Source organism: Poeciliopsis prolifica, unplaced genomic scaffold (genome assembly GCF_027474105.1).
Source record: "Poeciliopsis prolifica strain line A6 unplaced genomic scaffold, Auburn_PproV2 SCAFFOLD016, whole genome shotgun sequence".
Taxonomy (NCBI): domain Eukaryota; kingdom Metazoa; phylum Chordata; class Actinopteri; order Cyprinodontiformes; family Poeciliidae; genus Poeciliopsis; species Poeciliopsis prolifica.
Window position 1 is genome coordinate 406738 of NW_026562391.1, and position 68797 is coordinate 475534.

Consider the following 68797-nt stretch of genomic DNA (forward strand, 5'->3'; position numbering starts at 1 on the left):
TTTATCTCATTTGGCTGAAAAATCCCTCCATTGAAACCCGCTGTGTTGTTTCCCCCCCCCCCCCCCCCAAAAAAAAAAAACACTTGACTTTATCGTCAGGACATCAACACTGAGGTGACAAAACTTCTGGCCGGAGTGGGTGAAGATAAAAACACGATGGTTTAACATTCAGCGCCTGTCAGAGAGGCAGCTTACCTTGGCAGCGCCGTTCAGTCCTCAGCTTCTCCCTCCTCAGCTCAAAGTGGTTCCTCTGCTCTTCTTCATGTTTCTCGTTCTGCCTCTCAGCAGTGACGACTGCAGGGGGGGGAAAAAGGAGGAGGACGTCCGTGACGCTCTGACAACAGAGCTGCGGCCGGACTGCGGCGTGTGGTTTCGTTGATAGTAACTGTGTGATCTGCAATACGAAACGACAGGGTGAAAACCCCAAGGTGTTTTTTTTTTTTTTTGTTCTTTGTTTTTTTTTTTTATCACAGCACTGCGTCAAAGCTTGAAGGAAGGAGAACCTGGCTTTGTGGAAACTGCTGCGTTTTGCTAAAGAAAACGATTTAAGCAGTTTTCTTTCTTTCTTTTTTATTTAGTTATATATTTTTTTAAGTCTCTTGCAAATTTAACGAGTCCCGGGTTGCGCCTTTTTTTGAGCTTGTTTTTGAACGTGAAGTTGCTCATTTGGGGTTGGAATTAAGCAGAAAGTCATAATCAACCCCAGATTTTGTCCGTCATTAAAATAGTTTTAGTCAGGCTCTCCCTGATCCTTCCAGCTGTGTGTTTGTTAATGTCATGCTCATATATCGCCTCTGAATGACGTCGAACTGGGTGTGAAAATTACTGTGCATTTCAGTGATAGATTTATACTTTTGCTATTAATATTAAAGCAACATTTGCTTTAATATTGTAAGCAGAATCTTCAAAAGTGAGCGGATTCTGCATGAGAAACATGAATTACATGAAAGGATAATAATTACTGTTTATTTATTAACGTTATTTGTGACTCCATTTGACAAATCGTATCTTTTCTGATAATTGTTTTCTGGTGACATGTCTTGCAGTGACATGCGCCCCAGATTCCAGCAGGGGGAGCCCAAGAGCGCTTAAATGCACAGGCCATAGACAGAACTCAGAAGAATGTCAACACAAAGCTGTAAGGATTTCAGCTTCAAAAAGTATGATTGTTTTTTTTAAATAACATAATTTACGAAGAATTTAAAAGATCTGACAAAGTTGATTTTTTCTTCATTTTAAATATAGCAGTGAATGTGCCTAAATTCAGAATTTAAATCAATAAATAATTAAGGCACACTACTTACATCAGAACACCTCAAAGACTTTAATGGACCTGCAAAAGCTGCATCGTGTTCATCTGTACCATAATTCATTTTAGGGCGTCAACAAAGCAAATTCATAAAGTTGCAAAGTCTTCATTCATACAACATAATAAAATGCAGCAGCGCCGCAGCCAACGTGTCACCCAGTCTCATGCTGCGTTGATGCACCTGTTGAACATTCACTCCTCCACCTGGCCTGATGAACATGGAAGAGGCTGAAAACCACAGAGGATTGCATTTGATCTCTATTTCCTTTGGGTTTTATTTATTTTTTTACAGATGGAGACTCAGTCAGTCGTGCAGGTATGATGGACCTGACCTTCGCCTCAACTCTTTTTGGAATCTTCTTTTTTTTCTCTCCTTTTTTGATTTGCTGAGACCAACGCAGGATTACGTGTTTTTCATGGGGTTCAAAAAGATGCATCACTTTTTTTTATCTCACAAATATTAAATGAGAGTAAAGTCTTTCTGTTGACATACAGGTAAAGTTGATATAATTATGATTAATTTTCTTAAAACTCTTTGAATTCAGAGACGTACAAATATAGTTAACATTTGGAAGAAGTGCTGTCATGTTCCGTGTTTTTCTGTTGTGTGTATTTGAGTTTTCTGTGTCCTGAGTTCTCCTTGTTGTCCTGTCTTCCCCTTGATTGTTCCCAGGTGTGTCTTGTTCCCTTGATTACCCTCAGTGTATTTAGTCCCTCCTGTGTCCTTTGTTCCTCGTCGGGTCCTTGTCGTACTTTTGCCTTTGTCTGCCGTTGTGTGTTTTTTTAGCCGCCTGTATGACCAGTTGCTACCGGCGTTGAGCCCTTGCTTCCGCTCAGCCGTGCTGCCTGGCCGGACTACGTCTTTGACTGTTTGTTGTTGTTATTGGACTATTTTTCATCATTAAATATTCACCATTCACCTACCTGGATCTCCAGCGTCTGCCTCACCATCTCCACTTCACCACTTCATGACAAGTGCATTTTAAATTGTACGACTTGGGTCAAATGTGCTTGACCTAGACTGACTGGCTTTTGCTGGCTTTCCTCATCATGACATCAACAGTTTTAAGAAGTGCACAAGTCCCTCCTGGTGCAAAACTCTCACAAACATGATGCTGGAATTGCCACAAGTCCAACAGAAGACTGGTGAAGTTTCCCTCTTATTCTTCCAAAAGTAATAAAGTTAATCATGGCCAAACACCTCAGTCTTACTTCTACCAACCCACAATGCATTGCTCCAGAATGTGACATCTGTGAGTGCACTTTAAAACCTGAATCCAGCTTTTGACGTGTAAGAAGTCATTTTAAAACATTTTCAAAAGTGGACTGGCAACCGGTCCAAGGACCAAAACCAGGATACGTATAAACTGACATCAGAGAAAAAGAGAGAAAAACGATATTTGTGTAAAACATCTGGTTTCAGTTGTTCATCCAACAATAAAGCAAAACACAAAAAAACAAAACATAGAATTGTATCTCTGGAATAACTGGTAGGACACCAAATGTCAACGACTTCAATAATATCGTTTGCTTATTCTTTTGAAAATGTTAAAAATACCAAGTCAAACGTCTGACTGCGATGAATAAAACCAGCCTAAAGGTTGCAGAGTTTGGTACGAGTCAGTGGTTGTAGGCAAAACTTGAGTCACATGATGCTCCTTTTTCTGAAATACCAACATTTGTTCGACTTCAGCTTTCTAAAGCCACAGACAAACTCTGCCGAACTTTCACATCTGTATTTTCTGCATGTTGTCTTTCCCTGTTGCCCCAGCTGCAACTGCTTTGTTTGCCTTTTACAAAACAAGGAAATACTCTGATGTTTTAAAAGATTAAAACAACCATGCTCACCTTGATGAGACGCGTAAACGTGCAATGAAACAGTCTGAATTCTTCTGTGGTTGAAACATTTCTCTCCCCATGTGTTACAATCACACAGATATCCAAAGAGCTCAATCATTTCAATTAAAATAATGTCAATCTGAAAATATATGATTTCCTGTGGGATTTATTATCAAAATAATAATAAGTAAACACCCAAAATGCTGTAGTTAAGCTAAGTGACAATAAAAAACTGTCAGAAAACGCAAGAGGAACTATTCTGCACACAGGAAATGAAATTCAAGGAAAAGCTCAGTCACAATTGATCATGGCTCTTTTTTAAAATATTTCCTAATAATGATTTTTTTCCCCTGACATCCCCTTTTTGAGTGAATGTCATCCTTCCTGTCATATTTCTCCAAGTAGGTTTTGCAATCCCTAAACTTACGAGTCCTTTGCATTGTGCAAAAGTCGTGAATCATTATTTGTAACTCGATACCTCCAACCCCAGAGCAAAACGTTTTGTGGTTCGTCCATGTTGAACGATTTTAAAAGGGGCAGTCTTAAAAGTAAAATAGACTTTTTCTAACTTTTACATCATGTTATAATCTCTTTCCCATTTTTGGAACAACCTCAAGTTAACGGTTTCTATTCTGAAGCTGCAAAACGCATAACATTGTCCCCACGGTCACCAAAATAATCAGCTTGTGCAGGACAAAGTAGACGAAACGGATGCATTCTGAGTCCCATCCCAATCACCTCAATACAAATGTTCATGCCAAGATTAATGTACAATATATTAATCAGAAAGAGATACTCACCAGTTACAGGGGAACACCTGCTCCATAGACCACTGAGGCTCCCATAGCCCTGCTGGTGTCTGTCGCTCCAGCAGTGTGAGAGGGTACTGACGTTCGAAGCTTAGACTGCTGTCTCCTAACTGTGGAAGAACCAAAAAGGAAGAGGAAGCCACACACACACGCTTTTTTATGACTATTTAATGAAGTGGGTTTTTCTCTGACCCATCTATGTTGACTCAGGTTCTAAGTAACCCGAGTTTTCTAATGTGGGAAATTACAACTTCAATGCTTTAGAAGTATGATGGAGCAAAAGAATGATTGAGGCAAGTTTTTGTTTCCCATAAAAAAAAATGCAGATCTAAACCTGTATCTTAAACTTATGACTACAGTGCTGGGCTGTAAATAGCCTCCTCTCATGTGAGCACAATAAAATCTGTGAAGGAAGTTGCCTTTGAGGCCAACAGAGGACAGATGATGGTGAGTCACTAACTAAATCCCGAATATTTTTACCAAAAGTTCGCAGAAATTCACAGAATTTTTCTTCATTGTAGCGCATATGATTCACAGACTTTCTACTGCTTCCTTCCACTTTCCAGCCTTTCAATGCGTTTCCTGTGGATTCTTGTCTCCCTCCGGTGAATAAACGATGGGAATTGCTCATTCAACTCCCTTTGAAGTGAATTTTTCCAGTAGAATTTCAATTCTGCTTACGGAGCTAAACATCGCAGCAGCTTTATTTTGCAACTTTTTTGCGGATTAGAATTTGTTTCAGGAACGATCCAGAGGGGGAAATTATCTGGTGACCTGGCTCAGATAAACAAAACGTTCATTTCCCTTCTCCTGTAGCCAAAGAGATTCATTTTCTGCGGTCCATGTTTGCCATGAAACCAAAGCAGAAATATTTTTCTATTGCTTGTCTATATTTTTTATTGCAAGTCACATCTTCCACCGGTCCACCAATAATTATACAATATCACATATTTTCCTAATATTGCTCATCCCTAGAATTACATGTGTTAAAGTATTCTATGTATATTGATAAGACACAATATTGACAGCATGGGAGTTCCATATTTTGTTTGAGTTTTCTTCTTTATTCATCTCTAAACTGTGCAAAGGAATTTCACACTGAGTGTGTGCAAATTGTAAAATCTAGCCTTAAAGGTACCCGAAAACCTTAATACATAGAAATACATAACCACGCATAAAAAAGGTTAAAAGTTATTTTTAGCATAGTTGAAACTGGTTTAAAGGGAAGTTCTTGATTCGCAGTTTAAATATCAGTTTATTTTCGTCTGTATGTGCAATGAGTAAATGTCTCGCTGGAAAATATGCCTCATGACCAGAATGTGATCATTTGCACCAAACAGCATTTAGAAAGTACAGGTCACAGGTCAGAAGCCCATCGACTCAGCTAATCGTTTCAGCAAACGATGCAAACTAAACTCTGGGTCAGTGCTGTGTGTTTTCTACTGGGTCAAAGGTTCAAACACACATTCAGTGTTGAACACACAGAGGAAGACGGCTTAAAGCAAACCCATACTTTATTTAAAAAATGACCTTTAATAAAGTACCAATAAAGTAAAGTAACAAAGTAAAAACTTTATTGTTCATATGTTGCTTTGTCTTTACTATTATACACATTGGATGAAAAGTATCTGTCCCACTTTTGGGTATAAGTTACATTAAAACATGTGATATCTTTGCACAAGACGAACATAAACAGGATGTAGTTATCTGAGCTGAATCATCCATGTGTAAATGAGTCCACTTCTGTGGACTCATGGATTACATAAAGGTGGCTTCGTATCAGTTTAAGAGCTGATGGGAAAAAAAAAATTCCTTTGTAACGTTAAACTAGAAATTGAAGGCTGCTTCTTTCTGTGCCAGATCTGTGGCTGGCTGTAACTTTGTAACTTGAGGTGCTGGACGAGGTTTTCGTCATCTCGTCCCATGCTACGTCTTCTCGGCTGATCACAAGTGCTTCCCCCGGCCTTCAGATATGATGTGCTCGGGAACGGCACGGGTGTACCACTCCGACCACGCACCGTCGTACAAGGACACCCCCGGGTGTCCGCACTCGTGAGCTGCCAGCGCCAGGACGCACGCCGTCACGCCGGAGCCGCACGACACGCACACGGGACGGCCGAGGTCCACTCCGGCTTGGACGAAGAGCTCCCGGAGGCTCTCCTTGGGCAGGAAGTGTCCGGACTCCGACAGGCAGGACTGAAAGGGAATGCTGGCGGAACCAGGGATGTGGCCAGGCTCGGTGTCTGTGAAACAGGAAGGAGAGAGATAATTATGGATTAGAACTGTTTGTTGATTTGAGATAGTTCCTAAGAGCTACAAGTAGGAGGCGTTCTATGACATTTAAAGAGACAGAAAACACAGTATTGTATTTTGGGTAAACTGTTAACTTCTCAGTTTTAACTTTCCATGAGAGTATTTATTTTCACAAACACTCATAAGACTACTTGGAGACAAAAAAATGAACTGAAACATCTGAACTGCAAGAGCAGCAACATTTTGTGCAATTCCACAATTGCAGAATTCACAGAAAATCAACAGATCCCTGCATTTTTTTGTGTTAATACATAGTTGTGGGATTTTTGTCACAGATAGTCAATAACATTGGGTTTAAGTGACTGCTAACTCCGACCTGCAGGTGGCAGTATTTCTAACTTCTACAACACTACTCCCAGTGTTGACTTTTCATTGTGAAACTATGACCTAAAAGGCTTGAGAAAAAACACGAGTGAAATCTAGGACTTTTAGAATGATGTCAGTTGTACAGAAGAGCTTAATACATTAAGAGAAGGTTAACTTTGGTCATTTGCTTGCATTTCTATCTAGGACTGTTGTAAACAAATATTTTAGTAATCGATTATTCTTACGATTAATCAAGTAGTCGGATTTAATAAAGGATAAGATAAAACAACAACTCAGGTGGAAGTGAGAGAGCTGTGCAGCACCAGTAATGACCCGGCCAGAACACGGTGCATTAAATAATGCACCATGCGCTTTTAACGAAGCTTCAAGGCAGATCAATTTTCCTCGAGGAATTGTTATAATCGAGGTACTCAAATCACTCCAGGAATCATTTCAGCCCTATTTCTATTAATTACTTCACAAAATTATCTAAAGGACAATTATACATCAATATATCATTATGTTTTTTAGGAGCTAATGCATTTTTTCCCCCCACATGACTATTACTGTCAAACATCACACATTCGTCTTCCTCTTTGCTTTCTTTTCTTACCACTGTTGCTGAACTTCACCACCTCAGACACTATAATCTACACCAGGTGTGGACATCAAGTGCTTAGAGTCCATCCAATTAGCCGATTATGTGATTAGCTTGCAGAGTGAGAACCTTTAGCACTTGATATATAAAGCCTTCAAAATACTGCAGCCCTTTGTGATTTTCACATCGAACACAAGGATGTTACAATTAGAAGTGCGACTGTGAGGCTCAATTGTGAAGATTTAATTGTGAATAATCACTTTAATGATACACGCGACAGTTAATACATTAAGTGGCTTTTGCAGTCATTTTGACCATTCAAAGCGCTTTACACTTGAGTCACGTTCGCACTCACAAACACATTTACACACCGATACGCAGACCGGCCTTGCCCACAGGCACATCGACGTGTGGCAGGAGGAAGCTGGAATCGAACCCACAACTTTCCGATTGCAAGACGACTACTCTGCCATACAGCCAAGGTCGCCCATTAAGTAAGCATGCAGCGTGCAGTGTCTGTTTCTAAAAACAGTTTGACGCAAGTTTTGACATGAACATCATATTAAGCAGATTTCAGTAAAATTTCATTTATCAAAATATTAAAGAGGACAGATTATCCACTTCTAAATAAAAATGTAAAACTGTTTTTTTTTTTGTTTTGTTTTTATAAAAGTTACATAATGCTTCTTTATCTCTGGTCATTTTAACATTGTGGGGGGAAAAAGGCACCTCCACAGGATGCTACTGCCTCCACCTTGCTTTACTCCACCATATGAAATGTTCAAGCTAGTATGCAGTGTTTCTTTTGTGCCATGCAGAAAGTTGAACAAACGTCCAAGCCTTTAGTTCACATTGTGAGATTTTTACCCTCCCCCAAAAAGAAAGAAGAAGAAAACAACATTATTCTGCACTTTTTTGTTTAGGAAAAGTACACAAAACAAAACAAATGTCTGATTTGCAGCATTGGCTGATTATTGGGAGGAAGTGATTTTATAACAACATCCTAAAGGGGAGATTCTGAAGCTGTAAAACTTAATGAAGAGTTGCTTGGAGATGACTTGAGGTGCCAAGGTGACTGTGAAGGTCACAGATGAAACTCAGAGTTGAAAGTCATTTGGGGGGGATTGTCTTATACTCACTGTCTCTGGGTTCAGGGTCCACTCCTCGGAATCTTCCCGCGGACCTGGCATCCACCACCTGGAACGCTTTGGTGTCCAGATTATTCAGCAGGTCGTCATAGGTTTTAATCCAGGAGCGTTTTAGGGACGCCTTGAACTCTGTGGGAGAGGGTCTGACGTGCTTGTCGCTAACCGGTCGACCCTCCAGCTCCCAGTTCCTGAACCCCCCGTTCAGCAGAGACACCGCGTCATGCCCGAACACCCGGAACATCCACCACACGCGCGGCGCCGAGAACGCGCCGAAGTCGCTGCGGTCGTATATCACGACGTGCGTGTCGTTTTCTATTCCCAAATTCCCGACGTAGTCTGCGAAAACTTTCTCCGGCGGCAGCATGTGGTCCAGCGGGGAGGTTTTATCGCAGCACTGGTCGATGTCGAAGAACGCGGCGCCGGGGATGTGCCTCTCCTTGAACTCCTTTTTGGCGTTTCTCCCCATTTTGGGCAAATACCACGAGCTGTCCAGGACGCGCATTTTCCCCCGAGTCGTTAATGCGTCCGCGAGCCATTTGGTGCTGACCAGAGCTCGAGCTTGCAGCGCCATGGTCTGTCCCGCAGAGGAGAGTGAGCGGCTTGTGTCAGCTGGGGTCTGGAGTCGGACCTCAGAGGAGGGTGGGACGCGGCAGAAGGTGTAAAGGTAAAAGCAGCTATCCAAAGTCCTTATTGACCCTGCAGCAGTTTCTATAAAACACATAAAATCATTGATTTTTAAGAAAAGCTTCTTAGCCAAATTTTACCTAAACACATTTTTAAAGTTCGGGAATGATATTCCCACAATGCTTGCCTTGCTTCTATTTATTGTGTATTATTTATTATTGTTAAGTAATAAATAATACATCTGGACAAGACCAGCATGAAAGAGTTAACATATTAGTAGTAGTATTCGTATTAGTAATATTAGTAATAGTAGTGGCAACGTTACTTTGTGCTGGCGTGGTTGCGATTGTTATTGTTGGGTAGGAACTAATTGCTTATCAGCTGTTGTGCGGGGAGCTACATTCAGTGAGCACACGCGAGGAAGCTGTCGGACTCACATGCTTGTTTGGTGGTTCTAAAGCGGCTTACTTTAGATGTAGTTTGGATACAGTGCAACAAATCAGACACTGATAATTGGAGATGTCCGCGTCATTGATCAGGAGAGGCCTGGAACTCCTGAGCGATGATATAAAAGGTTAGTTTAACCTGTTAGCTTGTTACGATGCTAACATTAGCGGTGGAGCTAATTTGAGGCTCAGAGCTGATTTATTTATTTACTCTAGGTGAAATTAAGTTTTAAATAATGTTTTAAAGTTTATTTGAATTAATTTTTTATGACAAATTAATTTAAATATTTAGTATTCAGTCAGAAATAAAACCTTTTTTAAAGTGTGTTTCAAATTGTTGAGCAGTTAGTGGTGCAGTTGGCAAAAGCACAATGCTTTCAATAAGTATACAATATTTTGTTGTGACTGTCTTTACTAGATAAAACCAACAAACAAGGAACTAAATCATCTTAGTAGTATTGAGGACATGTTCCATCCTAATCTGACATTTCTGTGGCTTCTTCCAGACAGCAGTCGAGAGAAGAAGAAGAAGAAGCAGACCCCCAGTTCGGCCACAGTGATGGATCTGATCAGCACCAAGCGGCAGGGGGTCACCAAACAGGTCAAGAGGCTGCAGGGCCGCCTCGGGCCCGGGAAAAGCAAGGCCACAGTCAAAGACAAGCGGATCCGATCAGCAGTGGGTCAGAACGTGCTTTCATACCTCAGTAGATATTAACCATTAGTGTCCAGAGTCAGGATTAGCTGTAGGTTACACACCTGGTGTCTCAAACACTGGAGAAAAGAATTGTCTTGGCTACTTGTCTTCTATATCCATCATATTTTTATGGTACTATGTAAAAACAAGAGGTTTAAATTATTATTATTATTTGTACTTTTACAGAGGATTTTAGAAAAAACCAACCAAAGAGCCAGCTGAGCGCCAATCTGAAGTACTTTTTGGAATCAACGGTCAAAGCTGAAGCCCTTGATACAACGAAGGTAATGACAAGTTATTTTTCACTTATCAATATACTAGCTCTTTAATTCGTCACTAAAAAAATACACATAAACAAAAATTAACCAGATAATGCTGAAATATCAGATTAAATTATCACAGGGATTGTTCATGTCCTGAAAACCATGTTCATGGCCAAAATAAGTCTGACACTGATTCCTTTATTTCTTCAGCTTAATTTATTTGTTGGAACATTTTAAATGTCATTTGAAAGCACTCTATAAGAACACTAAATAAATGTACAATGAACAAATCAATGTTTGTTTTCAGTATTCTTTCACATAAGTAAAGAAACCATGATATTCGATGCCTGCGCACACGATTGATCCTCTTTTTCCTTCTTTTGGCGTGACTCAGATTTTGAGACACAGTAGAGGGAGGCAGTCAAGAAATCGCCCCAACGAACCCGTGAAAAAGTCCAGGGAGCCTCAGTCGTTGTTCACGGAGGAGGAGTTTGTGCAGTTCCAGAGGGAATACTTTGGCAGGACTGTGGAGGAAAAGAAATGACACCAACTCCGAGGGGAAACATCAAAAAAGGACGCAAACCACGGAGAAAGCAGCCGGACTGTGTTGTGTGGATCAAAATGGATTTTTCAGTGAGAATGCACTAGAATTTAATTCCACTGCACTCCACAGAAATACTTTATGACCGAAACAGTAATACACCCTCCCTATTTAGAGGTGGGATGTACAAGTTTATTAGATCATATTTCAAAACTTACTGTGGAAAACAGTAGTGGATGATTTGTGTACATTATGCTCTTCTAATTAAAAAATGTTGAAGAAAAGAAAACATGTTTGACTTCAAATACTTGGCAAAAAATTAGTGTGAAGTATTGCACTTCCCCTCTTCCTGTTATACTTAAGAGCGCTGATGGAGTATTTATACAGGTGAGCGGATAGACCAAACACAGCAGACGGCTGCGCATTAGACAATTAACAAGAGTGTAGCTTTACGGACGAACCTGAACATTTATTTCACATCAATAAATGGGTAACGAAGCACGTTGTGGCGGCACGTAGCTGGTAGATGTGTTTCTGTGTGTGACAAATTAAGGTATCAAATCCCGTTGTTAACATGAACACAAAAGCTATAAATGTCTGGGCAAGGTGAGAGTTCTTCTATTGAACTCACTGAAGATGAACACATAGACCAAAAGCTGGACTACAGACATTTTACCAATGTTTTATCTTTTTTTTTTATCAGATTATTCGATTACTAAAATATTCATTTACAACAACCCTAACCGGAACATATGAACTGTTTAAGGAAAAGCCTCTACTGTTTATACAACCTGTTGAATAAACAGTACAACTCACTACATACCAGAGTAATTACCGCCTTTGTATCGGGAGATGCTAACGAAATCAAGCCTACCATGGGATTGTAAGGAACATTGTGAAAGGGATGGTCATCTGAACAGATGCAGAGTCGGATTAGCCAGATGTTTGATGAGACGCAAAGAAAAGACGGGTCTTTTCCGGTTCCACAGATTCTCAGCTTGTGGTTCGGATACGAGACCGTGTGGAAACGTTCCTTCACTCAGAGCCAAGAGAGGCGTTTTGGATCTTTGGTCACGCCCTTTAGTCCGTTAAAATGTTACATTCGTCTACATCAAATGTCACCACATGAGACGCAGTCAGTTTTAGCTCAGAAAAACAAGATCCTGCAGGCTGCACCATGGAGCAGGTGAGAGAATTCAATTTTTTCAAGAATTTGAACAAGAGAGTAAAAGTTGAAAAAGAAAAAAAATATCTACTGGAGCTTTTAAAGCCTTGAAGGTGACAATTCAGTCATGAATACGTAACAGTATCATTTTCTTACACGATTAAAATTTATTCCAGATCCGCTTTGATCCAGCTTTAAATTTTGTGAAATTTTTTTCATGTACACATGCTCTCAGAAACTGTTTGGCTAAAAGGTATTCTTTTGCTTTAAAGCTACACTTTTAAAGGTTTCTTACATAAATCAGAATATGATATTTAAATGTTTGAATAATGTTTCTGTCCTACTCAGAAAACAAAAAGACCTTCGCACAAACAAATTGAACAAAAAATATGATGGTGAGAATAAATATGTCCCGTACCAAAATGTTCAAAACAGCACTTATTAGGCATGTTTTCAGAGTTACGAAGGCTTTTAATGGCACCTTTCATCATACATTGTAAGAACATCTAACTTTTTCATAAATGTGACATTTGTATTATGATACTTCATAAACTAAATAATAATTCTGAACTCATTTTTTAAACTCATCAACTTTTCACACTGAACTTCTCCAGGCATTTGTTACTGTAAACAAAATCATAACAATAATAATAATGGTAATAATAAATTGATAACTATGTTTATCTTACGAAACCTTTTCAGAAGTGTCTGAAACTAAAAGTGAAAGTATTAAATCTGGATGTTCCAGATAGACAGTGAATCTTGTCAGACGAGCCGTGCAGGATTGTTTCTGTAGTTCGTTGGCCTTTAAACGTTCCTCCACACGCCTGGATACATTTTGTGAAAGACTCCGGACTTGTTTATGTCTCCGAAATCTGCTCCCAAAAATGTGCAAATCAAGTTGAGAAAACTTGATTGAGTTCAAACTGCATTTGATCACGTCAACCGAATAAATAAATTGGCTTTTGCAAATAAATAATTTATTTGCAAAACTTGGAACTTTGTGAAAGGCCAAAGTTAGTGTCATGCATTGGATGCCAGACAATTAAAAGCTCCAATTAACAGTGCATTCTTCTTCGGCATATTCCAGAGAGGCCTAATCCAGTCACATTTTTAACCGCAACAAGGCTCTAAGCGGAAAAACAAATTAACACTTAACTAGAATTTCCTTAATAAAGATCTTCACTCAGTCATAACATTATGGCTGAAAAGGTGGAAAACCTGGAATTGAATTGCTCTACACTGGTTTAGCTCAGCTGTTCACATTTGTCAGTTCTAAATTTGAATGAACAAAGACAAGGTGGGGTTCCTCAGGGCTCCGTTATCGGGACACATTGTTCAGGGTCTGTTTAGGGCTTGTTTAAAACAGGAGTTTTGTTCACTGTAACTCACCTGCCATGCCGTACCATTTGCAGCCTCCTGTTCCTCTCCCGAGGAAGATACGCATTCAGTCACGATCCGTCGATAACGACTGGCTGAAATGTGATCCCACTCCTCCTCAGTCTCAGGTTTGAAAGAGAGGAAATCTTCAAATTCATACTTTGATGCAGCAGTGTGGGTCATTCCCACGAATGTTGACAATTGATACACTGCTAAAAGTCTGTTTTTGTGTGTCATCAACTCAGAACGGTTCAAACGACTCCACACCTCCACCAGTGCCTTTGCGCACGAATGTCAGAAGACAATATTCTGTGCCATATGAAAGCATCAGAGAGCAAGTCCAGGTACACAGGTTATTTTATTTTTTGAGAAATATTTATATTATTTGAGTAGTGTGGAGAATACCTTTTTTTTCCCCTTCAAAGGTGGATAAGGAGCTCTTTAAACCCCGACCTCCTCCGCTGCCGGCCAAGCCGCCACCAAAACAGCTTCTAGAGGAACCTGTTTACCTGGAAATTATCCAGGTAATTACAAAACAAAACTCTTACAATGTATTGATATCGGACGCGACTGGAAACTTCCGAGTGATGGTATGATGTATTTTTTGCCTCCTACAAGGATGAAACGTCCTCTGATGAGGAGATGAAACGTGAGTATGAAGCCTCAGTTATTTCTGCTGTTTTGAAAAAAGACTCATTTGCTAAACTGGGATTTTATTAACTGCAGCATGGAAAGAAATGCTTGAAGATCTCCAGCATAGAGGATTCACAGAGACAAGGCAAGTAGTATATAATGCTAGTTTTAAGTGGACACAATTATGTTGAAGCTGGTGACGTAAGAAGTCTTGGTGCATTGTGGGATTTTTGGAAGGTAATCTGTGGAGTTTTAAATGACCAACAATAGTGACTGACCCAAAGACCCAGAAAGCTGATCAAGTGTTGTTTCCTCAAATTAACTAAGCAACCCCTTCAAAAAAATCTAGTTTAATAGGGATGTGCGTATTTATTACCTCTTTATTTCAAAGGGGTTTTTTTGGCTCTAATGACCTTTATTTGAAAATGCTACGACAGGAACGTAGGTAATGAGAGAGGGGGGAGATATGCAGCAAAGGTCACCAGATCCTAAATGAAACCAGCGACGGCCGCGTCAAGGACAAAGGCCTTCTTGTGAGAAAGCAAATTTTACTGACAGACAAAAAAAACCTGAGAAAAATGAAGATATTTTTCAATCCATATATTGGTGAAATAACCGATAGCAATACCCAGTGCCGGGTATCGCTAACTAAAAGTTAGCTGAGCTAACCCTAATGCACTAATCATTATGTAATAGTTCCACTAACACTAAAGCGCTACGCCAAGATGATATTTAGTGGAAGCTCAAGCTAACACACTAAATTCAACCACATCAATATGGCATCTCACCTTCATTTGGGTCAAATTTGTTGTCCGTCCATCCATCCATTTTCTTCTTGTCCCCAGTGGGGTTGGGAGGGGTGCTGGTGCCCATCTCCAGGGAACATTGTTACACAGGAAAATACGTAATACCGCTCGTCCCCAGTGACAGCCAAAACCTCAACATGGAGGTAAAACCTTATGAAACAGAAGATTTACAAAACAGCCAAGTAAATCTGTGCTTTCGAATGTATCTGGAAAAATGGATTTAGTGGAAGCTAAGTGCGCTAATTGCTTTCAAACTTAGCAGATACTATACAGTGCTAAATAACAAATTAGCTGTGCTATTGGCATGGCAGTTAATAGTGCAGGTTGATATTTCACCTGCATCACACAAGTGAACCTTGAAATATTTGAAAAAGTAAAAGTGTCGATTCTTGGAAATAAATAAATATCTCTGACAAAAAAAAATAAAAAATATTTTAAAAATCTTAGGATGATCAATGCCAAAGCTGAAAAGCTGTATAAGGCCATTCAGAAGTTCATCCAGCTGACTTCTACACATGGCGACGATCTCAAGTCACACATCAAAGAGCTGAACAACATTGCTGACAATTTGGACAAGGTGAGGAAATCTTCATGGCGACAGAGAGGTTTGAAAATCCAACATATGCATACAAAAAAAAATTCATCAGAATTTGATTGAGCTGCCTCCTGAGACCCGGACTTTTGTTTGATGTGCATTTTTTATGTCTCCTTACTATTTGGGATTAGTCTGACCTTGAACTATGTCAAAACCAATGTCCTCATCAGAGGACATTGGGTCTGTTTTTGCATATAAATTTTTTCCTTGCCATTTGGGATCAAAAGGACCCAATTAGCCTAAAAATGAAATTTTAGCTTTCTACAATAAGTGGTGATATCAAAACTAAATGTCCTCATACGAGGACATTGGGTCTATCTGTGTGACGATAAGATCATTCAATCAATGTTATTATTTACATCTGTGTTTCACAGTATGTACATTTACGCTGCTTTCTGTCCAGACTTTCACAAGGAAGACACCATTGGTTAACAAAGTACAAGTTTATTTTATACTGTCAACAAACACAAAATTGCAGATAAAAGTGTGCAGCTTTTGCATGGAAAAGTGCAAAGTTTATGAACTTCATTATGAACATGTTATAGCGAACTCATCATTCTGTCTGATAAGTCTACCCCACCCATTTTTGCATTGTACTCCTGTACAATATTTGGTCTTCTGATGATTAAATAGCATTTGTCCTTCTTGGACCACCGCTGGCAGGTGTCCTCTGGCTCCTTAGCATGGACAGCAGAGAGCATCAGGACCGGCTTGATGTCAAACCATTTCACTACATTCAGTTTCCCAACTCCCCTGACAACTGATGCGGAGGAACCTCTGGCTTGCTGCTTCATGATCTTGTCACTTGGAAGCTTCTGCATTGCTTTTGGGATCCTGTTCTTCATGACTGTACCAGTTAGGTTCACCTAAAAACAAAACCAATTAGATAATCTCTAAGTGATGTAGCAAGGACAATTTTTATGGCAGCCATCTTGACGGAAAACAGGGTAAACCTGCACCCTTTTTGAAGGATGAGCCTTATTTTAAGTGTAATAAGACTTATTTTGACTAGAAATTAGAAATTTTGACTAGAAATAAACACAAATGCTCTTGGAACATTTTACGTTTTGCACTGAAGATAGACCTGATGTCCTCAAACGAGTACGTCATGTTTACAGACGTTGTAGCTTGCTAATATTACTGAAATATATCAAATAAGCATGCCAGGTGAAGCTACAGACATTATTGTGTATAAATAAACTAGTTTCAATCATAAAATTCGATTAGGATTTTTACCTTGTCCATGTTTCTGTCGGGAGTTGCCGTCGAAGAAATTGGCCGTCATCTCCGCCGTGCTTTTTTTTTTCAATCAGTGTAATTTCATTATGAGACCACTAAGTGGTGCGGGCATGCCCCCTAGATGAGGACAATTGGTCAAAATTCTTACAAATTCAGTATCATAGTGCAGAACAGCAAAAATGTAATGTCCTCATATGAGGACGCGGGGTCTGAGGAGGTTGATCTGGGTTCCTTTAAGTTTGCAAAAAACACAAAGATCGCCGGCATCACTGGAGGAGCGTCAACAGCAGCAGGAGGCGTGGCGGCTGCCGCCGGGGTCATCCTGGCCCCTTTCACCGCGGGAGCCTCGCTGGCCCTTACTATTGTTGGGGCCGGAGTGGCTGCAGCCGGCGGCGTCACCGGGGCGTCAGCGGCCATCGCAAACAAGGTAACACAAAGACTAAACCTCACACAATGACAGAGTTTATGATTAGTGTGTGTTGAAATAGTTTTCAGCTGATTTGTTGTTTATTTTTGCAATGATTGTTGTTAGAATGTGCCATCTTTCATAAATGTGCAACGATGGATAAAAACAACCACTGACTGTTCAAAATCCTTTGCACCTTCATACAGAATTATTTGTAAATCACATGTGCACTTGAGTAAAATATAATTCGTCATCTCATCTCTCTTTGATTTATAAAGACAGCTGGGTGTCCATCAACCATAAAATCGCTCAAATGGAAATTCAGAAAATACATTCGCTCAAAGGAAATGCATGCTAATTTTGACAAAACTCCCATTCTTCAGAAAAAAAAAAAGCTTTTGAAATGTTGCTTTTTTTTTTAGCCATACCCAAATAGATATATTTGGCAGATCTATAATGGAAACATATTTTTTGCATCACACTAGTCACATGATCAAAAGCCGGATGTTACTACCGGCTGAAACGTCGAAGACGACAAAAGGAAGTAGCAGTGGTTTGTTTTTTTAGACAATGAGCAGCTGGCTCCACCTGACAATTCCTGAAAAGTACTGTCATTCCGACGTGTTCAAGCCATAGCTTTTCTGTAAAGTAACTTATTTTATAGAAAACGCTACCTCCCAAAAATGTTACTCCAGTGCCTGAATGAAGACATCAATGACTCTTCTGATTGGCTGATATTTGATAAATAAATGACCAATTATCTTATGTAACTGTTTACATTCATCTTTGTCATGATTTTGAATAACTTATCACGTGAGCAAACTTATTCAAATGTGGTTTTAATTGAATTTCTCAATAAACAGACACTCTACTATTGTGAAATTGTGATTTTCTTCGACATTAGCTGGAGATTTGCACACATTTGTAATGGAAACGCAGCTACTGCTCGTCATTTTTACAGAAATTTAATAAAGTACTTTATATTTTACCCGAGACATAATATTTCACACCATTACGTCAAATGAAGAATATCAACGCAGATGTCACACAACCAGCTGTTACTGCTTTAGTTTAAACCTTTTCTATCACTATTTCTAAAATCTGTTTTTTCCAGGCGAATTTAATTCAAGACAAGAAGAAAATTGACAAAACGTTGAACGACTTTAGCGTCCTGTATGAAGACATCCTGACCTGCCTGAAGTTTATCAACGAAGGCATGGACCTCCTGAAGCAGCACGGCGTGACTCATCTCAACAAAACCATGATGGACTCGAAGGCTGCGGCCTGCGCGGTGCAGCTTGCCACCGGGGAGGCGAGCGCCATGGCCTCGGAGAAGAGCAGCAACGCTTGGGGGATGCTGAAAGGCTTCGCCATCGGCATGGACTTCTACTTCACCAAAGACAAAGACGGGCAGAAGCTGAAGAAAGGCCTCGAGTCGAAGCTCGCTCATAAGCTCCGCAAACTAGTGGAAGACCTTAATACTGGTGTGAACGAACTCATGAAAATAAATGAGGTGTTCAGTAAGCACATTGATTGACAGTGTTTTGTTTTTTCCTTTTCTGTTCAAAGACCAGTGCAGGTCGAGGTTCAATAATGTTGAACCAGCTTAGAATTTTCAGACAAGATAGATATGATTATTCATTCTGTGAAATTGAGCTGTCATTTGCTTTCCTTTCGACTTATTTTGTGATTTTTTTTCTGTGCTGTTACAAATTGTATTTTTAATAAAGTACGACAAAGATCAACACTGGACTGAGTCCTGCTTAATTTCTTATTGTGAATGACGCCCGCTGTAGTGACCATGACGTTTGATCTTTCAGTCACAAAAACTGGGTGTAGGACCTCTGATATACTTTCCATTAACTTTCCATTAATCATAGCATTGCGCAAATTGAACTTGGAAATATAAATTTGCTTACTGGAAAAACGGCAGTTTCGAAAAATGTCTAGTTTTTCCAGTAAGAAGAGTTTGCGCTGGGATCACTTGGTGTTCTTTTTATTTTTATTTTTATTTTATTCTATTTTGTTTGATCTTTTTGGCCGTATTGAATTTTGCTAAACTGCAAATGAAACCCTTTATTCTGCGTCACACGAGTCACATGACCAATAGCTACTAGTGAAAACCACGAAGTAGAGGACAGGAAATAGCCTCCTTGGTGGTTTGTAGTTTTGTTTTGTTTTTTTCTGAGGGGCCGGGGGTTTTCTGACAATGTCCAGATGTCTCCTCCACGCTCTCACAGCATCACATAATTCATAAAAAGTTGTCATTTTAACGTTCACATGTAATTTTTGTTTAATTTCTTATTGAATGGAAATACTGTATCTGCAAAACTGTGCTTTCTCTGCATTAGAGAGCAGGGAGGAGAAGTCAGTCAGAAAATTAGTTGTTAATATTCTGATCCAATGGTACAGGGTCAGGATTGTGTGAGACTTTCCTTTTCAGGCATTTTGTTTTTCCAGTCACACCCCTTAATCTCTTCAAATTCATCATGCTGGTATGTCAAATGCACCCAGTGCATACTAGTTCAGCTCCATTCAGATCAGCCGGACACTGCAGCCTTCATCATGGAGCAGGTGAGAAACTTTTTTATTTTATTTTTCAGCTGCTTAAGCCATAACACATGATAGTCATAAAATGTTTTACCTAACAAAGCACAGATTCAGTTTTCGTCACGAATGCATGCAAGTGGCATAATCACACAAAACTTAAAATTAATTCTAGCAGACGGACTGGGTTTGGTTTTAAGTTTTGGCAATGAGGAGGGAAACTAAAATGCAGATTTTATTAGTTCTTTTTCATTTCCACGCTACCTGAGAAACCATTTGGCTGAAAAATATTATTTGGCTTTAAAACTATCCTTTTAGAGAGTTCTTGAACTTCTTGCACAAATCAGTGTGTGGTGTTAAAACGTCAATGCAACACCAAATTATCCAATACTTTGCACCGAACAGAAAAAAATGTTCACAAAATTTAATTTAACAAAAAATGTGACGTTCAAAGCAATACTTTCTGCTCATGTTTTTCTGAGGTCAAGAAGTCATGTAATTTTGTCACCACTTCATTTTTAATACAAATATATTGCATGAAGTATTTATGATTATTAAAATATACAAATTCAGTTAATAAAATCATTAAGAGCCATCATCTGAACTTTTTAAGACCACCATCTTTTCACATTGAGACATTTCTGATTTGCTTCTGTGTATGGGGGAAAAAAACACTGAAGCAAATCAGTTTTTTTGTTTTGTTTTGTTTTTAATCAAAAAACTGATAAAAATTGATAATTTGTTTACCTTACATGACTGTAAGCTTTCAGTAAAACTAGAAGTGAAAGTATCAAATCTGGACGAACCGGCTAAACAATAAATCTCGCTGCACAAGCCGTACCAGATATTGGTTTCAGATTTGTTTTTAAGACTCAAGAAATGTGCCAAAGTTGAGAAATGACTTGTTTAAAACTCTTACAGTTGAAAACGCATGTTTTTACATACACCCAATGAGACGACATGTGCGCATTTTAAAATTTCAATTGCTTTTTGTTATTTGGAAGCAATACTTTTCGAAAGAGAATGATTCCTGATATCAAACAAATGTTCTGAATTTGAAGAAAGTTACAAAACAATATCTACCTTCAACCCTCCATTTTTGGAGCACATTTATTTGGGGTTTGATTGCTCTTTCTGAGAATATGCAGCGTTTCTACCTATTGTCACTTCAGTCCCTAAGTTTGTCCATCAAATCTTCGAGTGGTTGAAAATGCCTAACACCTAATCCAGAAAATGCTGATGTTAGTATTCCTCACAAATGCAAGTTTAGAGACCAACATCAAATAAGAAGAGAAACCATCTGGACTCAAACCTTTTTGATTTAAGACACTGAATGCAATTTCCTTCTGCAGAAAATGTAAACAGGAATTGAGCGGTGTGAGATTTTAGCGGTTCTAGGATTTCTCTTTCTTCTTTGCCAAAAGACCACAAGCCATTTTTCCCTCTGGCTTGATTCACACTTGGTTTTGGTTTTATTTACCCAGGAAGCTTTTGCGTCTTAGTTCACTTCCTGTTTTTGGAGCGGTCTCCAGGTCCGCTTGCCGTTCGCGTTTCAAACCCAAACAGAGTTCACATCAACAGAACTGAAGCTTAGGTTTTTAGGCGGACCAGAGTTGGATTGCGTATTCACTCCATCCCCCAAACAAACCAGTCAGAGTTCAACGAACCAGAGTTCAGTTAAAGTGGACTAAAAGACTGGTGCAAATGCACCTTGTAGAAACTGTGGACTTGTTTAAATTATGAATTTTGTTGACTGTTACGTACCCGGAAGGGCAGTAGATTATTTTATCTGTTGATTTCCATAATGTGTCATATACTTGATCTTACTTCAAACTTGAAAGTTTCCTTTAATGACTTGTTTAAATGTCTTTTTTAACTTCATTGTGTTTTTCTTTTCATTTATATTTATTCCCTCTGTAAATCACTTCATTTTATGAATGGGATTGTACAAATGTCCTTGGCCTGCCATGCCTTACCTTTTGCAGTCTCCTGTTTCTCTTCAGAGGAAGTGGAACGGCCTTCACACACAAACCCTTGATGAAGACGAGTGGCTGAGATGTGACCCTCCTCCATCTGAGGTTTGCAAGAGAAGAAATCTTTGAATTCATATTTCTATGCAGTAGTGCGAGTCATGACTAGAAATCTTTGGAATGAAATTCTTTGACCAGACGAGGCAACGTTCGTTTTTTGTTTTTTTTGTGCGTGGTCAACACAGAAAGGTTCGGGGGACTCCTCTCCTCCACCAGTGATCTCACAAGCGAATGTCAGCAAAAAAGACTCTGAACAAGATCAAACCATGAATGTCAGAGAGCTGGTCAAGGTATATGTTTGCTTTCTTGTTGTTTGGTTTTATGTTTGTTGAGTTGAGCTGAGTTGTTGGTTTTTGCTTTCAAAACCAATTTGTTACGTCTTAGAAAAGATATCACAACACACAGCCTTTCCAAGTGCATATGGAGGAACATGAGCCAAGCACACGTGTGCTGAAAAAGTTAAGAAGCTTTGTAAGAAGTTGTGTTGCGAGAGCACAAGAAACTTAATGGCAAGAACTGACTCAGTCGTCGGACTCAACTGTTCGTTTTTTGCCAGGCTTTCAACGGCTGTTACCAACAACGTCCTCCGTTGCTGTCCAGACCACCGAGCAAACAGGCCCCAAGGAAAATGATAAAACACGTGAGCATTTTCAACATCAGTAGAGGCATCAATGTTTCAGTAGATCCTCCAAATGGAGCCTTGACATTTTGCTGTGACTCTGTAAGCAGGACGACTCGTCTGTCTCCTTCAAGCCAATGACACGTGAGTGAAATGACTGAAATTAATTACCATTCGATATAAAGAGAAATCATTTTGTTGTGGCCATTATGTCCCTTCATAATCATGCTACTGGACCAAAAGGGCATCATGCTCATTATCTAGAATTTTAAACTTTCAGGTAATAATTTACAAATGAGGCAATCTACAGAGGAGATTTAAGAGATTTAAGAGATTTAGTTACTGTTGATTTCAGTAACTAACCAAATACATTACCAAATAAAATTATTAAGAAAAATATACAAGTATTTATAGTCACAACTTCCTACTAACTAAAAACAGAGGTTCACGTTTTTTAAGCATACAAAGCAGAAGGGGTAAACTTAATCTGAAGGCCTTTATTGCTGAACAGTTTTTGTGAATTTGCAGCATGGGACAACGTTATGAAGAACCTCAAGCTTAAAGAATTATCCAACAAACAGTAAGTAGCCTATTGCATCCCATGTTCTGTTATATGTGGAATATTTTTAGAATAAATGACAGAACGGCTCGTAGCACCATTGCCTCGTGGAAAGAATTGCGTAGATTGGAAAGACTCATATGTGGGTTCTCTCCACTGGTTCTCCAGCTTCCTCCTGCAGTCCACAAACATGACTGTCAGATTAACTGGTTGATTGTCATTGGCTGTGAGTGCATGGGTGCATGGTGGTGTGTTTCTGTATTGATGAACAGAGGAACTTTTATATGCTCTGTCTATATTTTCAATGGTTCAGATGTTTTAACTCCCATCTTTCTGAACTGAACATGTTCAAAGTCGTCATATTCTTGTAATGTTCCAGGGTCATCAATGTTCAAGCGAGGCATCTGTACAAAGGAATCCAGACTTACATCCAACTAATGTCTACACATGATGGGAAACTTAAATTGCTCATCTCGGAGTTCCGTAGCATCGCTGACAACTTGGACAAGGTAATGTCACACAGTACCATTCTGAACGTCCAGATGTCTCTCTCTTGTTGAAGTGGACGTCTGTTGACTTTTGGCTGAGCTGACTTTCTTGTGTCACGTGAGAACGGTTGTGCTTTCAGGTTTCAAAGGGAACAAAGATCGCCGGCATCACTGGAGGAGCGTCAACAGCAGCAGGAGGCGTGGCGGCTGCCGCCGGGGTCATCCTGGCCCCTTTCACCGCGGGAGCCTCGCTGGCCCTTACTGTTGTTGGGGCCGGAGTGGCTGCAGCCGGCGGGGTCACCGGGGCGTCAGCGGCCATCGCAAACAAGGTAACATGAAGACGCTTACTCAAGACTTTAATACTTTCACTTAAGTCAAACAGTGTTAGTGAGTTATTTAATAGTTTCAGCTAACTCACATTTTCCCTAATCTTTTCCTTAACCTCAATGTTCCAGTCATTTTCCGTAGCCATTAGCTTCTTTTGCATTATTGTGGTTGAACATGTTCCGTTCACAGAATGACTTTTAATAAATTTAGTAATTAATAAAGTGACGCGACTAAAGGGAAGTTAATAAATATCAGGATTAGTTTAAGTGCAACAAACACAATTTCTGAACTTCTAACATCTGTTTTAATCAGGCTAATCTAAATCAAGACAAAAAGAAAATTGAGAGAACCCTTCAGGAGTTCAAAGAGCTTCATGAAGAAATTCTAACATGCCTGAAGTTCATTAACAAGGGCATGAACCTGCTGAAGACCGACGGTGTGTCTGCTCTCAAAGTCATGGTGGACAAAAACGAGATGGTTTCAAAGGAGGCAGCCTCTGCCGTGCAGCTGACTATTAGGAAAGCGAGTTGTATGGATTCAGAGAAGAGCAACAACGTTTCCGGCCTGCTGGATGGCTTCGCACTTGGCATGGAAATCTACTTCAACAAAGATGGACAGACGGTGAAGAAAAAGCTTGCGTCGCAGCTCGCCGCAAATATCCGAAAACTAGCAAAAGACCTTGCCTCTGGTCTGGAAGAGCTTCATAAGACAAAGGATGTGTTTGGGAGCATTTAAAAAATAAATCTTGTACCTTTCAGAAATTGCGGTTTCTGACAGGCACAAGGTAGGAAAAGGGTATGGTTCAACTTGGGTTTTTTTTCTAGGTACATGCAACAATTAAAAATGCTTAATCAGCCTATATCCGATGATTGTAAACACTAGGAAATAAGCTTGTATTTTCTTTTCCTTGATATGTTGGCTTCTTTGGTACGTCATGTTATTTTTACGATTGATAAATTTCTGCAGTCAAGGATGAAACATGGTGGAATGAGCGTCGCTTATTTGGTGTCTGTGTTCAGGCTGGTTTTATGGTCTTGTACAGTTTTACTTTGTTCTAAGAAAGGTTTCAATACTGTCTTTATTTATATGTGTATGTAGGAATAATCACATTCCTTTATCACATTTTGTCTTTGGTACATCCAGGGGGCAGCCCAGTCCTCAGCTCTGCCCACCACTACTTCTTTTCATTCTTTTCTATGATGGCAGACCGCAAGAAAATTCGGGGTGAACACCGCCATCTACTGGACATTAGTGTGAAGCGGCATTCACGCGCATCCCTTACACTCAGTTTTAAAATTTTGTATCACGAAACTTCGAGTCTCAAGACGGTGAGGTTGGGTTTTTGTTTGAAGAAACTGGAAAACCGCACACAAACAGAAAACCACCCAATATAATAATAATAAAACAACAAGTATCTCAAAACAGCAATTTATCTGAATATAGTTTATTTTAACTTTATATATATATATATATAATATATATATATATATATATATATATATATATATATATATATATATATATATATATATATATATATTATATATATATATTCCAAGGACGAGACAAGAACGAGACAATAAAGAATATATTACTGTTAAAACATAGAAATGCATACAAATAATTTTCTCATTATGTAAAAATGCATTAAGAAAATATTAATTAAAGTGTTCCCCATAAAAGTTTTAGCAACATGATTTTTTGTGTCAGCTGAAAACCAAGGTTGAATGCCAACAAACTGTTTCTTGGTTTATTGTTTACATCCACACTGGCCTACATTTGACATAGGATTTCTGGGTTGAAACTCTGCCAGCTGTCGATGACGTTCACAGGGATGAGTTTGTTTAAATCTACACCATTATCCTGGTGAGCGGAGCTTCCCGTATCTTCGTTCGTATTCTCTTACAGAACTCCCTCGTGCTGTCATTTTAGTTAAAACAAACGCCTCTACTGAATAGCAACCGCGGAAGAATACAGGAGGCAGTGCTTCGACTCTCTTATAGCTTGGTGCGGCCGTCTCCGCCTGTTCTTCGGTTGTGTAGCTGTACATTGAATGGGATAGTCGTCAGAAGCTCTGAAGCTCAAAAATGGCAGTGTAAAGGCGTGCGGCAGCAACTTCTGCAGCGGCAAAAACTCGGCAGTGCAGCGGCTAAGTGCACTGGCTATTTCTTGCAAAATGGCGTAAGTATTTTTGATTCATTATGTCACAATTGTGAGGTTTTTAGAATGGACAATTTTGTGTCTCCCGTTGTTGTCTTTTCGACGTGGCCTCGTATTTTGAAGTTTTACCGATTACACGAAATGTTTTAAATTATAATAATTTAGTTGTTTGGTGTCAAATTCCGTCTGTGGCTGGCCAGTCGGGGGCATTTATGATGACAGTATTTAATCAAACGTAGGGCGCGTGTCGCCTAACTTAAATAGAAGTTCATTAAATAGTTTTTATTATTTAAAGAAGTACTACAACTGCGGAAAAACACACGCGTATTTAAACAGTTGTCGTGTTTATATACATTGGACACTGTCAACGTGGCGTGGCCAAAATGGCGCGGGCCGTTTTTTTCACCCTCTTCGACCGCCATGCACAGATGGCACGGTTGTGAAAATGGCGGTCATCCTCCCACATCTTCGCTGTGACTCATACAAAGAGGGCGGAGCCTGTCGCCCAAAGCATGACCAAATTAGGAAACGTTATTCCCCGGTGGAGGGCGGGGCGTTTCTAATCGAACACGCATTGAAGCTTTAGGTTGTTAGCTGGACGTGGCCTCCGCCTCCAACAGCAGAGATGTAATCAAATTGTTAACACTACATTCTGAGAATTTGCATTGTAGGAAGAGCCTCGTAGCTTCATTCGAGGAAGTGAAAATGTTGAATTGGTTTCAGCAGTGACACTGGCCAAACCCGAATTGTTGCGAATCATTTCCTTCACTTTGTGTTCCACTCGTTTATTCTACCAAAGAAATTTCCTCTTTTTGGTTTCAATACAAATATTACGTATCAACATTTTTTATTTATTGTCATGAATGACGTTTTTGGCATAAACGTTTATTTATTGTATTGCTACAATAAATATTCACAAAATTTCTGACTTCAAACCATGCATATGCCAGTTTTTTTTTTATCCCAAAGAATAAACAATTCCCCAATTTCCCCCCACTCCCACATAAGAATCGAGGCTAGGTATTTTGCAAATTTAGGAATGTTAGAGATTTAGTCTGATTTACTTTGTTGTGCTATTAGTTGACTTATAGCACATAAATTATTCTAACCTCAGGAAAATATGAGGTCTATGTACATAATACAATTACAAGCCCTTAAGAAGAATTTTCTTTAAAGAAAATGGTGTGTCAAAACTTTAGTCTGCCTCTGTGCAATAAAGGGTCAGACAGTGAACTCATTTGTCTTGTAAAATGTCCCGTACTAAATGCATCAAGTAAAAGCTAGTAACATAATTGATTTAAAAAAAAAAACATTTAGAATGGGGTCAGTGTCCCGAATGGCATATGAAAGAGTTGTATGCCATGTGTTCAATGTGATTGTTTTCTTTTTAATTGAAATCAGCAAGTTTTAAAATGTAGGAATATATTTTACATTTCTATTAACCATGATGCAATGCTTTCCCCCCAGGTCTCTCTCAGCAACCACCCTCAGCTTTGCTGCCCTCGACAGCAGTACCGGACCCCTCGACTTGCTGACGTCAGATTCCCATTTGTTTCCCCAAACCTTTTTGAGGCCTTTACCGACCAGCAGCAGCCATGACGCTATCCCAGCTAGCCTTGGAGGACATGGAGGCCCTGTGCTTCGGTTCGTGTTTGGGTGGCAGATGTTGCTAACGTTTTATTTACAATACAGAATATTGAGTATACACTGTTGACTCAGAGGTTTTGCAAAAATATTCATCTTGTGTCTCACTTTGAAATCTTGGTCGGGAGATGTTTGTGGGGTGTTTGAGGATTAGAGTTTGTTCTTTGGTAGATTTGAGTCTCACGATAACTGCTTGTCCACAGGGTCCTCGTTTTTGATGGCTGACCACATGGGGCCCCTTCTGGACCAAGATGAAGAAGAAGCTTTTTCTCCTTCCTCCTCTTTCGAGGTGAAGGCGCCCGCTTCGCCCTCCCTCTCTTTCTCTTCTTCCTACGCATCCTCCACTTCTCCTTATCAGACAATGTCATTCTCTCCGTTCTCCTCCACTTCCCCTCCGGCGTCCCCTCCCCTCTCTCATCCCACCAAGCCTGAAGCCGAGCTGCTGTCCCTGCTGGGAGCCAGCGATCTGCTCAGTGGCCACGGAGCAGGTGATGGCAGAGGTAAATAAATGGTTGCTCAAAAAAATGTCTGAAATGCTCTTTTCAATAAAGCTTTCCCAAAGCTAACAATCTTTTTGTCAACAGATGACGATTTGGGCGACATGGAGTGGATGTCAGAAAAGATCGATTTGAGCGACTTTGACTTGGAATCTCTAATTGGCTCTTGCTCAACCGAGTCGCCAAGTTCCCCTGAAGATCTCCTGGCCTCACTTGATTCCCACATGGATCTAGATTCCTTTGACAAAACCGTCTCATCCCTGCAAATGAGCCCAGAACCAGACGTCCCCTCATCACTTCCAGAAGCCCCTCCTGTGGCTGAAGACGAGGTGGTGTTAGATCAGGAACTTGTCCTGAAGTCCAAGCCTTCATCACCACACCCTTCGTCATCTCCCGCCTCTCCGGCCTACACGTTGGAGTTGGGGAGTGAAGTTGACGTCTTGGATGTTGAGAAAATGTCCCCATCTGTCGCCACTGCCATCATCTCAAACTCCAGTGAAGTCCTTCAGACCAGCAGTCCAATTGTGCTCTCTTTTCCCACCACTCACTTTGTAGTGGTTCTGTCAAACAAAGATGCTCTCCCCAATTTGTCCCATAGCACCGCTCAGTCGAGTGACTCTGAAAGCGACTCTGGCATAGAGTCGGCTGCCGGGTCGTCCCCAAGTCACCCGTCCCCCCCAAACTCACCCGTCGCCAGTTCCTCCAGAACCAAACCCTATTGCAAACCAGAGCCTACCTCTCCCAAAACCCCGAAAATCAAATCAGTGTCTGGTGCACCCAAGGTGGTGGAAAAGAAATTGAAAAAGATGGAGCAGAACAAGACGGCCGCCACTCGCTACCGGCAGAAGAAGAGGGTCGAGCAGGAGCAGCTCAGCTCGGAACTGGAAGACCTGGAGAAAAGAAACAACGAGCTGAAAGAGAAGGCGGAGTCAATCAGCCGAGAGATCCAGTACCTCAAGGACCTGGTGGAGGAAGTCCGCAAACACCACCGCGGGAAGACCGCCTCAGTCGCCTAGACACCAGGATATGGCCCAATCTCTGCAGTCAAGAGTCGTAGCGTCTTGAGTTTCTGCTTCCATGTTCGCGCACTTTAGCGAAGTAAACTATTTTGTAGCATTAGGGAATTAGAGGTTGGTGTGTGAAGGTGTTGGAACAGATTCCTGACAGGGAATGTTTTACAGTTTGAGAAGAGTATGGAAGTTAATGAGATTAGCTAGGAACGGGGGGCTGAGGGGTAGTTAGGTGAAGCATCTGTACATGCTAGTCTCTCAGCCCCCTGTGTGAACTGTGACTTTACATCACCACCTGTACAAACGGGCAGCTTCTGCAGTTATTTTGTAGACTAGAAATGCAAAACAGAAATCAAAGTAGCTCAATTGTCAACCAGACCCAAGAGTAGTAAGTGATTTTTCTGCAAAGTATGATCTTCCTTCCACCTTGACATTGCAGAGTTCTTTTTAACCTGCTGTAACCCCCCAGTTTCATCTTCCTCTTGACAGCTTCAAGTCCAGAAAGGGGCCAAATAATTTTCAAACAGTTGGTCAAATGTCAACAAGAATTTGTGTAAATAGCTTTTGTTTTTTTTCTTTTCTCCCTCATCACTTGGTTGTGGATTTGTGACTCTATTTAATGGTAGATAAATCTTGATGTCTGCTGTAGTTTTCTGACTTGATGCACATGGTTGGCTTGTAAAACGCATTGCTTTCGGGTTGTTTCCTAATAAAGATTATTGATACTAAACATGATGTTCTGCCTCCTGTCAATGTGATTGGCAATACATTTGAGCCTTACACCAGCCTACAGTATGCTGGTGGACTTAAAAATTCAATATGTACATAGAAAAGGCATGTATAGCAACAGTTTCAGGCACATTTGATTCTGTTAAGGATTATTACCTACCTAAAATACCTCTTAACAACATTGAACGTGGAAGATTTATAACGTTTATACTCTGACATAAGTGAGATTATGTAGCAATAATCAATTTACAACAAATATCTCAAGGCACTTAAATGTAATTTCTATTCAATCATTTCAGCACTAGCAGCCATCTTCCATGACCGACTGAGAGTTGGAGAAGACCACACAGACTAAAGAACTGATACAGGAATAGCTGATACTTCCTGGATAAAAAAACTGGTTAAATCTTAAAGTATGTTTGTGCTCTAGCCATTCTGTTATAGTCTTGTGGTGTGAGGCACAAAAAATGACTAAGTCTTAAACCAAATGATTATTTAATTTTACATAATGTCGCATCTGAAAGGAAAGATGCATTGGATCGCACCAATGAAAATCTTCCTGTATTTTTTGCCAGCGCCCAACTGCTTAGTGTGGTAACATGTAACTGTTAAATTGTGACAATGCCGATATGTTTTATGTTTCTACAAACTTCAATCATCCAATCGACTAAAAGAAACAAAACTGATCAGGCAAAAACGTATTAAATCTGATACAAGGAATTTAAAACTGCCAAATAGGTGCTACACATTAAATACATCTTCAAACGTGATCTGAATTGCTCTAATTAGAATTGGTTAGTGCTAAATTTTCCTTTCAATTGTAAAGATTATAAAATGCTAGATGGACTCTGATTGCAACTTGTGGGGGAAGGGTCTCGTGTTCACACCTTGCGCTAAAAACACATTTCTGCCGTGAAACGAGAAGCAGCACAGCTGGAGGGAAGCAGATTTAGATAGAGGAACTTGTAATTCTGGAACCAGACGAGTCTGTCACCTTATGAGGAAACAGAGAATGTTCCGACTACTACAGGCACACACACGCCAGGTCGCATTTCACCTCGTGACAACAAAACTGTTGACCAAAGACGAAACAGCAGCTGCAGAAAGTACTGCAACGTTTCAAATGTCTGACATCTTTTATTTTTACTGTATGTAATCACAATATTCCCCTTTTGTTGGGGAACAAAATATTTGCTTTAAATACAGCTCAGTTTGCTGACTTCTCCTCAGCAGCTGTGTAAATTTACTAAAACTCCTTTAAGCACACGTCTACACCATAAACTTCTCCTTGGCGTATTTGGCAGCAGCAACAATCTTGTCCTCGTCAGAAAGACACAAATAAGCGACGCAGTCACAAAAAGTATCCGAGATACATACAATCATGAAAAAAAAAGAAAGAAAACCTGTTTACATATTCAATCAAAAGAAATATTCAATTGATGTTTGAAGATTTTGTTTAACTTATTTATTTCTGGAAAAGAAATTTGTGTGATTGTATTTAGAGAACAGAGCTAACCTTGTGCTCATTACACAGATTATGTCAACAAAATGTCAATTCCAGCTGAAAGTCAGGACTGAGTAATGTGTGTTACCCACTTTCAGCTGTAAATACCTTGATCTGTGCTGACCATGGACAGTATGCCCTGACGCCAGCTCTGATGTGAAAATGAGTTAAGACATCTTGCTCTGAGGACGAGTGCCAGTTTTGTGCGAAACAATCACGAATTGCTCTTTAAATCTCCACGTAATGATGAACACTCGCGTTATTATGAGGAAAAGTTGGAAAATGTTTCACTGAGATCACACAGAGATTTGAAAGTGTCCAGTTGCATCTAACGAGGAAGTATCGGCATTTAGGATTTTTCAGCGACACGTTTCCTGCCTTGTTACAGTCAACGGGCGGACAATGCACATAACTCCTGGAAGAAAAGAAATACAGGCTCCTCTTGTTCTTGTACATTCCTCTACATAAAAAAGAAAAAAAAAATCAAACAATGAAAGCAGCTTCAGCTGGTCATGTGCCTGCACATTTACATTCACGGTCACGCATGTTTATTTAAAAAAAATAAAAGGGAGATAAAAAAAGGGGGTAACCTTGTTCAAATTATGCCGAATTTGGACACCGAGAAACCTAAATTACCAACATACATTTTCTAAACTGCGTAAAATTAAGCATTTACCCACTAATTTAAATGTTTATATTCTTGATGCCATTGTGATGAGACATTCCGTAGCAGTAAATCATTTTTCTTTATTGGTAATAATGGTTTGAGAGGAAGGAGGTTGAGGTGTTAAAACTTGTTAACTCAAAAGGACAGGTTCTTCGAATGTTTTGTCTTTTGACAGTACAGGGGCCAACGTCTACAGCATGTTGGGTCGTTTGGGTTCTCCACCGAATAGGCGTTAATTATAACTAGTCCACTGAGTTCCCACAGACTCAAACCTGTTACGTCAACGCAGAGTCGAGTGTAAATATTGAGTCCAGGGAAAATGTCGTCCTGGAGACACCTGGTGCAGAATGAACTTCCTCAAAAATACTTTGTCTGGTGTGTATGAGTCAGCATGAATAGTCTTAAACTTCAACATGAAAAGATGGTCAGTTTGACTGACAGAAACCTTAACATTTTATTTAGGTAAACCGTGCTCGTAAAGCGCTACATTTCCATCTTACCATACTGCCTTTATTCTTTATCGAATGGATTCAATAAAGTGTCGTGTGTCTCCTGTAACACTTGCAACTGTTTGCCTCAAACAGTTGCAGCAAATTTTTAGCTTAACCTCCATGATGCTAATCTCAAATTTCACCATGTCACCAAAGTGCTCTACTGGACTGAGATCTGGTGACAGTAGAGTTGGAGTTCAATAGAACAGCTTGAGATAATTTGAGCTTTATTCTGACGGGATTGTTCTAACGAAAGCAGTCATCAGAAGAGAAGTTATGATGGGGTAGATTTTTATCTTTGACATTTCCTGGGTGTTCAAACAATGATCCGATGGTACTATCGGTAGTAAATCACCAGCATAAGCTTTAATTGTCAAAACAACACAGGATGGATCCCTGCTTTTGTGTCAAATTTTGACCCTAACGTCTCAGTGACACAGCCGAGACTCACTGGACGAGGGAAACGTTTTCCCTAATCTGTTGGTGTCCAGTTTGGGTCAACCTGAGTGAACTGCACTCAGGTAACTACAGCCGGCCAACATACCACATGGTTTGGTCTTCATCTGCTTCAAAATTCTCCTAAAATTACCTGACCAGCATATTTGTCTCCAACAACTGTGATACAATCAAAGTCAAACAGATCCCTTTGCACTTCCTTATTCAGATGCTCAGTCAAAACTCAAGCAAGTCTCCTTTCCCACTTTTAGACGCTGATTGAACTGGTGTACCTAATAAAGTGGTCATTGGCCATTTTACTTCCTGGTATTGTCTTCACTATATAGTTCAGAGTTGAAGTCTGGTGTAAATTCACTTGACCTATTTCTGATTCATGCCCTTTTGCAGTACATACCTTAGTGTTCGAAGTGTTACAGTTCAACCTGTAGGGACTATGCTGAGCTTTTGGCATTTGCACAGCCAGAATGGAGGAGCTATTTGTAGCGCGTCTCCTGTAGGGCAGTGACACCCTCTGGATTTTAACATGTCTATTTCTGACTGATTTGAAATGCAACTGAGGCAGATGGATAGTGCTTCATGGCTTCAGCTGCAAGTTTAGGGAATTTGAGAATGAAATCAAGAAAATTCTTCAGTCTTTTTTTTTCTTCATTAAAATTTTTCTTTTTTAAAAGGAATTTAACCCAATCATAACCACTAAAAATATATAGGTTTTTTTTTTCTGCATGTAATTTTAGGGGACAAACTGAAAAAAACTATGAACTTGAGTTCCTTTAAATCAAGTCTCAGAACCTACCTGTTCAGAGTTGCCGTTGACGATAGTAACTGTAGCGTTGATCAACGTATTACATCGACAAACTGCAATGTCTACTGCTTGTTTCACAATACATAGTTCCCCCAAATAGGGAATTATATTTGGGGACATTATATTCAACATAATGTCCAGGATTATGTTGAATATGGAAAAAAAAAAAAAGGGCGTTTTTAATAAGTGATCCCACCTTACAACAGTCTAATGTCTGTGGAAAAGATGATTTATGTGAAATTGTTTCACATCACGGTGCCTCTGTGTCTAAGTCTGCCTAAAAGTGAATAAAAATTTCACTTTTTTATTCACTACAGCTGTAGTTTTTTTACAGCTTGGTCAAAAAATATATTATCCTTTGCTGTCTAAGGAGGACTTAGAAGACTAACAGTGATGTCACATGAGAACTATTATTCGTGATTATATTTTTGTGAGGCAAAGCACCTTAAACTGCTTTATTGCTAAAATGTGGTTAGGTCAAAGTGTTTAAAAACATAGCCTTTAGTTCTTAAAAACTTTCTACCTTTACTTTGAATACATATTCCAATAACGGTAAGTTTCTTCCTCTATGATGTTTTTATGTCACACAGTGTTAGGGGATATTATATGAAAAGAATGAATTAGACCTGGGAGCCTTCTCTTCCTACAAGTCAGAGGCTTGTTTGAGGCTACGACTCACACAGTTTACTGTAAATAAAGTTGATTGTGGTTGTTGAGAAAAAGCTCACGGTGCGTACTATCTGACTGCCAAACATGTTCAGTTGCCAAAGACGTTTTAAAGTAAGCCTTGTTAAAGCTATGTTTCACCAGGAACAAAGCATTTCAGCAGATAAATATGTTTTTGTATTCTAATGTCAGACCACTTTTTTTATAGACATAATTCAGATTTCACCGTGCGACAGTAGCAGCTTTATTTCAGGTAAAGGTTCCATATGTGATCTTGTTCTTCGTTCAAACCATCAATAATCCCCTAAAAATGATAAAATGCACAGCAGTTCTGCCTGAAGCAACCGCCTGCTAGCAAATTAACTGGGTTGGTCTTTCAAAAGCCGTCTCTATGTGTGTTCCTCTCTACTTTATTTTTGTAATGAATAACGTTTTTATTTATCATCAAAATGAACGTCTTCTCTGTCAGAATCTGGATTTTCCCTGCAGTCTCAGGGGATCGGTGTTGCTGCATCATCTCCTGTGCACTTCAACAGGAAAAAGCACTTTTTACACCCCCTTCTTAACACCTTTGCCTCATGCCAGTAAATGAAAGAAGAACGGAAACTTCTTTCAGGCTAATAGAGGAAAAAGCGATGCGGGCGTCTATAAGAATTTTCACCCTTAATCAGACATCGCTTGTCTTATGCAATTTCCTTGAAATATTTCTTCATTTGGCTCTTTCTCTGTAGCGTACGTCTTCTATTTTTTTATATTTTTTTAGCTTTACAATAAATGAACCGGAACTCATCTGAAACCTTTGAGTCCAGGAAGACAGAATCATTGCCTCAAACTTGGCAAAAAGAAAAAAAAAAAGTGATTTCAGAGTGGTTTGTAATGCGACGTTTTCTGAATTATGCATTTTTCTGTAAAGATACCACAAAAATAAATAAGTAAAATTCTCCCATTCTGGTTGTAATAAAATGACAACATTCGGAACATTTCAACACAGCCGCCATTGAAACACCTACATTCTGGTTACGTCTTTAGGTTTTTCTGAGTCGCCCTCTCTCCTCCTCAGCCGGGGGAATCGGCCTCTACTTCGGCTGACATCGTCCACAGAGGAAACCTGAGCGGCTCAAGCTCCTTACTGAGGTCATGGGCTGCGGGATTAGGAGGACAGATTTACTCCTCCAAAGTGGGACAGCACATTTGATCGAAGTCTTTCTGTGAAGACGCTGACAAATAATCTGAATTTGGTGCCGAGACGTAAATGTGATAGTGTATCAGGGCAATGTCAGCATAGAAGGAAAATTTGGTTTAAAAAAATAAATAAATGAATAAAGTTCAGAAATTTTGAGATTAATTTCAGATATTTTCTAGAAAAACCTTGGTGATTTCTGAGTCTCAAATAACAAACACTTTCTCCAGAACGCTCCAGAACATTTTCATCTTTTCAAACTCAGAAATGTCCTTGATTTTTTTTTTTTTTTTCGATTTATGACAAAATAAATCTTCTACACTTTTTAGAATAGTTTTTGGACTTCTTAAACTCTGGCATGTCCTTGTTTTCTTTTTAAATTCCTTTTTATAAAATTCCTGAAATTAATCTCAAACTTTTTACGTTTTTTCCATCAAAGTTTTCAAATTTTCACACTCAGAAAAACCCCACCTTTATTTAAACCTAAGATTACAGGGTGGGTGTGAATCTATTATCTGGTCAGGCCTTTTTTCTGCGTTACAATAGAACAGGAAAGGTGAGGTTTCTTATACGTCCAATCAAAACAGTGAATGTGTGAGTAATTGTGTGTGTCATCATGACTCACTAAGTCATTCTGAGTAGTGGTGTGTTGACATTCTGTTGAAAAAGCATGTTAAGTAAATGGGGAGGTTCTAAATGTGCGAAGAACGTAAACAGAAAGTGATTGGCGTAAATGCTTATTCATATTTTTTCTTGTATAAAGCTGAGAACATTTAAATTCCTTTGCTCATGGGCGCCCCCTTTGTGTCACTTATTATGTCTGCAAGCGACATCTTCCACCAAACTTATATAGAAAGGACAAAGATTTTAAAATGTCAAAAATAATTTCTGTCTTTTTCACATTTGACAGTCTAACCTAGTTATAAAGCAGTAGAAATTTTCATCCATCCACTGACTTTCTCTGATCATAGATTTGGTCACAACCTTCACGGCTTTCTGTCTTATAACCAGATAAAGACAAACACTTGTGTGAAGTGTGCTCAAAAATAACAATAATATTAATTTAAAAAATTAATAAATAAAAATTTCTTATTTTATCTGTAATTCAACTTACGCAAAAAAAGGGATTTTATGTTAAACGGCCTGCCATAGTGTCATAAACTAGATTCTTTGGTAACGTTTTGGTTTTGTTTCTACTCTGAGTGTATTGTTGCGTATGCTCCTATTGACGATGAATCGACTACAAAATCATTTGACGATTATTTCAACGATCGATTTTTATCACGTTGCATCCAATCAATCGTTTCGACACTACTGCACGCTTTACAGGTCGGAGGGACATGGAGTGTCTCCCATGAATAACCAAGTTGCTTCAGAGTATTAGAGAGAATTGAGACATTTGTCTGTGCTAATATCAGAATACGCAGGGAATCTGTAAAGCATTCATTTAAAATCTCTTGTGTAATCCAGTTATACCTGGAAGGTAACCTCATCCTTCTTCTTCTCCGTCTCTCGGCTCCGCAGCATGTCCTCCGCTCTAACTCGTCACGTGGTCTGGCAGTCCGAGGGGCTGGTGGCCTTCCTGAACGCCCGGCCGTGGACGTTTAAAACAAAATGGGAATATTGATCATCGATTAATATTTAAAATGCTCAAAAATGTTAAGTTGTATGTGTGCTGTTAAGTGGCGTTATTAAAACCAAAGAGCAATAGTCCAGTGACATTAAACCTGCAGTAATTGATAACAATGTGCCGTCTCAATTTTAAGTTATGCTAACAGTGCCACCTGGTGGTCAAACAAGGTATTGTTTTCAATTAAGTATTTGTCACTTCAAGAGATGACATTACTCTGCGCACCATACGGCGGAGATATATATATATATATATATATATTATATATATATATATATATATATATATATATATATATATATATATATATATATATATATATTCCCGTCTAAAAATTAAAGATTAGACAGAAAAACCCATCTGATCTTTAAATATAGTCATTATTTCAGACTTTGGCAGGAAGCCGGAGCGCCCGGAGAGAAAACTGCAAATTTCTTTTTTATATGTCATTTAATTACAAAATGTATGACTGACATTTTGTAATTACGTGTCAGAAATACATTTAATTATTTCTGAGCTTTAATCTGGAATAAAGGCTCTAGGGAAGAGAGTTATGAGAGAGGGGATTCAAACCCAGGACTTTGTGGCTACAAGGCAACAGTTCTCCCAACTGAGCCACTGTGCAACTGTTTTGTTCACAAAATTAATGTTTTTATTCACATCTAAGCAGAATTTAGAGGCCAATTACCCAAACAGTCATGATTTTAGACTGTGGCAGGAAGCCGGAGCGCCCGGAGAGAAACCTGCAAACAGGAAACCTGTCTTATCTTTTTACCCATTGATCCCAGAAAATTTTCAGAAACAAATTTAGAAATTTCTAGCTCCTCTCAGCTTAAACGCTTTTGAGAGGAGGGGCTGGTGAAACTTTTATTTCAAATCTATCTCTTCCTTTCTTTTTCGTAGACATACAGAAATCCCCTCCTGTTCATGTCTTCACTGCAGACAGCCGCTGCAGTGAAGACATGATCATCAATGGCTTTTACTACCTGAGCTCCGTGAGGTATGCATGTGTAGAATTTGGATTTGTCAGAACCATTGCAGATGACCGATGACAATTTGTAGACTTCTGGTCCATGTTCTCCCTGTACAGTGAGGGACTGGTTGGGGTCAGTTTATTGCGCTGGCCTAGTCTGGCTGACTGCGGCAGGTGGAACACCAACACATTGTTGTTCGTCAGGCAGTGCTTGTAACTCAGCTCTGCTCCACAGCCAGGACAAATTGTTTTGAGCCCTAAAGTTAACCACCGTCTAAAAAGTGTTTGGATGTTGTCCTCAAAACGAGGTGTTGGCAGTTCAATTACAGGGCCATTGCTTAAGACTCCAAACAATTAGCCTGGCATGTGGAGCAGCTGCCCTGACTGAACAACTCTGTGTCAGTCTTTCCACCAAACGAGTCCAGCCAGACTAAAACCAGCTCCACCAATGATCTAACTTCGAATTCCCCGCCCTTTTCCAGGTCCCTCACTGTCAGTTCTTCCAGGATTGGCTTTATCTCCTCGGGAGAAACATGTTTGCCGGGATTGCGAATTGCTGATAGAATTAAACCAGAGCAGGAGGGAATTGACGACGCCTCCAAGAAAATCTTCTCCTGAGCGAGACATCGCTTCGTCTCGCTCAGATTCAGGACAGATTGCAAGGCGGCGTTCACCCAGCTGTTAGTCAAGTTATTTGAAAACTTGCAAAGGTTTTCTGAACGTCCCTGTCCTCTTCGGTGTCCGGTGGAGCTTCTGTCATCTGCATCAACGTCCCCCTCCGGGTCCATTGATCCTTGTATACTCATTCACTGTAATGTCTATGGGAAGTGAAAACTAAACACTCTATCTCCATGCAAGGAAGGCCACGGGAAAAACAGCGAGTTCCCAAATAACTGTCTGGGGAAGTTCAACAACCCTGGAAAACTTACTTCAGTAGACACATCATGTTTCATTAGTTTGTACACCGTTTTCAGCTGCACAGAAAAACACCTGGACTGTGAATCAAAAAATATTACATTTATATTATACATAAACGAACATCATTTAATATGAAAAAAACCTCTTCACCAGCCAGACTTGCATTGTCCCCAACGAGTTTGCTCTCTTCCTCAGAGAGAACTACCCCAGCCGGGGCAGAGCTCTCTGAGGGTGAGAGGGCTACCCCAGCCGGGGTAGCCTGGTCGTTGGGGACCCTCACAGACTCAGTGGCTGAAGAAACCTTCCCCGCCGGGTCGGTTTCTTCCATGTCCATTCCATTCAAAGCTGAATCCGAGTCACTAAAGTAATCAAATATTTTCTCAATGCCTGTAGTGAGCATGTATCCGAGTCCCCAGCCAAGCGGCAGGGCAAACGGCACGAGAGCGTGAGAGAAATTAATCATATCTAAGAAATACTGAGAATGTAGGCGATGTCTGGATCCTGAATGTTCAATGTCTTGAGATTCCAACGTTTAAAGGCTCAGAACATCTTTGATCTATTGTGATGTATGTGATGTCATCAATGACCTCATCAATGAACTCACTGTAGTTCTGTGGCACGGTCTTCCTTTTGATCGTTGCAATGGAAACAATCAGATCAGTTCTGCATGTTTCAAATTATAGATGAAGTTGTGACTAAATATAGAACTAATTTTTAAAAATTTATTTAGTATAAAGAGATTAACGATAGATTTATATTTGACTGAACTGTCAGCAATATTTCTACACTTGAATTACTCGTCTGATCTTTAGTTTGTTTGACACAGTGCAGTGTGAAAGTGAACGGCTGAAAATGTAATAAATGTTGCATTTTTGGCCCCAAGTCAAACCGAGCTGTAACAGAATAGAAAGTATTCAGGGAGAAGGAAATAATAGGAAAGATCTAGTACTTGAAATTCAACATAGCTTATTTAGATTATATGGAGGTGGCATTGATATTTGGTTATATTGGGTGCCAGCACATGAAGGTGAAAAGGCAATGAAAGGGCAGATAAATTAGCAAAAAGGGCTTCAGATCAGGCAATAACGATTAAAATACCTATTGGGAAAGGGGAAGGAAAATCAATTATTTAGAATAAAGACATGGAAATATGGCAAAAAAGGTGGAATGAAGATAAGAAAGAAAGGAAATTATATAAAATACAGAAGTCAATATTTAGTAGAAATATTAAGGAGAGAAGTAGAAGGGAAGAAATAATAATGATTAGATTAAGAGTAGGGCATACATATTTAAATGATACTTTATATTTAATAGGGAAGAAAAATAACGATATGTGTGAAGAATGTGGAGAGAAAGAAAACGTAGAACATGTATTGATGAACTACAAAACGTGAAAGGGAGAAATTGAGAAGAATAGTTGGAAGGACAGATCAAGAATGGCGTTTGAAATGAATACTGGGAAATAATGGAAATATAATGGATATTTGCATATTAAGGAAAGCATTATTTATTTATCTTCAAAATACAAAATTGAAAAATAGAATCTGACTGATGTAAAATACTGTTGCTACACACTCGTGTAAAGTAGGTGGCGGTATGTACCTTAAAGTTGCTTGCGATCCGCCATAATTGAACAGAAGAAGAAGAAAAACTCTGTCCGCATCCCTTCCTTCTCTGGACCGGGACTTTCTGAGGCGGGTTCAGAAGTGTTGGACCGCTCGGGTCTCGGATGGTTTTTCACCCCTACAGGCTGCATGCTAGTTCGGCTCCTTTTCCGCAGGTGAGGGTGAACTTTAACCTCTGGCAGGTTGACTGAATGCGCAGTGGTCTTTGCGTGTAGAAAGGAATATTCTTGGTGGCGGGATGATACATTATAAATGCTTATTTTGTTAAAACAATGTGTGGCAACGGGAGTGGTTCTGAAGGCGGTCCGGCTCCTGCTTTGGAGGTTCGGCCTTCGAAATGAAATGACGGCTTTTCTTTTACTCCGAGAAACTCGAGGCTGAGGGGGAGTGTGACGCCATGTCGCGGGGTCGCGCATCGCTCCAAACTGTCGTAAATTAATGAAAAAAAAAAACGGACTGAAACAGGAAACTTTTGAAGGTAATTCGTGACATTATCATGTTTCTTAACCTGCGTGCCCAGTTGGTTTTCCCCCCAAATATTGTCTTGTTGATATGAAACTCATACCAATCACATTTCATACAATCAATAAACAATTTGTGGAATATTTTGCTTTGCCGAATCATGCGTTCCCCTGCTAACATACTCACTTCTTCTCCGAGCTACTAGTCAAAGTTACATATTAATAGGACACAAATGAGGGAAAATAGACCATGCAGATATTGGCAGGCGCAGAAATCGTATTGCCAAAAAATGCATCTCCTCCTAAATTAAAAGACTTAAAGGTGACATGCAATTAATCGATTAGAACTAGTTTTTCATTCAACCGCTTCCCAGAAAAGAGACTAGACTTCCTTTATTGTCATTGTACAAAAAAAACACAAGGTGAATCTTGACAACGAAATGTCGTTACTTGGCTACCAGTGTAGCAGAGCTAAAACCTTATACTACACAATAAATAAATAAATACAAGTGCCATAGAATACACAGGTTCAGTGTTGTGAACAAAACTGAACTAAAGTGCATGTATTGACCATGTCCATGGGGGGGTGATTTGGTTTGTGAGTGTGTGGAGGGGTGTTATGTGGCGTTAAGCAGTCTGATGGCCCGGGGGAAGAAACTGTTCAGTAGTCTGGTTGTTCTGCAAAAGTTAGCTTACTCTGACGTTTGGAGTTCAAAAAGTGGTAAAAATAAAAAGAGTTCCCTAAAACCTCCGCGATCACACCGGACATTTGATTACCAACACATCCGATGTGTCGTAATCACTTAATCTAATAGGAGGGTTTAGGGAAAAAAGGGATCTAAACAATTTATTGATTAGTGATTGGGCAGTAAAAGGTGCTGGACTTGAGTTTTTTTCTTTTTGTTTGCTCGTGTTTTTTTGGGGGGGGGGGTTGAACAGGCGAAGCTGAAACTATGATACTTGATGGGATTTTGAGTTGTGCATCTTCACAAAGTTTTTTTTTCTTTAGTCTTAAATGCAAAATGTGTAGATTCTTTAGTACAGTTTTGGTTTTATTTCTGCTCTGAGTGTATTGTTGCGTATGCTCCTGTTAACGATGAATCGACTACAAAATCATTTGACGATTATTTCAAGGATCGATTTTTATCACGTTGCATCCAATCAATCGTTTTGACACTACTGCACGCTTTACAGGTCGGAGGGACATGGAGTGTCTCCCATCAATAACCAAGTTGCTTCAGAGTATTAGAGAAAATTGAGACATTTGTCTGTGCTAATATGAGAATATGCAGGGAATTTGTGAAGGACTCATTTAAAGTCTCTTGTGTAATATCTTTTAATGACATTATATGATAAAAAGGTAACCTCATCTTTCTTCTTCTCCGTCTCTCGGCTCCGCAGCATGTCCTCCGCTCCAACTCGTCACGTGGTCTGGCAGTCCGAGGGGCTGGTGGCCTACCTGAACCCCCGACCCTGGACCCCGGGCTCCGTGATCCTGGAGAGCAGCGCTCCGGGCAGCGCAGGAGGCAGCATCTTCCACCTCGGTGAGTCCGAGTGCTTGACCTGGCTGCTGGGGGCGAGGAGCGTCGCCGAGCTGCTGTGTGACAGGCTGGGTGTTCGGAGGTGTGCTCTGGTCAGCAGACCCCACAGAGACAGGCCTGCTCAGGTGAGAAGAATTACTCTGGAGGAAAAAATAAAGTCAGATTTAAAGGATTTGTCCTTGGCCGTGCGGGCTAGTTACCATCAGAGGACGTGCAAATGGAGTTAGAATTCTTTCCGTTGCAAACTACGAGTCTATCGGACGATTCCAGCTGCAAAATCAATGCAAATTTATTTTGCAGAATCCAAACGAACTTGCCCAATCACTGACTTTTAGAAACTACTGTTGTGAAAGCTACAACATATCTGCAGGCTAACTAGCTAGATCACTATGGATACAGCCTCAGTGTTAGCTTGTTACGCTGCAGCTAACAGCTAAAACAACAAATATTCTTAATTAGAAAGTTTACTTATTAAATCTACCAGCCGCTTATTAAGGTTTATTGCCCAAGTCTGTCCTTCATATCTTAACCATACTGATGAATGTCTTACATTACAGTATATTACTGTATTATTTTTTGCTGTCATTCAATAAAAAAAAAGCCGCAGTGGTCACAGTTAACAGAAAAGCTAGTTGCGCTTTAAGGTTAGCACAACTAGCTCTGTAGCGGATGTTAGTTTTGCTAATGCTCATAAAGTAGAACATAAACATCCAGCTGCTCTAATAATGATTAAGTTAATAACCAAAACTTAAGTGTAGATGTTGAAGTTTAGTCAACATAAAGTTTACCAGAGAGCCGCGTCAAGTTAGTCCTGTAGAATTTACCCAGAAAAGTTCACTTGTAGAAAGTGCGCTAAACGTTAGCAAAAGAGATAGACGACAGTTAGCGCCAGTGCCCACCACTAACAAGAAGAGGGATCACAGAATGTGTTTTTGTTCTGTAAATATGTTACAATACCGTAACCTAAAACTGTTATTACTCCAAGGTAGTTTGTTGCTTGTACCAATACTAATGAAATTGGTCATATTTTATGTTTTTAAGGTTTCAGTTGCTGTTTCTGAACTTTTAAGTGTAACTTTCGCTGTGCATGTCTGAATCTTAAATACTGGAACGTGAAAGTAAAAAGTGTCTTCTGCATATTTTTTCCACTTCAGGTATTCTTGGTTTGCAATGCTTTGGTTGATCGAGTTGACTTCGCTTTGCTCCCAACAGATCCGTGTCCTGCCGCTCCACGGTCTGGACGCAGAGTGGCGCCCCCACCTGGCTGGAGAAGAGGAGTACAACGCTCACGACCCGGGATACTGCACTTCCAAGTCGGCTCCTCGATGGAGCGACTCCAGCCTGACTGACGTTCAGAACCGAATCCGGGCGAGGCTGCCGCTCCCCGACGCACCGCCCGATCTCACGTTCCTGGGCGACGACCCGGCTCACGCCGGCCTCTTCTCGCGCATCGTCCGAGGGGAGGAGAAGCAGTGGCGCGTGTGGGAGGACGAAGGCCACGTCGCCTTCCTCACTCCGTTCCCCAACTCCCCCGGCTTCACCGTGCTGGTTCCGCGGCGACCTCTGACCTCGGACATATTCAGACTGCAGAGAGGAGACTACGAAGCGCTGGCGTCGGCCGCCAGGAAGGTGTCGCTGCTCTTGGAGGAAGGACTCGGCGCCTGGGGGGTGGGGCTTATTTTCGAGGGCTTTGAAATCGACTACGCTCACGCCAAGCTGATTCCGCTGCCGTCACCCTCGCCGTCAGGGGAAGGAAACGAAGCCGCCGCGCCTCGCTCCCCGCACTTCCACCCCACTTACCCGGGTTACGTCACGTCAGAGGACGGACCTGAAGCTGACCCGGAGAACCTGAAGGAGACGCACGCTAAAATTACTGGAGCTTAATGTCGCTGCGTTCAACTCAAGGCTTTTATTTTTTTGACCAATCACAAAACTGTGCTTGTTTTCTTTCAGCCAAACAAGCATGTAAATGATATAAATAATCAAGCAAATGTTTTATCTTTCCATCAAAAACATTGACTTTTCACTCAGAAATCTGATTAAAATAATGTGAATATCAACATTCCGGTAAAAGTTGTGATCTTTCCGAGTGAGACTCCAGTGTAAGAATTTTAAATAACTTTTTATTTAAAATAAATGAACAAAACAAAACTCTTGGTATTGATGATACATTTTTAGACAAACCAATGATTAACTTGATCACATATTCAACACAAAAGTTGCACACACACACACACACGATGCCCCCCACCAGTAATTAAAACAAAAAACAAATTCACACGTTATTAAAGTGAGTAAACAGAAGGATAATTGCTTGCAGTGCCACATATTTCCTGGAATATTTATTTCCTGACGTATTTAGTTAATCATCTTGCGTAAACTATTAAATCCCTCATTACATCACTCCTAATTGGTTCCACTGAGCATTTCTTGTTATGGAGCTAAATTAATTAGATCCTACGTCCCGTGAAGTGTTTTATAAACCCCACGCAGCTTTAGTTTCATTAAAAATAAAAGTTTTACATAAGAGTTTCCGTAGCAACCAGCAGTGAAACAATTCAGCTACAAACACCGCTGATAAATAATAATTTATTTAAACGAGCTGCAAGACAGGATTTTTTGTTTTAAAGTCGGTTTAATAGAAAGCCTTTAATATTTTTAACATCATTTATTTGATGTACAATTTTTTTTTTTTTTTTTTGCTAATTCAAATTGGCTAGTTTCAATTGCTATCGTGAGATTCAAAGTGAACGAGTCTTTTTATTGCAGCAATGAGCCGTTTAGGAGTGAATGAGTCCAGTCTTTTCAATGGCAAAACAATAAATACATTTTCAATTGCAATTATGATTTTAAGTTGTACTTTACCTTTTGAGTTAATCCAAAGTCTCGAGGAATGTCTAATTGGCAGGAAGGACTGGTGATGGGAAACAAGGTGATTTATTGTGTTTATTTAACTCCTTGTCTCTAACTGAAGGAATTTATTTCAGTGGGATCAACGATCCTCGTTTTTTCAGCACGAGATCAATGTGATTATCTTCATTAGTCTTTTAGTGAATAAATAATATTGAGGGAGACGATAACAAAATCTAAGAAACAGACGTTTTGTTGGGATTTACCACGACGGCTATTTTTGCTCGAAGACTCTGGCGTGCGCCTGCGCTGACCTCGCGCCCGGCCGGGGGGCCTAAACCTTGACGTCGGCCGGGGCTTCCGAGGCCTTCTTGCAGCAGGGGCCGCTCAGTCCCTCCGACTTCGAGATGTAGAGCAGCGGCTCGATGCTGCAGCTCAGGTCCATGACGGCGAACACGCTGATGCTGATCAGACAGAGGTACTGGAAGCGCGTGTAGTAAGGCACGAAGGGCATGAAGGCCACGGGGGGGAGGTAGTTAAAGACGATGATGCCCAGGTTCTTCAGCACCATCTTGAAGGCCCTCTTCTTCACCGGGTGCATCTTCTCCTTCCCGACCACCGCGTGCCGGAGGACCCAGATGACGGAGATGTTGCAGAAGATCATGACGGCGAACGCGAAGAGGATGACCCCGCCGAAGATGCCGGTCACGCTCAAAATGCCGTGGATCCCCTTGATGATGCTGTAGGGCATTATTAAACCCCAGATGATGATGCAGACGCAGACGCGGGTGATGGTCTCTTGGTAGCTGGAGAAAAACACTGGGTGTACGACGGCCATGTAGCGATCCACGCAGATGCACACCTGAGGGCAGAAAGAACGGTTTAGCATTCTAAACCGTTCTAAACCATATCGATGGGTTGGTCCAAATGGTTTTCCACTTGGATCCGCTTCCTTTGAGGATGTCTCCAACTGGCACTCACTGAGAGTGTCTGTAATCAGAACTGTGATTATGATGATAATAATAATAATAATAATAATAATAATAATAATAATAATAATGGAGGAACTGGGCTCCTGTCTAAGAAAGAAATTCAAATAATTGACGGTTTAGCATTCTAAACCGTTCTTTAGAATTCCAAAGATTCTAAAGATTCTAAAGAAAGGCTCTATTCATTTATTTGGCTATTATTATTTCACTACTACTTTTGAAAGCTTACAGTTAATAATAATATAAGGATTCTATACCAAATCTAACTAATCTAATAATACTGATATGTAGGCCTATTTCTAAGCCCCACTCCTCCATTACCATGGTTGCTTTGTTCCTCACAGTCGCAGCAGGAGGTCAAGGTCAAGGAAAACTTACAAGGAAAAGTGGCGCCATGTCCTTCACCCCGTACGCGATCCTCTGGAAGATCCAGATCTGTTCGTTCTCCAGCTCCAGCCTGTTGACCAGATCGATGGGGGTCGTCAGGCAGAAGTAGGCGTCCAGCACGGCCAGGTTGAGGAAGAAGATGTCCGACGTGGAGGTGTTCTTCTTTTTCGAAGCGATTTGCCAGATGACGAAGATGTTGCTGGGCGTGCCGACGACCAGGTTGATGACCTTGCACGCAAAGTAGAAGGCGAAGGGCTGAGGGGACACGACGCATTCTGGGTATTTGTACCAGAGCGGGCGAACACGACCCCCGGCGCTGGTCGAGTTGTCGTAAAGGCTGCTGTTGGACATGTTTTAAATCTGGAAGGAAATTCTAAAAAAAAAAAGAAAAGAAAGTTTAAAAGTTGTGGTTCGTCATTCATGTCTGATCCATTGAGACGATCCTTCATAGAGAAGCATCTCGTCAGACGCCTCACCTCCACACAGCGCCGACCTTCCTGTCCTGATGATCACTGGGACCAATAACTCCCTCTGTGAAGACCAGATGTACAGTTTCAGGACTTCAGATCACGTGATTCATAATGTTGAGCTCACTTGTGATTGGTTAGTTGCATCCGATCGCTGTCTCCAGTGACCGGATGGTGTGGAGATGGATGGTGGAGCAACTTTTTGATACAACGTGCAAACCTGTAAGTTTTTCTTCTTTTTTTGGCGGGTGGGGTTGAAAATGACGTTTTAGGTTCAAGACTCTTTAGTTGGGAAATATAACAAGAAGCCACCAACTGGACGGTAAGTTTCATGTTTCTCCAGGCAGCGTGACGATTCTCCCATGAGCATCTGATCTGCAGCAGCTTCGTCTCACTGATGCAACCTGGAGCCGTAAACAGCTGATGTAAGGTTCTGCAAATGAGAAATCTAACGCAAGGTGTTACCGCAGAGCTTCCACCGAGGCGAGGAGCTTCGCGACGGACACGAATGGATGGATGCCCGGTTGATGTCGGGGCCCCCCGCGGTGCAACATGGAGAGACGTGACTCCTGCTGGAGGTCTCCATAGTGACAGAAGATGGAGACTTCTGCAGATCTTCAAGTCAAACAAACTTTGTGTTCCAACCTCAAAAACCATTATATTTATTCTGATAGTTTAGGAGTAGCTGGTTATACCTGTTTTTTTATTTTCAAATTGAGTATTATGTTCGTCTGCAGCCTCCAAACTGTTCAAATCAACATTTGATTACATCTTATTTCTCTTCAACTGTGCAACAAGGTGGTGCAATGACTAATTTATCATTCAGATTATTAATAGCATTTTATGAGACTGAGAAAAACTTGTACATATACATTGTTTGTATATGTAAAAATACAAATACATTTTTTGTATTTAATGTACAAATATAATGTATGTATCGTTATTCTTGCTACACGACCTAGACAGAAAAAAAATCTAATGGTGACATTTGTCTTAGTTCAAACTTTTCCTGTTTATCTTTTATTCATGATCTGTCAGCGTAACGTTTTCTTTCCATTTGTTTCCCCAAGCAGATTTTTTTCCAACTCTACCAATTTCAGCAGGAAGGAAGGACAAACAACAACAAACTGATGTTATAATCCTTTATTAAACAACAACCTTGTCAAATTTCCTAGTCTGCTTTTCAAAATTGAAGCAGCCGGTTAATTTTTCTGCTCTGTTTTTATGACGGAGAACAGAAAAAAAGCAAAAATATGATGTGTTTTTTCCCCTCCCCCTCCCCAAACTTTCTCACACAGATTTATTTATGCAAAAGCTCAAGAAGAGTTACACACGTCGAGCTGTCGAGACAGGAAAGCCGGTAAAAAGAACTCAACATCAAAATAAAAACAAAACAAAAAAAACATTTCCAACATAAACGCAAGCATTATGTTGTAAAGATTTAAGACATTCGCTGTTTAGTAAAGCGCATTTAGTAAAGGGACAATCAGTTTACTTAGCTGATAAAAAAAATAAAAATGGAGATTCAGTCTCTTTACTTCAGTTAACATGAGGATCAAAGACACAAAGCTGGCTGGCTGTTTTAAAACGTAACACTTTGGTTCGGCTTCACCCGACCTGTTTGATTCTGTTTGTGCAGTGACTTGTAAAAATGGGTGATAACAAGTCAGACACGTGTGAAAATACATAAAAATCGCCTTCAAGCAATCTCAAACCTGTGCTGCGACCTCTCAGAAGAAACAAATCCTGAGTTTATTTTTGTCTAGATTTGAAAAGGTGGGTAGGAATGAATTATTTTCCACCTCATCCAGTGCAGATCTGAGTAAATTAATACATGTTCCTCTTCAAAATCTTGTCTAAATCTGCTGCACGACATGTAAAAGGAAATGTACCGGCAGTTCTGCCAATGAATTCAAATTCTGATTGGGTTCTGAGAGTTTTTAAGGTCTTAAGAAAACAGTTGTAGTCAAGTCTATCCTTCAAAGCAGATCATATAAATGTATAAATTATATTTTTGTCTGACAAATAAAAAAAAGAAGAAGCATTTCAGCTTGAAAAGTTCCTATAAACTCCTCAGCACAAGGAAACGGAAATGGATCTTTCATGCGATCAGCATGGCGTCTTAAAAACGATGTTCAAGTATTTCAAGAACCAGAAATTAAATAAGCACACTAGAGTCTCCTAAAAGAGTGCAAAATATAATCACACAAAGCTGCATATTTTATTTTTTCTCCTTCTTTTTCAACAAGAAAAAATACTGATTAAATATGCTCCCCTGCTGCCTGCCATCATTCTCACGAGTCAATCAAAATGTGACAGATCATGGCGGTGAGAGAAAAATCCAAAATTAATTTCAGTAAGGCGTCCAACATGGACAGAACCAGTTAGCCACAACATACTTTTTTTTAATAGTTTTGACATCTTATTTGTGTCGCAATTTTATTTATTAATTTCGTCTTGCTCAGTTGTTTTATAATCAAGAAGAGCTAGCAAAACGAAACACCAACTTAACTAGGAGAAAGTTCTGACGTATGCTTGTACACTGAACCACGAAGCAGAAAAATACTCATAAATAGTTATAATCAATAGCAAAATATTAAAAAATGACCTAGTGGCACGCTCATAATTGTAAGCATAAAGTTACCAGAACCTCATGCTGCCAAAAGGTTTCGCCAGGCAGACGTTTGGTCAAACTTCATTCTTCTGTCCGCTAAGCTCATTGCGCGCTGCACAAAGAGCTCCTCCTACTTTAATATTACCAAAAAAAAAACAAAAAAACAACAAAAACAAAAAAAAAACCCTGCTGCAACAGGAGCTCCAGGAGTAACATTACTCAACACCTTTTCAGTAGAAATGAGTCCTTTACTCATCGGACAATAAGGGAGAACTTTCATATCTTTGAACACGTGATGCAAAGGGATTCTCAAACGTAGGCGATCGTTCCGTGGACACGGAACCGGTAGAGACACGTGTACTCCATGTGACCCCAGTTGGAGAGAACTCGTAGCTCCACGAACCGATACACCTCGTCACTGGGGTTCTGCGCCAGAGCCGGGGAGAAGAAGACAACGGGACGAACCCGGAGAGAGGTCAGAGGTTAACGGAGACTGGGACTGTATTCTGTTACGGTGGAAACAGAAACGATAATAGTGCAACGGGTTGTGAGGGATACTGCAGACAGAAAAGTGAAGGAGGAATGCATATCTGCCGAAAGATCTCAGAAATTGAAAGAGTTCGAAAAGTCAAGAGTTTGCTAGAAAAAAAAAGTAAAAAAATTTTTGCAAGGCAAACATTTTCCACTTTGATGCTCTGAAATCTCCATGTTTCTTTCTAGGAAATTTCTAACATTAATAGAAAGTTTTTTTTTTCTAGAAATTTTGGACTTTTTAAACTCAGAAATTTAGAAGTTCTTTTCTTCAAAAAATCTGAAGTTCTTTTGTTAGAAATTTACTCCTCTTTATGTATTGACCGTTTCAATCTGCAATATCCCTAATGCACCACCGTGTAATAGAGACCAGTCTGAACTTACAGGCAGCTTAAACGTCTGAGTCGACTCGCCGTCTTCATCATAAAAAAACGCCCCGAGCAGCGCTCCTTCTTCTGTGTCATTTTTCAATCCCTGGAGGAGAAAGAAACAGAGGAAAGCTGCTCTTACGGAAGCTCTTTCTAAATCACAGTGATTTATAATAATAATAATAACAGCTGGCAATACACACGTCACCTATTAATGCAATTAATCACATCGCTTTTTTAACGTTGTTTTTTAAACATACGAAAGTCCTGAGCCGGAACCTTTGTTTTGTGGCGTGTTTCTGGCGGTGCCGTAAATCTGACGCACAACTACAAACAGCAGCGATGGTTAACAAAGACACTGGGAGTTTATTTTCACTCATTCATTTTGTTGTGTGCAAGTAGTTTTTCTTTTTTAAATCAAGTTCCACTAATAGTTAATAATAATAATAATAATAATAATAGTAATAATAATAATAATAATAATAATAATACAGAATATTAATAATAATATGTTTCATACAAGATTAACAATATGAAGGTTTGGAGCACAGGTCAGGTTCGGTTAGATCTTCTGAAATGACATATAATAAATACAGTATCACATTTGACTATTATAAAACTCTGCTCCAGTATTTGCCAAGAAATTGTTTTTGCACTCAATTTAGACAAACTGGAAGGCATGAATAAATCCCTCCATTTTATATTCGCTAATGAACTACGTAATATAATTACAGACAGTCATCCATTACTGGCAGAACCATCGATCGTGTTTCTTCTTTTATGTCACTGTGTGTTATTGTCATTTTTGTAACCGGCTGACTTGCTGCCTGAAAGCCATGTGGCGCCACAAGTGTGTTCAAATCAGCCGAATGGAGTGATGTGTAGAGCAAAATGTGTCACTGACATTGCAAGGCCACCACAGAGTTTCGTTTGAGCTTCCGGGACACACAAAACCATAAAATAAATAAATAAAACGCATGGAACTCACGTAGACTTCAAAGTCTTTGGGTGCCGAGTCGATGTGGCCGGTGGGGGAGTTGTAGCGAGGCAGGTGGTCCAGAGTCACATGACTTATCCTGATGGGGTGAGACAGAGAGATGACCAGGGTGCCTTGGACGCCGTGGAACGCCCAGCATTTCCCAGGGAGCAGCACCGGGTAGCCCTGGAGAGGCAGCAGGCTTCGTTAGCGACCCCGCCTGGGGAAGCTAACGTTTACCGACGGAGCGAACGGGATGCGGTACCTGGATGACGGTGCGCGGGCTCTCAGACGGATACCAGAGAGGGAAACCGAAGAGAGTGATGCAGGCCGAGCGAATGCGATACGTCTCCGAACAGCGCGTGCTGACGATGCTGGCTCCTTCACAGACACGCACAAAACAAGACCAGAGAAACGTCCGGACATAAATATTTAAATATTTCTGGAGGGGCTTTAATTTGAATAAACATCAAACCTAAGGAAGCCGAGAGAGGTGGTATTTGCGTAGTTTGTTGGGGTTTTTTCTCCTCAATATAACAAGATATTTATGTTTTCAATAGTGACTGTTTTCTTCAGATAATTTCTTCCGTTATTACAATTTAGTTTGAGATAATGAGTTACGGTTACACACACATGCCATGACTTACACTGAGAAGTCCTTAGAAGTGGCAGTTAGAATGAAATCAGGCTTAAAACACACACACACGCACGCACGCACACACACACACACACACCAAATCAACTTATCTAAAAAAAAAAAAAAAAGCGATCTGGAAATTAACTTGTCTCCAGAAAACCATCGGGGGAAAGTATTTGTGGTCTCGGCTTCCTTACCAAACAAAGCAGACTTGGTAGAATTTTAAACCTCTGACCTTGAGTCTCAAGAGCAAAGTCAGGCATTCTGTCCGCCTCTGGACGTCCACACTCTGTGCCGTCCAATTTGACCCTGCTTGCTTCCTGTTCCTGATTGAAGAACAGAGCTAACAGTGAGAAACACACAGTTAGGAGTTCATACATCCGTGACGATCTCCAGATGGGTTACCTTGATGCGATCGGTGAGCCACTTCTCCATGGCCAGCTGGAGCTCTGGCGTGAGCTGGTTGTGGGCGGAGTCTGGAGCTGGCGTCGCCTGCATAGAGGACAGCTCCTGGGACAACTACGGCAACAGAGAGGGGCCACAGTGAAACCGGAGCAAAGTGTTGAAGGCGGAGATGCGGTGGGGGAGGGGGGCTTCTTCGACAGTCAGACACGTTTCCGTCTGTTACCTTGGCGTTCTGGGTCTCCAGAGTTTGGATCTTGAGGCTGAGGCTGGCGGCAGCGGAGCGGCTGTCCGTCTGATGGTATTCCATCTGCTTCTCCAGACCAGAAACCTCCAGCTCCAAGTGGCGGCGCATGTCAGAGTCCGTCGCCTCGATCTTCGCCTTCAGGAAATCCACGTCCAGCTGATGTTTCTCATTCAGCTGCGGGAAACAGACACAGAGAAGCTGTTGGGTGTGGACACTGCTGCTCCTTACGGACAGGCAGCTCTTTATTAAAATATTCACACACTCATCCTGCACACTGTGTGCAGACTGTGAAAAAATATTTGCCCTCCGCTCCCAGATTTCGTCTGTTTTGGCTTATTTAATTACTCTCACGATTCAGATTCTCAGAGACATTTTGATATCAAACTAAGATCAACACAAAAAGCAGTTTTAAACCTGCAGCAGCAGAAGAATCCAACAGAAAATCTATCATTTCTGCAGTTTCACATCTCAAGCACCAGAGGGCACTCTAGGTGCAGGTGAGCTAAATTTCCTTTCAAGAATCTTAACAATAGAAACAGCTCATTAAAGGACGTTCAAACAAAAATGGATACAATAAAACAGGACACTGGATTTGGTTCAGCCAACTGAGAATAAATTGACCGTTTTCCAGCTAATTTGTTGATACATCAATATAAAGACAACGCTTTCAGTCCACTTAACATCAAAATTTGTTGATGAGTTAAAATTACACAATTTTGCTTCTTGCTGTTATCATTGTGCCTCAAAAGTCAATGGGTTCATCTGTATTTTTTTTTTAAGTTTCTCCAACAAAACATACCAAAATCACTTTTGAATGCCACTTGTATGCTGAAATGCAATAATGACATTTTCTCTTATTGTCAAGTGATATCTGGCAGCTGAAGAGAAAATGTGTCTAGGTGAAGGTTGTTCTGATTTTGACTTTTCTGGATGTTGTATTAACTGATCACCATAGATGCTGGATAAATGTACCAAAAGAAAAACAAACACAAAACCAAACCAACCTGGCACAGAAGCTGCTCCTGTTTCAGCTGAAGCTCCACCTGGGACAGAAAAACAAACAAATTTAATAAAAATCTGTTTCTGGATCAGGGCTCAGGTCTCGAATCCATTCTTATTTACTGTTCAATACCTTTTGCAATAACTGAATATTACAAATATTAAATTTCTCTCTAGTTTTTTCTCTAATCGATCCATTTCCTTTGTCTTACCAGGAAATCTTGCATCTCTGCTTGTACAGCAGCAGAAACGACACGTGGATCCTGGATGGAAGGAAAATGTACTTTTAATCAACTCAAATGAGAAAACACCACAGTCGTGAGCAAAGCTGAAGCACACGGCATATTTCAAAACAAGCAGGTTGTAAATAAATGTTTGCAACATATTAAAACCATGTTTTGACTGTGATGCCCTTTCTACAAAGTACGTTATGATGTGACAGCAAACACAAACCTTCAGGAAATCCACAGGCAGACTTTGAAAGTTTGTTTTTTTTCACGTCAGTCCACATGGCATTTTGCCAAAAGTCCAAACGTGAGTTGGAGTATTTAGCTAGAACTGGAGTCCACTTTAAAACTCTGCAGAGATCAGGCCTGCATGTGACTCATAAACTCAGATTAACTTTTGTCTGAAATCAGAATTTTTTTAAGGACCTGAAATATTTCCGTTTTACAAAGTAGCAAAATCTAGGCACGCACGGATCCACTTTTATTGCTTCCGACACCGATGTCTGAAGTTTAGTATCGGCCGATACCGATCTGATACGGAAGAACAATAAAACTTTTCTTTTTCTTAAACCCCAAATTGTACCAAATTGCAAATTTATTTGATAACTCTGCACCAGCAAAGAACACAACTAATTATGCAAAATACCTTCACAAGCTTGTTCAGTCGGTGCAAATAGAAGTAGAACAACCAAAATAAAGAAACTGGCAAAACAACAGGTTAACTACCTTTGGCCAAACACGTACAAATAAACTGCAACACACTTTCTTTCAAATGTTTCACAAAGTGCAATTAGAAATTCTAAATATAAAATAAATAATAAAGCATGACGTCGCTCAAAGAATAGAACTAGAATGAGTATATCAACTCTTATGGATCAGCCACATTGTCACAGATACCCAATCTAGAATTTATTTCAATAACGGGAATGATACAGATGTCAATATCGGATCGGTGCATCACTAGTGAAAACAGAACGAATCTGTAAGAAAGTAGAATAGTTTTTTCCCAGCAGCGCACTGTGGAAACCAGCATAACCAGCACAGACACACAGAGAGAAGCACACAAGCCTAGCACCTACCACCACAGACGTGGGGATGGCGCCGGGTCGAAACTCGGGTTGTGTGCGAACGACGAAAGAGGTGAACAAAGGAAGGAGCAACCAAATACCTGCAGAAAGAAATAAAGAGGGAAAAACACAGCTTCAGATGAAGCACTAAGAGACACACAGTAACTACAGCAACATTTAACTGAGGCGTGACGCGTTCGGTCACTGATCATGAACATGAAACATGGCTGCTTTGACCCTGCAACCTCCTCTGATTTCCTGGGGAAAACCCTGCTCTTGATCACTTTATGCCCTTCACAGGACAGCGGCTCTAGCAGCGCTGCAAAAGGGCGTGGCCTGCTTTCATTAAAAGGAAACGTGATCGCAGTCGTTTGAGCTGCAGAGATCTCCACAGATCTGCTGGAATAATGCTAGTGTCTTTAACACGAGGCTGAAACAACAACCAGACAGCCGAGCAGGCTCCAACACGTTGACTGTTAGCGTAACTTACACATGAGTATGATGATGAGCAGGAGAGCAAACAGGAGCACCTTCTTCGTTCGGTCCCAGGTGACTAAATCCTTAACTGTAGGAAAGAGAACTCATGCTTTATTTACAGAGATATTTTTATGAGCTAGAAAAATCACAAGAAGCTATTTTTACATAAGTATTGGCATGTGAACGCGGCTTTTAATCCACAGGCAGACGTTGAGAAGTAATAAAAATATTGGCGTTGTCAAGGTATGCACCATACATGGGCAATAATATCATTTTCGTGCGATGTTATTGTTAGTCATTAACAACCGATGTTTATTTCTGGATTGTAAGGTGTAAAAATCTAGAACGCAATTAAATGTCTTTTTTTTAACTTTTTGCACACCAAAGTATTCATATATATAAAGTAGTTTTTACATACCAAGTCAGAACCTTTGTTGTCTGTTTCTAGTACGCCCATAAATCTCATGCACAAGTTATGTCCCCAAACAAAGCAGCAGATGACAAACCTGCTTCTCTTCTCTTGGCAAACTTAGCAGTTTTGCTAAATACCGATACGATTAAAAAAAACAAAACGAAAAAAAAGACCTCCTACTCTACCTACTCCAGAGGCAAAACATTTTAGCAGAAACCAAGATTCAAAATTAAGTTAATTTAGTTTCGAAATGTCAAATTGCACAGTTATATGGTAAGTGGAAACACAGCGAAAGACGACAAACCTGAAGATGTGACCTGAAGCACTTTTCTGTGTGCATGAGCAGCCATCACTGAGGCTGAATCTATCACAAAGTAGAGACAAATAATTTAATTGGGATTCTCCCGAAACACAAACGCACATAAAAAACACAAAGTAGTTCTCACTCATTAGATTAGAAAAGGCATCACTGATCCTTCTTCTGTATCCTGGACTGAAAGCTGGACCGGTACTGCCGGGTGGGGAACTGGTTGTGCTGGTGGCAGGCGAAGGCTTCCTGTAGGGGCCCTCGGCGGACGAGTACCCCGAGCTGTCGGCGCCACTTTTACTCCGCTCCTTGCTTTTGGATCTGTGCTGTAGGGGCGACAGGGCGGCGCTGCAGTGGCCAGGAGAAGGGCTCCTCTCCGGGGTCAGCGAGTGGCATCGCTTGGACGTGTGGTTCTGAGAAGACGACGGAGTCAGAGCCGGCCGAGGCGTCGGCGCGGTGGGGGCGAAGGAGACGCTCCTCAGGGGCGACAGGGTGGGAGCTCTCCCTGCCGTCAGACCTGGAAGGGAACAGACAGCTGCCTTGTCAGATTGTCCTACTCCCAAGCTTCCTCAGCTTGACGGATGACATGACATCTAATTAGCTTCTAGTTATTATTGTTTTGTTAAATTAGTAATTATTTAGTGTTGCTGTTTTGAAAAGAGCCCTTCAGCAGAGATCTGACGAGCTCTACAACAGAGTTCAGGAGCGACAGAGTCTACTGGCCTGGCTCAGGAACTGGAGTTCCTGGACTGGCAGAACTGCCGTTGCTGCTGGTGCGGGAAGCTGACCTCCGACTTCCGGACTTCTTCTTGAAAACCCTGGAGGACGAATGGGCGTCAGAGAACAATCACACATGGGGCTCGAGTTGGATTTCCAAGCCAGAATCCATGCTTTGCACACAAATACTGGAGATACTTACTTGACAGGATTTTCTCTGTAGGATATGTTGGTCACACTGCTGGAGTCGGATTCCTCATCTGAATGGTAGTAGCCACCAGATACCAGGCGAGAACTCCTACGAGCCATGACTGAAGAGACATGATGAAGAAATCATAGGATTAAGAAAGCTACTTTTTTGCTCAATATATCGGCACCAACATCAGTATCGGCCAAAATTAGTCTGATTTAACATATCTGTTTCAGTTTGACAAATAAAATGGGATTGATATTAGCAACTGATAACGAAATCTAGTCGCCGTTTATTTCTAGACGGGAAAAGGATCGTCGTGATGCACTTGTTTGGTCACATGACAGTAACGTGATGTCGCAAAGGATTGTGGGAAGCAATGGTTAAACTGGTAGTCTGCCTGTTTCTTTTCAAGATGTCAGAAGGGTAATAATATATATATATATATATATATATATATATATATATATATATATATATATATATATATATATATATATATATATATATATATATATATATACATATATACATATATATATATATATATATAGCATGTATATATAGCATATACCCGGCCCAGGGTCTTTCTGCATGTTCTCCCTGTGCCTGGTGGGTTCTCTCAAGGTACTCCAGCTTCCTTCCACAGTCCAAAACATGACTGTCAGGTTAATTGGTCTCTCTAATTATCCCTAGGTATGAGTGTTATTTAAAAATAGAGTGATTTGTATCACTAAACTTTACACAGTAACTGCATTTAATCATATTTTCAAATTTACTGATATTTACTGATGGTTTTGTGGAACAATGGAGACATTAGTAAAAATTACATTGACAATCACACAGATTTTTTTAAATTTACCATCAATAAGTGAAATTTATTACAACAAATCCATGCTCACAGGAAAGACATGCAGACAACACATCCCAGCTGGGAATAATTTATAGTAATAATTCATTCACACAGTCGATAGCAGTGGATACAACCGTAGGAGCAGCAGCACCATGTGGTGGCCCAGCCACAGTGAAACATAACAAAGGAGCAACATTAACCCTGTTAGCGGTGGTGGTAGTCATGCCAACAGTTAAGTCTCTAGAAGACGCTTTTGCAGTTAATCTTGGGCACGTGTAATCCAACTAATACGGCACACTCCCTGGGATTACACAGCAGGAGTATATAAACGCAACTCTACAGGACATGCAAACAATTGTTCCTGCTTTCTGACGGAAACAAAAACACACATATACCTCCTACAGACCTCAACAGAGCTGGTGAACTTAAAGGAAAATATCTCACTGTTCAATCAAAGGAGACTGATAGAAGGAGGGAGCAACCTGTTCTCAGCTGCTTTGTTAGCAGTATAAGCTCAAACATCATTACCTGCCGGTAACACAAAGAATCCCAACGATGATGCAACAGCAACTTTAAGCTGTGCGGTCCGATTGGTTAAAGATGTGTTCGTACAATGAAGATAATCAGCATAAACTGCTCAGCTTTACTCCTGACTGAACCAACGCTCTGGTGGTTAAAACTACATACCAGAGGTGTTGAAGTTACCGTCTTAGGAACCTAGAGGAACGAGCTACAGTCAGCGTACAGCTTCAGTATTACAGATAAAAACTATAGATCAGGCCTGAAATCTGGGGATAGTGAACCTTCAATCACATAAAGACAGTTGCAAAGTTGGTCATCTGTCACCTGAAGAAACATTTCCAGGATTAAAGGTCTAATGTCGTAGCAACACCTAGAAAAACTCATCCATGCGTTTATCTGTAGTAGCATTGATTATTGCAATAGTGTCTTCATAAGTCTGCCTACAAAGTCAATCAGACAGGTGCTGCAGATCCAGAATATTGCTGCTCATGTCCTCAATAAAACCAGGAAAATAGAGCACATCTTCTCAGTCCCTATTCTGGCTCCCTATGGACTCTAAAATACTCTTGTTAGTTCATAAATCGCTGAATGGCTTGGAACAGAAATACATCACAGAGCTGTTGTCCTTGTGTAAACCTCACTCTGGTTCTAGTCTACTCTGCTTACCCGGACCAAACCAAACACGCAGAACCAAACATGCAGAAGCAGCAGTCTGTCTTCATGCACCACAAATCTGAAACAAACTTTCATAAAACTGCAAAAAAGCCAAAACACTGAGTTCCTTTGAAGCAAGGTTAAAACCCCAAATGTTTAAAGTTATTTTTGGTCAGTATTAACTGGGGCATTGAAAAATTCTCGTCTTCATTCCAATGTGATGTTTTATGTTCATAATTTTTATGTTTTTAATCAGGTAAAGCATTTTGAACTGCAGGTGTCGCTGAAATGTGCTGCACAAATAAATACTTCCACTCTACAAAAATTTGCTTCTTTGAGTTTGTGCATCACATAAAATTTAAAATACATTCAAGTTTGTGGCTATAAGATGAGGAAAAGCAAAAAAAGCATGAACCTTAATGTGAGCTCGATTAGAGGAAACACATTAGCATGCTAAGAAGAGCTAAAGTTGTAACTACAGGCTCCCAGAATGGAGTGTGTCATTATAGTCATATATTAATAGACCCATAAACTGGCCAGACTCTTTTGAGCAGAGTTACTCATAACTTGGTCATTCAAACAGGCGAAGACTTAGAAAGAACCCGGTTCCAATCATCAGTCCATCTTCTCAACATGGTGTTACCCAGCAGAGAGACAGCCAACGCTCAACTCACTAGAACGTAACCGAGATGTCCAGCTTTCAGCACAGAAGAAGCTTGTATCGTCTTAAATCCTTACCCCGGTCAAAGTTAGCGGGAATCCTGAAGTCATTAACGTGGGTTTGAATGTGCAGCCGAGCGTCACTACAACACTGACTGAAAAAGAGCGGCAGATGATGACAGAAGGGGAAGCTGTGGCAGTCTCGACCCAACAGACAGGAAGTCTGTATGACAACGTGCATGAACTCAGAAAACACTGATGTCCAAACATTTCATATTGACTAATTAGCATTAGTAGGGAAATGAGACACAAAAGTTTTTCTCCAATGAGATCTTGTCTGGCTTAATGGGTCAATATTACCTTCTGTCTGTTTATCAGCCGCCGGGTTAAAAAAAAAAAAAGAAAAAAGAAGGTAAACCAGGAAGAGGTGATATTTATGCAAGCAGTCAATAATAGCATCATCATGCTAACTGTGCCTTCCAGTGCAGTGGAAACAGGCTCTCTCTCTGTTTACCCTAAACAACAACAGGACAGTGTGTGTTTCTCTTCTGAGCCGTGTCGCACACACACAGACGTGGCTCCACACTGTGGAGTACATCTTCACACTGAAAAATAAAGGTCAGAACTGCTACAGTTCTGACCAACACCGAGGTAAAGTTTAGGCGTTAGAGTTAGATATTAATAGTTTTTTCTCCCCTCTCGTGATAAATACCAGGCTTCTCATGCAATGTATTCATTTGCATGGAGGCCTCCATTGTTTATGTCTTATCAGATTTTCAATGGAGGCAACAGGAGAATGTCATTCCCATACGATGGACGGTAAACTAGAGGTGGGTAAAAAAAAATACTGATTCATCAAGGCATTGTAAATTTATTTTTCTCCAACTGAACATCTTTTCAGGGTGAGACTGAGTCAGAATGGCAATATTGATCAAATATGATTTAAAATTATGATTATGAAAGTGAATGAAAAATTTAAAAATAAGTAATTATTAAGATTATTATCAATTAATTATTTGAATAATACTGATTCCTAAATCAATATTTGAAGCAACATTGAATCAAATGGTAAAGAATTGAAATTGAATTTTTAGATCATCAAGACTCAGCCCAAGCCAAAACTACAGAACATGAGAGACGACATGACGCCATTTCTAATTGAAGCACATTTTTGAAACCATAACACCAATCCTATCTGACAATAGAGATAAGACTGTTCAAAATATTTGGACGCCACAGCAACAGCAAGGAGAAGAAAACCGCTTAGCGTTTCCTTTTCTTAATGCGTCTGAAAATGAGCCGAGGGAAGAGTTTGCACTGTAATTCGTGAACATGCCAACTTCCTCCCCGGTCAGCGAGACCTGATCCCTCATCACAAAAAGCTTAATCTCTTCTTTAAAAGCTGCATCTTGCAAAGCCAACACAACAAATCACCGTTCTTTCTCAAATCGTCGGAAAGTCGTATTTGTAATGAAACGGCGAGACGCCTGTGCAGACGTGTGAAAATGTGAACAGGCCACAGTGTCAGGAAGATGAAAACATTCCCCGGGGGAAAAAAAATAAAAAATCTGATTTAAGTTCTACCAGGGATCATGTGCAAAAACAGACAAAAGGGGACTTTATCCAGAACGGGCAGCACAATCTTTTCACACAAATACATGTGAATACCATGTGACATTACCGCTTTTCTGGCACAGATGATCCGTACCCTTTTCCAGATTTTAGACTGTTGGAACTAAGCCTGTCACAGTAAGAAATAAAGCAATTAATCATGATAGTGTGTTATATAGACTCTTAAACATCATGTATGATGGGAGGAAACTGTTCAAAACTGTGTAATTCCCATTTTTGAACTGTCCTGTTGATATTACAGCCTCTCCAACTTCAAATCGAATCAAAAGCACATTGAAATACCCTAAAAGACATTGAACACCAATTGGGATGAAGGTGGTTCAACAAGCAACTGACTGCGTACCTACACACCCAAGACTTTGTGGTTGTAACATTCCAAATGTCAAGACTTTTTCAAGGCACCAGAAGCACAAAAAAGTTGGGTGCAAAATCTACCTTTGAAGAAGCAAAGCAGAATCCCAAAAAAGTGTCTGATTCAAAGTCAAAAGACAGCAGAACAAAAGTCAAAGGCCTTGTGAAGATGCTGGGTCAGATGACTTGATTGGGCTGAAAGGCCACTCAGCGAAGAGGAAGCCATTACTCCACAACGAACTTAAATTACAGACTGCAGTTTCACAAATTTACAAAAGAAAAAGGCCTTTATTCTTGGAGATATGTCCTGTGGTCTGATGAAACTAAAGTGGAACTGTTTTGACATAATGACTGTTGAAACATTTGGAGGAGAAAAATAACAGGATACTTGTACCCAATCAACACCATCCCAAGTCTGGGGAAGAGCTGGTGCACTTATAAAATAGATGGCATCACAAGGGAAGGACATTAAGCAACAATATTGAAGGTAGATCTACAGACATCAGTCAGAAAGTTAAAATGAATGTATTGTCCAAATGAATAATGACCCAAAGAATTCAGTCAAAGTGGATTCAAAGTCTTAAGGACAACAAAGTCGTTGTTTTGGGGTTGTCTTGATCTGAATTTAATTTGTGGGCTGGTCTGCCAAGTCATGCAAGAGCAAAACCACCTACAAATCTGACTGAGTTCCACCGGGTCTGTCTGGAGGAATGGACCAGAATTCCATCAAACTATTGTTACAAGCTGGTGATAGGAAACCCAAATCATTTAACCGAAGGCATACAGTTCAAAGGCAGCGCAACTGGATACTCAGGAAATGTATGTCAACTTCTGGTTTTAAAGACATTAATCAATAACTCTCTGACATATTCATTTCCTCATGATTGTGATATTTAGGAAGTAGAAATAAGTTTGGTAATTACAAGAGAGGTTGGTCTGATTTAACTATAAGAGGGAAAAAAGCAGATATATCCTTTAATGTGGCGCATTTAAACTTCTGGTTTCCCTCCTCAAATAAGATTAACAGCAAACCAAGCATCTAATGAGATAATGAAATTGATTTTCTCTCTTGGAACACTACTTTCCTTATTTTGGTCTCAACATTTGTCGGCTGAAAAAAAATATAGCATATTCATTTTAACTCAGCAGCAGGCAGAGTGAGGCATTTCTACTGGGTCTGAGAGACCAACTATTGACACTGGCAAAACATGAAGACGGAAAAATGGCACGAGAGAGAGAGAGGTGAAAAAAAGAGAGTGAGAACTAGACTGCTAAAAGGCTAGACAAAAAAAACAAAACAACAACAACAACAAAAAAAGAAGCCTGTCACAAAACAGAAATAAAAGCTGGGTGGGCAAAATGACAAAAACAAAAGGTTAAAAAGATGAAAGAGGGATGTAGACGGGAACTTTTTAGTGGAAAAGAAACAAAACCACAGAGGGCGAGTGAATGGAGGGTAAAGCTGCCAGCCAGAAAAATGGCCAGAGAACATTTAAGTTCAGTTTGAACGGAAAAAGAAGGGGCAGCGGAAAGGGGAAAACATCTTGGAAGAACGTGACTACAGTTGGAAGGGGCAAACTTAGAATGGAATGCAGTGAATTGGCTTTAATGGGGGCCAAACTGGCTGGCAAATAGCTGAGGATGTGGCCAAAACCGCTGGAACAATCCAGTGAAATGTGACTCAGACACACAAAGAAGAAGTGAAGTCGTCTCCTCGTTTACCCTGAAAGCAGCACGGAAGGTAAAGAAGCGCTTGGATCTGGTTGCTACCTAATAAATCCTGCTTACATCAGAGCCGTCCAGATGTTTTCTTCGCATTTTCTCGCTTTCTACAGTTGCATTCTGGATTTTTCGGAGGCACTGGGTAGTTTTCTTTGTTCTGGTTTACAATAAGCAGCAGATGGGCAGCAGGTTTTCAGATTTATTTAGTTATTTTTTTATGGAATAATTGCACTATAACAACCATTGCTATTACTTTGGTCTTTTTGATAACAGAATCAGAATCAGCTTTATGAGGCGAATATTGTGTGCCTGAACAAGAATTTCGACTTCTATTTCGGTATATGATTTTGGAGTACACTGACTGCACTTTTCAAGCTGATCACTAATTTAAAAAAAATAAATGGAAATAAATAAATAAATGAATGAATGAATAAACATTTTCACATATATCAACATCATGTAAAAATGTATTCACAAACTTTACTGCAAAAAAATTTGCATCTTCCTTTATTTTTTAACATAAAAGGTTAAATAAAACGATGACTCTTTAAAACCGGGGACACATTTCCTATAGCAAATATTTATCAAAAACTTTCTTTAATAAAAAAAAAAGTGAAATTTAATAAGTTTTATTTAACTGGATACCATTTTATATTGGTTTACCCAAATTACAGACTCTCTTGTTCTAATACTTAAAAATTTCCAAACAAAAAAGTGATGTGGAAAGGTACATCATCAGACCTAGTAATTTAAGGTTAATTTAATTAAAAGAGGAGTCCAAAGAGGAGTCCATGTATTGTTTAAACCGTGACAATATCGTGGAGATACATTGTTTAATCTTGAAATTCATCAAATGTGGCTATATTTGACATTTGATATTAACCCTCTCCAGGCAGATGTTGCAGATTTGCAACAGCTCAGTGCTACTTAGCTAGTCTTCGCAAGTAATTTCCCTGAGAGTGTTAAAGGTTAAAAGTCTTGTGAATCTGCAACATCATTTTGCCAACGTTTTTCATCTCTTTGTGTTCATTTCTGATTTTTGTGACAGCTGCTCTGTGGCTCTTTTTGGGAATGAATGAATAATTGTGCTTCTAGATTGGAAACCAGACTACTTCAGACCTTGGAGCCATGCCTGGTAATAAGAAATATATTCAAACCATTTGTGTTCCAGTAAGGCACAGCTGTTCTTTTGCTGTAGCCAGATTGGATCTAAATCGGTGCAGTGACGTTCTGCACCAAGTTTTATATCTGTATACATTTATTTTCAGGATGTTTAGTTGTCACATCAATGTGACAACTAAACATATTTCCAGGAAAACCCCTACAGTGGTGCTGCGTTTCTAAGGAAACACCACAACATAAAAACAGATGGCTTTCAGCCCAGGGTGATACATAATAGGGGACTCCACAAGAGGGAGTGATGTTTTTGAACTGTACAAACTTTTTTATTGTTTGCCTATTCAATTGTGTGTCAGCAGCATAGGAAATTATTACTGTGCTAAATTACAGACTGTTTCAGTGTGTTTTGTTTAAAACACACTGAAAATTTAAAATCTTACATATTTGCAACCTGTGGCTCTCTGAACCCTCTGCAATGGCTCTGACTAACTCTAGCTTAAAATGATAAAGAATCAACTAGTGTTTTTAATATAAATGTCATAATAAATGCCAGTTCAAGCAGGGTTTTTTTTTCTTGTAATAAATTACTTTTCCACATACAAATACTGATGATGTTGTTTCAGATCTATTTGGAAACAATGTTCTTTTTTCATTGCAATTTTCCATACATTTAAACACCCAATAGAAGAAAATGTTTTCCCCATATTAAAACCTAAAAACAGAAATAAAATGGGGTTTAAAAATGATGACAAATATTCTTAAATAGATATTTGATATATATATAAGCATTATTTAGCTGGACATGTGGTTTTCAGGGTTTTAAATACCTGCACGTTTATAAAATAAAGCAGCACAGTATCCACAAGTCGGAGTGGTCCATGAACGCAGCAGGCAGCCCAACCGACAAAAGTAGCATCACGAAGAAGAACAATGCGGTGGACACATGAAGCGGACAAAGTGTGTGAAACCTGAACGGAAACCGCTTCACGGCACGAGGAGCGGTTGTTTACTGGGCGTTCATAACTTACCTCGTCATGTAGAGCCGTCTGCCGTAGATAAACAGAACAAGTCGCTAACAGCCAACACAACTGTTAGTTTCCAGTTGCTCAGGAGATGATAATCCTCTCTTTGGAAGGTTAGACGCAACCATTAAGCTTCATTTAAAGCGTCATAATCCCGCTCAAGCTTCTGCTACAAAATACCCGAAGCTAAAATTAAACTGCGTTGTATTTCATTAAGTTAGGTTTTAATTTTGGACACCATGACAGCAGAGTAAAGCTGCGGTGCCAGCACTGACGGTCGTTGGGACGGCTTCACTTCGCCGCTTGTTGACAGTAGTCAAGCTAACAGGCTAAAACAGACTTCCGGAGGAGATTTCCAAAATAAAGGCGCTAGTCTTTATTTTGACAAGTGAAAAGTGACGTACCAGTTAAATTGTAGAAATTTGACAGTGGCACTTTTATTCTTAATATCGTTTGCTTATATTTCAATTGCGGTCCTTCCGCCAGTTTCTTTCTTTTCTTTTTTTTTATTGTAGAGAAATCTAAGAGAGATATTTGTAGTTGACACATAAATAATGTAAAATTTAGAAATGTGACAGTAAAATTATGAAACGGCCTAAGAACCACTCGATAGCATTGCTGCTTTAGAAAAAAAAATGTATGCATTATATCGCTGATGCATAATGTACAGTTTATCTATGTATTCTTTTCTTCTTAGTTTATTTTTGTATCGAAACTGCAGTAATACAGTAAGAAAAATGTTTGTTTTGTTTTTTTCTAAAACTGTTTTAAATTAATAGCCATCAAAGCGTAACATTTGCTTATGTGATCAGACTAAGACTTTAAAGCGAACATCTATATCTCACCGGAAATGTGGACCACAACCAGCCCCACTTCTATATTTATTTATTTATTTACCTGCAGCTGTACACGACCACACCGGCGATGTTGTTCACTTTCAAACTGCTTCCGGTACCGCTTTCGCATTCCCCAGCAGTAAGCAGCTACCAACGCCACCAAACGACGTCACGCTGTTGGGGGTCGGCCGCTGGCGTCCCCGTATGCCAGCTGCAATTTAAACCTTCTGTGACTAGGGGGAGCCATTTAGCTACAGATACTTGTGACAACGCTGTCTCGTGTTTGCTCTGTTTGTACTTGGAAAGTGCTGAGGAGAACCGGCGGCTGCTTTCTGAGCTGCATACTGCGGGAGGTTTCACATAAACATCATCCAGACATTATCTGGGACAACTGGAGGATGGTTATAGCTTTATGATGATGAGATGATGACGCCACCGTAAAGTAATTCCTTGGCACATTAGTTTACAAGTTGTTTTTATCTCAAAAAGAAAAGTGCCTCCTTTGTTCTCTTTTTAAAAGTCGTTTTCATAACGTTGTTCACAGGACCGTTTTAAACCAGAGATCCAGTTTTCAGTCAAATCTACAACGGCGTTCTGGTTTTCTTGTGTTTTTAAAGTGCAGTGAAAGGCACCGGCGCCTTCAGCTGTCGTGCTTCCGTCCTCAACATCGCTGCATGAGGTTTGCATGTTCACCATCTCTATATCCCAGTACTCCGGCTTCCTGTCATAGTCTAAAAAGATTTAGTGCGCTTTACAGTGGATGCTTGATGGAAGGAAATTGACACTTGTTTACAATAGTAATATTAATGTCATTATATGGCATCACGACAGACATACTCAAGATTTATTGTATTTATTCTCCAGAAAACAAAAAAGCAAGCTGGTGATTATTGCCAGTCTATCTTCTGCCCCACAAGACATCAACAGAAAAAGGGGCAGAGCTGTCAGTTACCGGTTACTAGAGCAACAGAACTCTGCCCACTGCCAAGAGCAACAGAACTTAAAACGTCACTAAATGTCTAAAGAAACATAGAAAAAAACATAAAGTCAAAGAGCAAATAGACATGTTTTGACAAACTTCACATTTACAACATTGTTACATTTAACATGTTACATACATACACAGGCACACACCCGAACACACACACAAATATCCCTGACCCTACCTGGTAGTGGGGTCAGGTTCAGTATAGGTGTGTTGTAAACAAATATTTTAGTAATCAAGTAATGTATTGATTATTTTTATGATTAATTGAGTAATTGGATAAAACAATGCATAAAAATATTGATAAATCTGGCATAACACCATTGTTATTATCGGATATCAATATTGGCCCAATTTTTCATTTTTGAGCGTCCCTATAATGTCCCCCCTTCTATTAATAGGGAGAATCCGTATTCTCCCTATTATCTTTTGTTTGCTGCTCACTGCTGGTCAGCTGGCTGAAAGAAGGTGGCTCCAGAGTGCTGAAGGCCTTTAGAGCAGTTCTGTGGGATTCTGCAGCACCACAACAATCACATCCTGACCCAAGAAAAGGTTTCAGTGTTGTGGAAGACATCCGGATTTGTTCCAGTATCGAGGAAAGCTCACTCTTCTGTCATCAACGACTGTAGACCCGTTGCCCTGACATCACACATCATGAAGGTCCTGGAGAGACTCCTGCTGGCCCATCTGACTAAGTAAACGACCACATATCAGAACCCCCTGCAGTTTGCACATTGCTGTGTTGTTGGGAGTTGAAGGCGTCATCCTTCAACAAACCTACTGTCATCTGAGCAAAGCAGATGACAGTGCACTGTGAGGTTAATCTTTGATTTCTTCTGTACGAAGAGGGGGAAAAACACACACATGCACACACACGTACACACACTTTCCGTTGCTGAAACGCCAACACTCCAAGCAGCAGGTACTGTGACCACCTGA

The 68797-nt window shown here is 40.1% G+C and overlaps 10 protein-coding genes across 13 annotated transcripts in view; 5 read left to right on the forward strand and 5 right to left on the reverse strand.

Moving 5' to 3' along the window:
• The window catches only part of LOC129366816 (uncharacterized), a 16621-nt gene extending 12586 nt beyond the window's left edge, over positions 1-4035 (reverse strand). The window contains exons 1-2 of the mRNA XM_055040866.1: positions 3949-4035; positions 196-394 (exon numbers count right to left, since the gene is read on the reverse strand). The gene's annotated coding sequence lies outside the window, so the exon portion shown is untranslated. The remainder of the gene's footprint in view (positions 1-195; positions 395-3948) is intronic.
• A 1418-nt stretch (positions 4036-5453) lies between these two features.
• Positions 5454-15064, reverse strand: LOC129366824 (3-mercaptopyruvate sulfurtransferase-like). The gene is made up of 3 exons (XM_055040880.1): positions 14857-15064; positions 8314-9030; positions 5454-6200 (listed from the first exon to the last, which is right to left on the reverse strand). Exons 1-3 carry the CDS (start codon positions 14939-14941, stop codon positions 5902-5904), a joined length of 1101 nt encoding a protein of 366 aa, XP_054896855.1. The 5' UTR covers positions 14942-15064; the 3' UTR covers positions 5454-5901.
• On the forward strand, positions 9322-11710 carry rps19bp1 (ribosomal protein S19 binding protein 1). Its single transcript, XM_055040883.1, has 4 exons — positions 9322-9520; positions 9899-10072; positions 10273-10370; positions 10744-11710. Exons 1-4 carry the CDS (start codon positions 9466-9468, stop codon positions 10891-10893), a joined length of 477 nt encoding a protein of 158 aa, XP_054896858.1. The 5' UTR covers positions 9322-9465; the 3' UTR covers positions 10894-11710.
• Positions 11979-18859, forward strand: LOC129366823 (apolipoprotein L6-like). The gene is made up of 9 exons (XM_055040879.1): positions 11979-12076; positions 13471-13563; positions 13681-13779; positions 13861-13959; positions 14054-14084; positions 14162-14213; positions 15322-15451; positions 16947-17135; positions 18229-18859. The coding sequence occupies exons 1-9, from the start codon at positions 12068-12070 to the stop codon at positions 18649-18651; spliced, it is 1125 nt and encodes a 374-aa protein (XP_054896854.1). The 5' UTR covers positions 11979-12067; the 3' UTR covers positions 18652-18859.
• LOC129366829 (piggyBac transposable element-derived protein 4-like) lies at positions 15898-16774 on the reverse strand. The gene is made up of 2 exons (XM_055040888.1): positions 16706-16774; positions 15898-16335 (listed from the first exon to the last, which is right to left on the reverse strand). The coding sequence occupies exons 1-2, from the start codon at positions 16712-16714 to the stop codon at positions 16009-16011; spliced, it is 336 nt and encodes a 111-aa protein (XP_054896863.1). The 5' UTR covers positions 16715-16774; the 3' UTR covers positions 15898-16008.
• A 790-nt stretch (positions 18860-19649) lies between the features above and the next one.
• LOC129366820 (apolipoprotein L3-like) lies at positions 19650-25087 on the forward strand. 2 transcript variants are annotated; one of them, XM_055040873.1, is made up of 9 exons: positions 19650-19688; positions 21665-21739; positions 21877-21981; positions 22248-22331; positions 22421-22454; positions 22839-22890; positions 23249-23378; positions 23498-23686; positions 23997-25087. In XM_055040873.1, the coding sequence occupies exons 1-9, from the start codon at positions 19680-19682 to the stop codon at positions 24417-24419; spliced, it is 1101 nt and encodes a 366-aa protein (XP_054896848.1). In that variant the 5' UTR covers positions 19650-19679; the 3' UTR covers positions 24420-25087. The 2 variants fall into 2 exon arrangements, with proteins under 2 accessions (XP_054896848.1, XP_054896847.1); XM_055040872.1 differs by lacking the exon at positions 19650-19688 and having other exon boundaries at positions 21316-21739.
• A 608-nt stretch (positions 25088-25695) lies between these two features.
• atf4a (activating transcription factor 4a) lies at positions 25696-29730 on the forward strand. Of its 2 annotated transcripts, none has more exons than XM_055040870.1 (4): positions 25696-25865; positions 27312-27488; positions 27692-27988; positions 28073-29730. In XM_055040870.1, the coding sequence occupies exons 2-4, from the start codon at positions 27440-27442 to the stop codon at positions 28999-29001; spliced, it is 1275 nt and encodes a 424-aa protein (XP_054896845.1). In that variant the 5' UTR covers positions 25696-25865; positions 27312-27439; the 3' UTR covers positions 29002-29730. The 2 variants fall into 2 exon arrangements, with proteins under 2 accessions (XP_054896845.1, XP_054896846.1); XM_055040871.1 differs by having other exon boundaries at positions 27692-27976.
• A 9679-nt stretch (positions 29731-39409) lies between these two features.
• LOC129367151 (uncharacterized) lies at positions 39410-44698 on the forward strand. Its single transcript, XM_055041448.1, has 4 exons — positions 39410-39456; positions 40621-40791; positions 42499-42763; positions 43851-44698. The coding sequence occupies exons 1-4, from the start codon at positions 39410-39412 to the stop codon at positions 44520-44522; spliced, it is 1155 nt and encodes a 384-aa protein (XP_054897423.1). The 3' UTR covers positions 44523-44698.
• A 1124-nt stretch (positions 44699-45822) lies between these two features.
• On the reverse strand, positions 45823-47367 carry LOC129366825 (proteinase-activated receptor 3-like). Its single transcript, XM_055040881.1, has 3 exons — positions 47341-47367; positions 46856-47237; positions 45823-46350 (listed from the first exon to the last, which is right to left on the reverse strand). The coding sequence occupies exons 2-3, from the start codon at positions 47213-47215 to the stop codon at positions 45823-45825; spliced, it is 888 nt and encodes a 295-aa protein (XP_054896856.1). The 5' UTR covers positions 47216-47237; positions 47341-47367.
• A 1092-nt stretch (positions 47368-48459) lies between these two features.
• LOC129366817 (SUN domain-containing protein 1-like) lies at positions 48460-67005 on the reverse strand. Of its 2 annotated transcripts, none has more exons than XM_055040868.1 (16): positions 66935-67005; positions 57515-57623; positions 57319-57413; positions 56735-57112; positions 56593-56652; positions 55890-55964; positions 55412-55500; positions 54318-54368; positions 54111-54149; positions 53086-53280; positions 52863-52976; positions 52693-52783; positions 52086-52201; positions 51833-52006; positions 50861-50950; positions 48460-50371 (listed from the first exon to the last, which is right to left on the reverse strand). In XM_055040868.1, the coding sequence occupies exons 2-16, from the start codon at positions 57619-57621 to the stop codon at positions 50255-50257; spliced, it is 1791 nt and encodes a 596-aa protein (XP_054896843.1). In that variant the 5' UTR covers positions 57622-57623; positions 66935-67005; the 3' UTR covers positions 48460-50254. The 2 variants fall into 2 exon arrangements, with proteins under 2 accessions (XP_054896843.1, XP_054896842.1); XM_055040867.1 differs by lacking the exon at positions 66935-67005 and adding an exon at positions 66044-66356.
• Positions 67006-68797: the final 1792 nt, after the last annotated feature.

Coding starts and splice junctions, on each gene's coding strand:
- LOC129366817 (XM_055040868.1), bottom strand. CDS start 57,621: ATGGCTCGTAGGAGTTCTCGCCTGGTATCTGGTGGCTACTACCATTCA. Junction 57,414..57,514: donor TACAGAGAAAATCCTGTCAA/GTAAGTATCTCC, acceptor TTCGTCCTCCAG/GGTTTTCAAGAAGAAGTCCG. Junction 56,653..56,734: donor TGCCTTTTCTAATCTAATGA/GTGAGAACTACT, acceptor ACTTTGTGATAG/ATTCAGCCTCAGTGATGGCT.
- LOC129366824 (XM_055040880.1), bottom strand. CDS start 14,941: ATGGGCACCAGCACCCCTCCCAACCCCACTGGGGACAAGAAGAAAATG. Junction 9,031..14,856: donor CAAATTTGACCCAAATGAAG/GTGAGATGCCAT, acceptor TGTGTTTTATAG/AAACTGCTGCAGGGTCAATA. Junction 6,201..8,313: donor GGACCCTGAACCCAGAGACA/GTGAGTATAAGA, acceptor CCTGTTTCACAG/ACACCGAGCCTGGCCACATC.
- LOC129367151 (XM_055041448.1), top strand. CDS start 39,410: ATGTATCCGAGTCCCCAGCCAAGCGGCAGGGCAAACGGCACGAGAGC. Junction 39,457..40,620: donor AGGGCAAACGGCACGAGAGC/GTGAGAGAAATT, acceptor TGTACCTTAAAG/TTGCTTGCGATCCGCCATAA. Junction 42,764..43,850: donor ACAGAGACAGGCCTGCTCAG/GTGAGAAGAATT, acceptor TGCTCCCAACAG/ATCCGTGTCCTGCCGCTCCA.
- LOC129366820 (XM_055040872.1), top strand. CDS start 21,599: ATGGGATTGTACAAATGTCCTTGGCCTGCCATGCCTTACCTTTTGCAG. Junction 21,982..22,247: donor ATGTCAGAGAGCTGGTCAAG/GTATATGTTTGC, acceptor GTTTTTTGCCAG/GCTTTCAACGGCTGTTACCA. Junction 23,687..23,996: donor CAGCGGCCATCGCAAACAAG/GTAACATGAAGA, acceptor TGTTTTAATCAG/GCTAATCTAAATCAAGACAA.
- atf4a (XM_055040870.1), top strand. CDS start 27,440: ATGACGCTATCCCAGCTAGCCTTGGAGGACATGGAGGCCCTGTGCTTC. Junction 27,489..27,691: donor CATGGAGGCCCTGTGCTTCG/GTTCGTGTTTGG, acceptor GCTTGTCCACAG/GGTCCTCGTTTTTGATGGCT. Junction 27,989..28,072: donor CGGAGCAGGTGATGGCAGAG/GTAAATAAATGG, acceptor TTTTGTCAACAG/ATGACGATTTGGGCGACATG.
- rps19bp1 (XM_055040883.1), top strand. CDS start 9,466: ATGTCCGCGTCATTGATCAGGAGAGGCCTGGAACTCCTGAGCGATGAT. Junction 10,073..10,272: donor GCGGATCCGATCAGCAGTGG/GTCAGAACGTGC, acceptor GTACTTTTACAG/AGGATTTTAGAAAAAACCAA. Junction 10,371..10,743: donor AAGCCCTTGATACAACGAAG/GTAATGACAAGT, acceptor GGCGTGACTCAG/ATTTTGAGACACAGTAGAGG.
- LOC129366825 (XM_055040881.1), bottom strand. CDS start 47,215: ATGTCCAACAGCAGCCTTTACGACAACTCGACCAGCGCCGGGGGTCGT. Junction 46,351..46,855: donor ACATGGCGCCACTTTTCCTT/GTAAGTTTTCCT, acceptor TTCTGCCCTCAG/GTGTGCATCTGCGTGGATCG.
- LOC129366823 (XM_055040879.1), top strand. Junction 13,780..13,860: donor GCATCAGAGAGCAAGTCCAG/GTACACAGGTTA, acceptor TCCCCTTCAAAG/GTGGATAAGGAGCTCTTTAA. Junction 17,136..18,228: donor CAGCGGCCATCGCAAACAAG/GTAACACAAAGA, acceptor TGTTTTTTCCAG/GCGAATTTAATTCAAGACAA.